The sequence below is a fragment of the Taudactylus pleione genome, unplaced genomic scaffold (genome assembly GCF_031769625.1).
Source record: "Taudactylus pleione unplaced genomic scaffold, aTauple2 ptg000041l, whole genome shotgun sequence".
Classification (NCBI taxonomy): domain Eukaryota; kingdom Metazoa; phylum Chordata; class Amphibia; order Anura; family Myobatrachidae; genus Taudactylus; species Taudactylus pleione.
This window is the reverse complement of record NW_028284443.1, coordinates 18,939,238-19,011,326: the sequence shown is the minus strand read 5'-3', so window position 1 is coordinate 19,011,326 and position 72,089 is coordinate 18,939,238. Positions and strand designations below refer to the sequence as shown.

The following is a 72,089-nucleotide window of genomic DNA, read 5'->3' as shown; positions in this document are numbered from 1 at the left end:
GATAGACAGTGAATAGGTCGATAGGGTTAAAAAGGCTGAGGCTTACAGTTAGGGTTGGTTTAGTGTTATGGTTTGGGGGTTAACAAAAATACCATGCATTGACCTTTTCTGTGTCAACCATTTGCATGTCAACCTTTTAACCTTTTAACCCTGTCGACCTAAAGCACTGTTGACGTTTTAACCCTGTCGACCTATTCACTGTCTACCTTCGGATGTCTATCTATTGCCTGTCTAACTTAGTACTGTCTATCTATCAATCTACATCCTCCAGTTCCTCTTGTAGGACAAGAGTATAAGAATTCTGGGCCAATCTTGGTCCAGAATTCCCTATTTTATAATGCAGAGTAAATAAAAATAAAAAAATAATAATAATTTTTACTTGAAATAAATGGTTAAATGTCATTTTTAAATATATTTTGTTTGAAGTTGTCTTTATTATTATTAATAATAAATGCTATCTGAATGTGAAGAGGTTGAAGTGAGGCCTGGTTAGGTAAATGAGAGCAGAGTTGGTAATGGAAGGGATACGACGGTGACTAGGCTGGTAGGATGAAAGTTCAGCTTAGGTAAAGTATAGGAATAGGCGTGAGATCTGTAGGCTTAGAACCTAAAGACTGACAAGATAATACAAATGACAGGGGTTTATGGAGAATTTATGTGAATGGATCAATGCCTCTGAGTAATATGTTATCAAGAAATTATAAGGAAACATTATCTTTCTTTGCAAGAGATTAATGCAAGTTAATAATAGCATCATAAATGGATGATACACTCCTAAGTAGTAGTAATAATAATAATAATAATAATTATTATTATTATTATTATTATAATAAAAAATAATATTAATAATTGTATTTATATAGTACTTTTCTTAAATTGAACTCAAGGCACTTTATAGATACTATGAACATAATACAGAGGTTTAGATTTGCATAACATACAGAAACCATGACTAAAATACAAAGGGCAGCCATGTTTGGTCATCAATTCCAAGGATTAGTCATCCTACCCACAAAGGATCCAGGTGAGGCAACAATTTTAGACGTACTACATAGAATTACACTGGGAAGAATAGGCAATGCTTGAAAGAGATGACACATAATTGGGAAAAATACTAGGCGAGAACCTTGCTAAATCATAAGAACCATGCAATGTTCTACACAAGAGAGTACCAGGCAAAGCAGCCATCTTGGGTGCACTGCATAGGTTACAATGTGTGATTAGCACTAGATGAAAAGAAGACATACAATGGTAAAATGAAAATCAACTAACAGGATACCCAGTACATAAATAGATCTGCAGCTTATAGAATGAGGAATATGGTCTTATTCTATAATTGGTTTTATCCATTTTTTTCCTTTACAAAAAATGTTAAGTGAACTTAGGGGAATATATCGAGAGGTGCCAGTCACATGCAATAATTTACAAAACATATCTGGCTGATAAATAAGAAAAAAACATAAATACAAAAAGTTATATTAATCCTGTGACACTGAGAAGATGTTAAACTCATATTCTGAATTGCATAACACATTTGATGAAGCCCACATAGGTTACTGACAGCTCAGGAGTGACACAGACTTTGTTTTGATGCAATATAGACAAATGCACTATGAGACCACCTAAACATATATTATTAAAATTCTAAACGACGAGAGTGCAGTTAATATCATTATAGGTTTAATCTAACTTTCACATGAAAACCAATATTAATAATGTGGTGGTATATTAGCACAATCACTGTCGCTCCAATGTACAAGGAATATAAGGAATACCATGACCAAAAATCAACTAATATTAAGAGTTCCAGCTACTGATGGTCCGATGGCATAGTTTGCAATAGTATCCAAGTGCGAGCAGATAAGTGTGAAAACTGGAATAAAGGCAGTGTCCTGGTAGATACTTAATGTTTTGGTGTAGATAATGAGTTGCGGGTGGTCCCAAAGGTATTACCCGGGCTTGATGGAGGAGGGCTTGTCTCTTGCCCAGGATCCACCGCTCACCCTCCCCCCCGACTCCGCCCCCCCCCCATTCCTTAGCAGCAGCAGTCTCCTCTGGCTGATCACACTGATCATCCCTCTGTCGCCCCTATCCAGATTTGCCTCTGGCAAATTGTATCTAAACTTCAGTTATCAACTATCATTCCATGCAATCAATTTAGTTAAAAATTAGTAGCCTATGTTTATTTACACCTTGGGACTTGAACCCACTTTACATGTGCTGTTGTGTCCAAATTGACTTGTGATTTTTAGCTGGATTCACTTGCTCCTTCATATTATATTTTCACAGTTTTGTGTATTATATAATGCCTACAAGACTCTGTTTGTAACTAGCACAAGTGCATCTTTATTATCTATACCTTGAAATGAGTGCCTGGTGCCTATTAAATAGACATTTCTGCTTCTATTGTGTTACACACTACATGAGGTACCTAAGGCAACTACTTACTTTATTTTAAACTAAGGTAATTCCAAGTAACTCTTGTGAGAGTTGATAACAGAAGTTTAGATACAATATGCCAACATAAGGAATACAATTGAACATCAATAAGCAGCATTTATGCTATCATCTCATGCTTTTTTGTGTTGCTATTACAATCTCTATTGAACAATTGACTCCCTTGGACTTAAAATGATATATCTGTATAATGTCATATTAGATACTCTGTATATATGATCTTTAAGTCTTATAATCTGATTCTCCTCTGATATACAAATTTTTAGATACACTGGATATATTGCCACTGTATAAGCAGCTCCCACTGAAGAAGATCTATGCAACTTTATACTTTATATTTTGTATCTTATTTAGACCCATTACATGTTTATCATTAACTCTCTCATTCACTGTTCAATGCAAACAGCGAAAAGTAGAAGCTAATATTTATTTTGACACAGACCCTTTCTATCCCTTCTGTTCTCTCTAAGATGGTATAAATGTATCGTGACTCTCTCATCTGTCGTCCACTGCAACTAGCAAATGGGGTAAAACAGAATGCACAATCTATAATCTTAGCACTACAAACACATGAGAACTACTATTTATCACAAGTGACAATATTATTAGTGAGATATTGATTGGAAACAAGTGTGCAGATATTTTATTCACATTTTCTAACTTCTTCACATACTTTGCTATATTTAAAATTTTGTTAGTTTTAAAATATATAATTTAGATATTAAAAAGAGAAATAAAAGTTATATTTTATGTATTGTTTATGTATGCACCACATCAGACAATTAATTATTTCTCTTTAAAGCTCATACACAATCTATGATCTTACCTACACCTTCTTAAGTAGTGTTGTGTGAGACACACAAAGGACAGCAGAAGCCTCTACACCTCTTTTTATTTTTTCCATTTTACTTTTCATTTTTCTTTACATCTTGCCATTTATTTATTTTTCTATATCACAATTATCCTGGACTGCTGACACCGTTCATCCTGGAAACTCGCTAAGTTATTTTCCTACATTGAACTGTGGTGCAATTATTTTATTAAGTGTATTTTTCACAATTACACAAGTATCACTGTGTCATATTTTGCCACTTTTTTATACTGTTTATAAATTGTTGTTATTGTTGCTTTTCTGTTTGTATTCAACATATGTGGAAGGTAGATCTAAATATCCTTTAAAAGTTATATTTTAACTATTCAATAATCCAACTGAAAGTGTGCCCTCAAAAAAGTGAGTGCTTTGGTTCTCCCCAATATGATTCAAACCAACTAACCAAGTTCCAGCTAGAACCAGAAAAAGTAGTAGGTGACTGTCTCTTGCCCTTAATTGAAGACAGTGTCAGTGACTACTTCTTCAATGATGATTTCCAAATCCCAAATTCCAAAATCCCAGACCAAGAGTAGCCTGGGATGCCTGTCTGGACAAGTCCAGTCAAGAGATAGATCACCACTCCACTCTCCTTTCAAAGTCCCTGTTCCTGTATGTGTTTTTTGATATATTCAGGCAGTTATAAAATGATGCCGTGAATAGTAGATAATTGATAAATATGCCCCAAAAGCTGAGACTAATGTTAGCAAACACTCTTCCTAGTCCCAATCACACAAGAGACAGTGCACTGCTGAATGAGGGTCATTGCACGAGTTTGACATATCTACTAAAACTAGAATTATATGATGTCTCTATTCTAGACATAGCTTAACACACATTTAAAATATAAATGTGTTAACTTATAATAGATTACTGTATATTACTAGTTATGGCTAACTTAAATTTTAGCAAGACAATTGATATAATAAATCAATCGAAAAACTGCAAGGTTTAGGATTAGGTTTATATGTGTTCTACAGAAAATATAAAAAATATATATGTTAAGAACACTCTTTGTACTCTCTCTTTATACAATCGGATACAAAATTAGTGAAAAAATATTTTCGGCGCACCAACACTACCATTATGAATTATATCAAGTTGAAGATTATTTAAAACAGTGTATACAATTAATATAAAGACCACAAACTGTGGTGAGTAATCACAGGCCGTGAAGGATCTGAACACAAAGGGCCTGATTCAGAGCCGCTCGTAAGCGGCCGCTCGTTCGTTCCGAGCGATGTTTGCACAACTGCGCATGCGTACGGATCGTAATACGCATGCGCGAACCAGTCAGTGCGGGCGAAAATCGTTTGTTCGCTAAATAGCGAATGCCTGCTATTTTGAGTGACAGGAGGAGGCGTATTTGGGTGGTAACGGGGGAAGGTGCTTGAAAACGGGGAGTGGTGATTCGAACGCAGGCGTGCTTAAAGGTCAAAACGGGCGTTTTAAGGGTGTGCATAATTAATACAGCAGCGTCATTGACCACGTCACTGGGTTATTTTATCGTCAGAACTGCTCGCAAGATTGCGGTAGAAAAAAACAACCACAAGAATAGCGAGCAGTTCATCCGCTGGTCGATGTACTCGATTAATCTAATAAATAGCGGACATGACGTAGGATGTGAGCGGCCATGGGGCGTAGTTTTCAAAAAAACGACCGCATGTTTTATTCTCTCGTTCAGACCTAGAGGCGTGAACAGACCGCAAAGAGCGAACGGTTCATTTGAATAGCCACCCCTTTTTCCTGAACGAGTGAGCGCAAATAGCGTCCGGCTCTGAATGAGGTCCAATGTTAGGATCCTCTAGATGCATGTCTGTTCTATTCTGTTCTGAATGTGCAGACCTTTTTTTTTACATAGCAAAGAAGGATACAATGCATGAGCCATTGTTGGGAAGAAAACCATTGCTTATATCTACAATACTTTTTAGAACTGAGCATATTACGTTGCACTCTTTACAGTTGGGAACAAAACAGTAAGTACAGTACCACATGAGCCTGGAGCTGAAATTTATGAATGGCCTATTGTGTTTCACCACCGGGAATGTAACCATTGCTGCGGAGGGGTGCATATTGATGTGGGGGAGTGACCGGTGATGTGGGAGTGTAGGTCTCTCACTGCCGCTTCCTCTATATCTCTCAGATTGCCCATTCCCTCCATATTTCACAGATTGCCCATTCAAGCAAGTAAAGCACGTGACATGTCTAATGTAAATACATTTGACATGCACGATTTGTTATCACTACTAGCATGCACTGGTTCTAATAAAATTCATGCTTGGTAAAATCAGAGGGTACAAGGCCCTACTGTCCTATCTCACTCACTGTCAATTTATTCTACTCACAGTATGGGGCATATTCTTGTCCCTGACACTAATTGCCGAGCAAGTCTTATTTAATTGCCGGGGATTCCTCACGTGGGAGTCCCCTAGACCCCGCACGCGAGTCTCCGCAGTCGGACTCGTTAATACAATCAAATCGGCCTTGCGAGCGGTGAAAAAAACCCATTGATTCTGCAGTTTACACGGAATCAATGTGTTTACGCGCGTTAGTCCCGATTGTACGGCGCAGGGAAAAGGCTATTTAATTGAATAGCTTTTCCCTGCGCCATGGGAATTTAGGATGGTAATTAGTCACGAGGCCAACCCCACGGCTAATTGAATATGCCCCTATGTGTAATACCTGTGGGAGATTCCAGATTTATCCAGTAGCTCCTGTCAGTAAAATTAAGCATTTAGAATCTCACTACAAAGAAGCCTTTGGGTGTAGGTTAATGCCAATGGGCCTGATTCTGTTATGGACGCTATGCTCATGTTTATGCAGTTGATTGACTTTTTGCTATTGCGCATGCACTAAAAGTCCTGAAAGCACTAACTACGTACGCGCAAACCTAACTGTACAATGGCGATTGCAGTTGCGTACAAAATGGCTGGCATTAGAAACGGCATCTGCGTACCAAGGGCATTTCTGGACGGTTACTGGGAGGTGGCCTGAAGTGTTCACAAAAAAGGCCATCTCTTGGGTATGTTATGGGAGTGTCACAGGCGTGTCTGTGAATGTGGCTGGTTCCTGATCTCAAATCCGCTTGTTCAGAGGCCATGCTTAGAGAGATTTGAGATGAATAACCTGAGTAGCCTAAAGGGTGTCGCACATGTCGATGGTGCTTGCAATGGTACATCTATGGTGGAGTGTTGAGCTTGTATTTTCCATCACACACTGATGCACAAAGGGAAGGCTGATTAGCATTTGCATATTATCACAGACTCTATTAAAACAGCGGCTGCACTAGAGTTTGCATTAGCATCCATCTCTGAATCAGGACCAATGTGTGGTATATAGAGGTAGGATATGCTGTCACAGAGGTGTGTGGCCAGATCTAGAAAACACACAAAACATGCACTGTTAGAGGTTGTTGAGAACTGGAGTTGTGAAACACTGACTTAAGCCAAAGGCGACTAAGATGAGTAATACTTTAGGAGATGAACACAAAGTTTAATTTATGTAAAGGGTGGTGTATAATGTACTTCCTTGTGCACTTACTGTACATGTTTCTGCTTTTACATCTTATGTGGAGGGGGCCTGTGTGTAGTGTTCGAGTGCCCCTCTCATGCTGACATATGCTCACTGTCAGAGGCGGCCCTAGGCATAGGCAAACTAAGCAAATGCCTAAGGCATTTGGAATGCCTAGGGGCATCCAAACTCACCTAGGACTGGTGGAGATTTTGGATAGGCACAGCCAGGGCACCTGGACCCAGCAGCAGCAAATGGTGAGTGGGCAGTGGCAGAACAGCTGGCATCAGTTTGTGTGGATGGGGCACCTGGGTGGCAGCTAGTGGTTAGTGCCAGTCTAACTCTGGTAACGGCAGAGGCTCATTCAGAAGGGTGCTGTGTTGGATGAATGGTGCTGTTCTGGTAGAGGGGTGATGGGTGCTGGATCCCAAGGGGGGGTGGGAGGTGCACCACGCAAAATATTGCCTAGGGCACTAATTTGGCTAGGGCCGGCTCTGCTCTGCTCACTGTGCTAGAGTCTACCCCGCTTGCACATACCTCATGGAGAATGGCTTTGGCACTATATTCCTGGAGGTTTATTTTGGCCTCAGGTACTGCTCAGGGTAAGTATAGTGAATGGGTGCATGGTGTGCTGTGTGGGCTATCCTGAACCCAGGGGACCGTGTGCACTCATTATTGATACGCTACTACACAAGTAGCCATCCTGGAGAAAGTGATATACTGTATCTATACAATAAGCGAGAAAGCGTGTTTGTCTATTTGTCCTTTATGCATGGCCAGAGTTTTAGACCTAGCTTCACCAAATTTGGCAGGGTGGTGTAATTTGACCAGGATTATGTTTATGCCTAGGTTTGAACTTCCTCAGGGCCACACACTGTCACACAATCCCTAAGAATGGAGACACTCTTAATTTACACAGGTTACGAGACTGGCTCAATTGGAAATTGGCGGTCTGCCAAAATCCTGTATAAAAATTACAAAAGTATCCTTTTAACTTCACAGTCTGAGCAAGTCTCAAACTTTATAACTCATGCAAGTTCATATTAAATCCAGAGTTATTACTTTTTAAAGTGTCCATATATATTAGCCCTCTGTGTTTGCATGCAAGGGCATAACTATTGTAGAACTTTGGGGGCCACATAGCAAGATCTTAAAAGGGTCTCCCCCCCAGAGGTGAAAAAAACATACATTTGCCCCAACACAGAGCTCATTCATGTTATGCCACACAGAGCCCATTCAGGATATGCCACACAGTAGTACCCCTTAAACACATTATGCCATGCAGTAAAGCCTCTTACACTACACAATATTGCCCCTTACACATTATACCACACAGTAATACCCTTTACAGATTATGCCACACAGTAGTAGTGCCCTATATAACACATTATTCCACACAATTGTAGTGCCGCTTAAACATTATACCACACAGTAATGCCCCTTATAACATCATGCCACAGAGTAATGCCCCTTACACTTTATACCCCCCAGCAAATCATGTCCCTGTGACCCTCCACCAGCCTCTCACCTCCCCATGTCTGCCATCAGCAACCAGCAGGTGTGGATTTGGTGCCAGGACGCCAGCTAATTACAGCTGAGGCATCGCAGGCAGTGGCAGATATGGACAGACAGGGCCAGTGCAATTTGAATCTGGCGCCATTTGCAAGCCAATCAGAGCTCGCAGACTGGCAGCCAATCAGGAGCCGCCACTGCTGATTGGCTGCCGGTCCACCAACTCTGATTGCCTCGTGAGCAGAGGCACTGTCTCTCCATGTCTGCCTGCCAGTGTGCCAGCTATAATCAGCTGGCGGGCCAGCACCAAATCAACACAGCTGACACCCGGGCCCCTTGGTGGCCCTGACTTGACTGGTCCACCTTGTGTGCGTGATTAGGTGCAGGGGGAGCGGTGGGCCACAGAGGCAGCTCAGGCACCATAATAGCCGCACTCCTTGCACCCACAGTAATTACACCACTGTTTTCATGCATGTTAGCAAACAGTGGGGTCCTTTTCAGGATCAATAGAATCGGATTATAGGCAAGGACAATGTAAACAAATAATGGCTGCAGGTGTACTTCAGGGTCCAGTCTTCAACCCGGGCAATGCCGGGTATCCCAGCTAGTATTTCATATTAGAGCAGAGTATAAACAATGGATTCATTCAGATAAGTGGAAATACGGAAGGAGAAAAATGCTGCATACTAAATACACATTTTCTCATAGTCTCCTTATTTCCTAATACGCAGTTCCAGTTCTCTGATTTTTACACTACAAAAATAACCAAGTGCATTATTTTGTATTGCAAATGTTCAGTAGAGTACAATCAGGGGAAATCCCCAGTGGGCGCCACTGTCTGTGGGCCCACCCCCTCCTCTAGGTGTCTGGTTCCAGACATCAAATTATAGATTGTTACTCTATTAGGCAGTTAGTTAGCAGGTGGAGCAGGACCACTGATCTGCATGGGACTTGGGACCTGATTCAGAGCTGGTCGCTAAGGCGTGATCGCTCACTGCCGGGTGATTGTTGCTCAGTGCGCATGCGTATAATTCGCAGTGCGCTTGCGCAAGCCATTTTCATCTATGGGAAATTGTGCGCTCGTAGTACACAAACTTCCTGCTACTTTGAGTGACAGATAGTGCCGTTTGTGGTTGGTAACAGGGGAATGTGCTTATGAATGGGAGAGTGGTGGAGCGAACCAAGGTATGTTTGACCGTCAAAACAGAGTTTTAAGGGAGTCCATAATTAAAAGTCAGTGTCATTGGACACGTCAGTTTCTATCTATTTTGATGGAAGTACTTGCAGTGCTTGCGGGAGCCCAGGGTCTACCACAAGCACTGCGTGAGCAGGCGATGGTTCTTTCAGCTGACGATGTATGCAGTCAAATAATAGAGTAGCAGGTGTTACTCATTGCATTGTATATTTGCAAATTGGATGCGGTAATTAGCATATCTTTTTTGGGGGGGGGGTTTGGTTGCTCTTTATGTTTGTGATTTTGATATTTAGAAAGATACCAATCCCAAAAAACTTTTCCTTCCCAAACAATTGTCCCTACATTTTTTTTATTCACAAATACATGATAATTTTTTTTTGGGTGTATTTAAACTGTAATAGTTTTTTTTTTTTTAACAATTAAACTTTCAAGCTGGTGTGGAACTGCACATCCCAGCATGCCATTCCAGAGTAAATACATGCCTTATTAGCAATACTGTGCCAGGCCAGGGCCGGATTTGTTGTTCCATAGTAGATCTAATGGGGTTTTTTGTTGGAAGGTTAAAAACGCATTTTAATATGAAAAATGTCTGACTTGTTTTTTTTCAATTTTTTTTTTTATTTCATCAAATTAACATTTTTGCCATAACATTTTTTTTTAATTTCATTATTGAAAATGTTTTTTTCACAAAAAAATAATAATTTTATATAATTAAAAATACATGATTTTAAGGACGAATTTGGTTTCAGATTACCATCTGAAAATTAAGATGTGGACACAATTACAGATGTGGGTGAGGAAAGTGTGGCTGTGCCGCCACCAGACGTGCCTCCTCCACCTCCTACAAACCCATGATCTCAAAATGTGGCTGGCCCATCACATGTCATGATACAATGTCAATATATTCCTTGTGGGGCATCCAGGGGCACTTACCAGATTAAATTTTTGGATATAAACATTCTGAAAGTTCTGGGTGAAATAAATCAAGATCATCAATCTTTTTTATTTTTCTTTGCAGCCGACTCCGGAAAATTGAATTTACAGATCCGGGTGGACCGTGGTGGACCCTGCTGGGAGCTCGGTCCAGCCACAGCAGGGCACTGGTCCATCTCACCTTCTATTGGGATAGTCAGATGTTCTTTCATCTCTCTGACATCTTGGCTTATGGACCTTAGAAAAGAGTTGTGCTCCAACATGCTGGCCTGGACTGCCTCAATGGCAGCTGTTTGCCTTAACACTGCCACCCCATAGCCCGTCCAGGACTTGGGCAAGGGTGCCAGTGGAGGATGGGGAAGGCACAATTGATGGAGGTTGTGCCGTCACCCCATCCATCTGCAGGCTTTCAGCCATGCCAGGTCCTATAAAATGGAAGAAATAAACATTACTTTTTAAAAAAACTAAACAAAAATAGACAGATACAGAGACAGGTGTATGCAAATAATTACCAGACTCAGCATGTTGGTCATCTTGTGGATGCTCCTGATGGTCTATTTTGGCCTCCAACACTAACCTCCAATCTAAGGCCCCCAAAATTTGATGTTGCCTTTGGTTCAAAGCCAAGCTGTCAGGGAGAGGACCCCCTGGCCCATTAAGGTGCTTGATCCGCAAAATCAGCTTTGTATTGAGTCGGCTGCAAAGGTCACCCCACCTTTAGAAAAATTTTGCTTCAATTATAATATAACCAAAACATCTTGTTATGACACAAAAAGATATATTGACCATTGGGCTTTCAACATTGTAATTGTAATTGTTTTTTGTTTTGTTTCAAAATGCGGGCATACGCGGAGGTGAGGAGGAGACTGCGCCAAATGGGCTTCATATTAAGGTCTGCAGCCATTTTCTTTCTTTTTTTTTTAAATGGCTGCAAACAAGTTTAAAGTCCAAAATTCAATACTGTGATTTAAAAATTAGCTAAACTGTTGTAGACATTAGGTGTGTGTGTGCATGGGCGCCGAGAGGGGGTGGTACAGTTTACCCGGGCTGGGCTTGCTAAAGGGGCCCGGGTCCGGCATCGCCCCACCCCTCATTCACAGCAGCTCAGCACACAGCTTGTCCTGGGCTGTAGTGCGAGACTGCTGCAGCAGCTGGAGCAGTCTCCTGTGGCTGTGGGGGGGGGAGCGATCACACTAATCGAGCCCACCCCTGCTTAGCGCCGGGCTGGGGGGCTTACAGTGCCCACTCCTCGGGGGGGGGTGCGCAACAAAAGTGATTATTTTCGTTTTCTTCAAGAGGGCGTGGACACACCTCCCTTGATTAGGCCACACCCCCTCCTTTACCTGGGTCCGGCCGTGCTATCTACAGCCCTGTGTGTGTGTATTTGTTAATCATCATAGTTTCTACAAGATCTGTTTAAATGTAGAAGATGGCTGACAATATTAGTGTCAGGCTACAGTTTCTGCAGTGTCTCTGCATTATTGCAACAAGGGTGACACAGGTGTCTGTATGTAATCCCCTGGCTTTTTTTTTATAAAAAAAAAATGACCTTGCTCATGCCTTTGCTCTGCTAAACCAGGGAGATCTGGATATCATGTTTCAAAAATCATGTATAATTCTGCACACCCTGAATCAGGATTTAGATGGGGTTAACCCAAAAACAAAAACACTGTTAGACATTTATATTTCTACAACATTCTTAAATGTATACTGAGTCCTGCTAAGTTTTTAAAATTTGAATTTTTTTGTTTTAAACTATCTCTTAGGATTACATAGACGAAGAGAAAGGGCACGACATGGCATATCCCCACCCACCCCTGAAGCCGCTTCCCTCCAACCATCCTCCCCACCCACCACAGAATCTGCATCCACCCAACCATTCTCCCCACCCACCCCTGAATCTGCATCCACCCAACCATCCTTCCCACCCACACCAGAATCTGCATCCACCCAACCATCCTTCCCATCCACCCCAGAATCTGCATCCACCCAACCATCCTCCCCAACCACCCCAGAATCTGCATCCACCCAACCATCCTCCCCACCCACCCCTGAATCTGTATCCACCCAACCATCCTCCCCACCCACCCCAGAATCTGCATCCACCCAACCATCCTCCCCAACCACCCCAGAATCTGCATCCACCCAACCATTCTCCCCACCCACCCCTGAATCTGTATCCACCCAACCATCCTCCCCACCCACCCCAGAATCTGCATCCACCCAACCATCCTCCCCACCCACCCCAGAATCTGCATCCACCTAACCATCCTCCCCAACCACCCCAGAATCTGCATCCACCCAACCATCCTCCCCAACCACCCCAGAATCTGCATCCACCCAACCATCCTCCCCACCCACCCCTGAATCTGCATCCACCCAACCATGCTCCCCACCCACCCCAGAATCTGCATCCACCTAACCATCCTCCCCACCCACCCCAGAATCTGCATCCACCCAACCATCCTCCCCACCCACCCCAGAATCTGCATCCACCCAACCATCCTCCCCACCCACCCCAGAATCTGCATCCATCCAACCATCCTCCCCAACCACCCCTGAAGCTGCCTCCCCCCCCCACTCCTCATCAACCATCCCTGAAGTTGCCTACCCCAAACCATCCTCCCCACCCACCCCTGAATCTGCATCCACCCAACCATCCTCCCCACCCACGCCTGAATCTGCCTCCCCCCCCACTCCTCATCACCCATCCCTGAAGCTGGCTCCCCCCACCACTCCTCTGGAAGTTCAAATTGGGCTGCTTCCACCCAAGAATTTCCGGGCCAAGGACATGAAGGTACATATGTCACAGATGCCATAATGCAATGTATATCAAATTTAGGAACCTGTAAATAATGCCATGGGAAAGCAGCATTAACCACAGTAGCCAATGTGCAACACTGTGCAGTTTTATCCGGCGAAGGGATACACACAAAATATTCATGGCTATGGTGGGTGAGTTTTATGTCAAGCGGTTAAGATTTAATAACAAACACTTAATATATGAATTTGTTTTACATTTATATTTCAGTTGAACAAGAGGAGCCAGTTCGGAATGTTCTAAGGAAGGAGGTGGCGATAATTGGCACACCTGTGCAACAAATCCTGGAGGCCATTACACGCATTCAAAATGCACTTTAAAAAAAATAATAATTAAAAATTAAAAAAATACATGTTGTGTTTTTATTATATGTTCAAATAAAGCCTATCTATCTCATTCTATCTTTCTGTATATATGTCAATTTACATTTAAATGTGTGTATGTATATATATATATATATATATATATTACAGATATATATTTATATATATATCTAGAGATATTGAGAGATATATATTTGAAAATATGTGTTTGTATACAGTATATATATATATATATAGATCTATATTTAAACATATATATATATATATATATATATATATATATATGAGGGTTGTTCAAAAAGTAATGCCTAAATGCTCACAACTCAAATTTTATTATAGATACAGATTTGAAAATTAGCAGTAAAATACTTTGAAGTCTTAGGGGCATATTCAATTGTGTGCGAGAATAGCAAAAAACCCGCACCTGCGAGGTTTTTCCTGCAGGTGCAGGTTTTTTGCTAGTCTATTAGGTGCGTGGTTTTTTAAAAAACACGCACTGGGAGGTTTTCTTTTCACGCACCTCCTGAGCAAGCGTGATTTTTCCTAAAATCTATGATTTAAGGAAAAATCACCGGGACTTACTCTAACACCCCCGCGGCACCCCCCCTGAGGACTAATTATGCAATTGGAAGTATCCAATTAACGTAATTAGTCCTTAATTACTCACCTTCCTCAGTGCTGTCTTCTGCATTTTCTTCTGCATCCAGCGTCGGGAGCCGGCTCTTCTGCAGTAGGGTAAGTATGTCAGTGTGTGTGCTGTATGTAAGTGTGTATGAGTGAGTGTGTGTGCAAGTGTGTGTGTGTGTGTGACCCCCGGTGTGGTGTGTGTGGCCCTTCGAAATGGGCGCTGGGAGAACTACATCTCCCAGCAGCCCTTGCTCCTCCCATTGGCCCCCGGGACTCCCAGCAGCCCCCTCTCCAGTAAGAAGAGAGAGGGGAAGCCACTGGGAGCCGCGGAGACCTGGGCAGGTAAGTGACTATTTTTTTTATTTTAAGTTACGCGGCGCTGGGTTTTCATTGATGAAAACCCCGCCTCCACCGTTTTATTTAATTGAATCCCGCAGGTATCGGGAGCGCGCATACCCGCGGGATTCCGAAATTGGCCTCGAGGGGCGCGAGGTTTTAGACTCACTAAACCTCGCGCACAATTGAATATACCCCTATGTAACAGAATGACTCTACTCAAAAAATTCACCATCTGCCCTCAAACATTTTCTCCACCTCTCAACCCAAGCTGTGAATCCACTTTGGAAAAATTCCAGTGGTTGGTGTTTGACCCAGGAACGTATGGCATTTTTAACAACCTCTATGTCTTCAAAATGTTGACCCCGGAGACAGTATTTGAGATGGCCAAACAGATGAAAGTCAGAAGGGGCCAAATCAGGACTGTATGGTGGATGTGGCATTATTGCCCACCCCATTTTGTCAATGGCCGCAGATGTTGCCATCGAAGTGTGAGGCATTGTAGTGGCATAAGATGACATTTGACAGTGGAATTGTTGACCTTTTTTGCGGATGGTTTCTTCCAGTTTATTAAGTGTAATAATGTATTGATAACTGTTGATTGATTGATTTGCTTCCAAGTAATCGATGAGAATAACACCTCGGTAATCCCAGAAGAATGTGGCCATGACTTTGTTTACGGATCGATGTGATTAAAACTTTTTTGGCCTAAGTGAACTTGGGTGTTTCCATTGCTTTGATTGGGCCTTTGTTTCTGGGTCATAAAGGAATACCCAGGTCTCATCTCCTGTAATGACATTTTCCAAAAACGTCTCAGGGTTGGCTTCAAAGTTGGTCAAAAGGTCATTGCACACTTCCACCCTCTGGGCCTTATGATCCCTGGTTAATTGCTTTGGAACCCATTTAGCACACACTTTACGATATCCCAAATCATTGATTAGTGTTTTTACAGTGCAATGGCTACATTCAAGTTCATCACTGACATCTCTGATGGTCACACGACGGTCTTTCTGAATCATGGCATCGACTTTGTCGGTTCTCTACTGTCACTGCAGTTGATGGTCTGCCACCATGAGGTTTGTCGCACACGGATGATTCTCCCGATTGAAAACGCTTCATCCAGCTTCTGACATTGCTATAGTCAATTGTACGGTCACCGTACACCGTACGTCTTCTGTGGATTTCTGTAGCACTGCAGCCTTCTTTTTCCTGAAATTCAAAGACGGCTCTTTGTTTCATCTTGGATTGCATGGTATTTCTTGGACTATCTAAACAAAAATTCATGCCCCATATGATCAGGCATGTTTTAACCACTTAAATGACAAAAAAAAATTCCAAAAACTGCTCAGAAATTGTCAGTTTTTTATATGAAGTAGGTAAAAAAATCTATTTATAACTTATCCCACATGATTTTATTAAAATTAAAAAAAATAATTTTTTTTTATCAACATTAATATTGCATTTTATTGTATTGATCAACAATATATCGGACTATCAATGTTCGCTCACTGGGGAGCCAAGGAGTGGTTAATTTAAATTTCCCCAGCAGTTGCTCCTCTCTGCAGCTACTGAGTGGGGAGTACTGCCAGGCTGACTAATCAACAGTGCTTACTGGGGAGGGTGTCGGGATGCAGAGGGGCCGAAGATTATCTTCTGGCAGCCACACACTGTGCATTTCTGTAGGGCCAGATTATAGGATGGGGCAGTCGTCCAGGAGCCCCCACATCTTGGGGACCGCCAACCTGCTGCAAATATTGACCGGAACCTGACCACTCACCCTGGCTGGCTCCCGGCAGCCACACAAAGGCACAGCTCACTCTCACTGATACTGATTGATTGACCCGACAGTGGCTGCCTTTGGAAGCCCCACCCCCTTGTTGACATAATGCCGCGATTCGTGGGTGCATGAGTAGGGGATGGGCCTAATACCATGAAGTGCCCACCGCCATCAGAAGGCAGATGGCTGCTGCAGCTGCAACAGGTTTGTGTGTGCGCTCTATCAGTCCCTTCCTTCCTCCCTCTCCCCCTCTGTCCCCTCCTCCCTCTCTCTCTCTCCCTGTCTCTTCCTCTATCTCGCTCTCTGTCTCCCTCCCCATCCCTCTCTATTTCAATCCCTCCCCCTCTCTCCCTTTCTCCTCCCCTCTCTCCCCCCCTGTCCCTTCCTTCCTCCCTCTCTCTCCCTTACTCCCTTTTCCCCCTTACTCCCTCTCTGTCTGTCTCCTCCCTCCCTTTCTCTTCCTCTATCTTGCTCTCTGTCTCCCTCTCCTTCTCTCTCTCCTTTCCTCCTCCCCTCTCTCCCTTCCTGTCCCTTACTCCCTCCCTCTCTCTTTCCCTATATCTCTCTCCCTGTCCCTCCTTCCCTCTCTCTCTTCCTTCTGTCTCTCTGCCCCTCCCTCTCTTCCCCCTCTCTCCCTTCCTCCCTCTCTTCCCCCTCTTTCCCTCCCTGTCCCTCTGTCCATATATATATATATATATATATATATATACACACACACACACATATATATCTTGATTTATGTATCTATCTTATCTATCTATATATATCCCCCCTCTCTAAATCCTGCGGTTTCCCCTGGCAGCGCCCATTTTTTCCATGGGGCCCCCACAAGCCTTAATACGGCCCCGCATTTCTGATAGGTTGAATCGTTTATAGAAAGAAAAGAGAAATGTACTCTCATCGTTTGTGACCATGTCAGTTAACACACAGCCTGGCACGCTCACAAATGATGTGACCACACCAGGCAAGTTGTTAATAAAGTATATGCTATGAAATACCAAACATACTGTATAAGCAACTAGACATATTTGTTCTGATAAGAATATGGTTGATTTTATTCTCTCAAGCAAACACCATATTATACTGTGAGGATGTGATCCGTCATGGAGAGTCCAACGTGTTTAGACCATTTACATGCTAGGGCAAAGCAATGTTCTGTCTGCAAATTATCTTGTGTTTACCTCTTAATTTTACTTGCAATATGAGATATGTTTAAACTTACATCGAAGTTCACCTTTCATCATTTTACATTATTGATTTCTGGCTATTTGAAAAATATTGAATTGAAGTTTGACTAATTAAATTATATACAGGAATGTAATCAATATTTAATGTACAACACTTTTGTTTATCTAGAGTGTGGTTCTATGTTGATGTCCCTATTGCTACCAACATACAGGTGGTCATAGGATCATTGGAGGCCATCCAACTTGTAGAAGCATGGATTGGTAGTGGTTAGTCACCTACTCAGCACTTGGGCAACATGATGTAACTGCTGAAAGTTAGGAACTCTCCTTTAAAACTCAACTTGTTTCAGTATTACAGTCAAGAACCTTTGAGACTATTGTTTATGTGCTTAATTTAGCTGTTTTTATCATTCAGTACAGTACATAAAATATTTTACATTAACCTATTTGCTATTTTTATATGTTTGACACATTTGCAAGTTGAACAACTAAAAAGTGAACACTGAATAATTTCACATAAACTGGTAAACTAAGAGAAATTGAGTCAAATATATATTTTATGAAAATATACCAACATTGCCATCTAGTGTGTATGCAATGTTCTGCAAGGTTACAACATGTTTTGCAGAACGATACAATATTGTTAGGCTATTTAAGCAAACAGACAAAAAAAAACAGTCACAGACAATACTATAAATGTTAATAGAACAAAAGGTGTAGTGTTCCTTTCCTCAAGAAGCATACAATTTATATGGAGAGATAAATTAAGAGATTTAAGATTTAAGGAGGCTGAGCCATTTATAATAAAAAGTGAATGTTAGGAATAAATACTCAGACGTAAGAAGATGTTTCCCAACATTATATGACACTATGGACCTGATTCATTATGGATCGCTATTGAGATCGCAGCTCCGTAATCTCTGTAGTCTGCTGTGAAAATATGCTAATTATTGCATTCGCAATGCTGTCGCACTGCCAGCATAGAGACGCCCACTACCTCCCACTACCGCTATCTCACATCCGTAATACTTTGCAAACCTTCACAAACATCGGTAACATCGAGTACCATCGGCCCCTCACGCAGAATTACAGCAGACCTGACCTTACTTAGAAATTACTAACCTCGTTGCACGCAGTAAGTACTCAAGCTGCGTATGCAATCACACTGGCAAACTTATGCACGCCCATGCAATGGCGTTAAAGCGGTCAGGCATACCTACGTTTCACCAACCCCCCCAAATGCTCACTGCCTGTCAATCACTCTGCAATGGCTCTGCTTGGCCTCCGTGATCACAGTGCGATCGCAGTAGTGCCTTCACAAATTGCGATGCATACACATGCGCAGTACACGACAATCGGCCAACTGTGAACGCTGTTGCAGTTCCGATCATTAATGAATCAGGCCCACAGTGTGGTCCCACTTTGATCACTGTGGGTTTGGTTTATGATTTGATGTATGATGCAATATTGGGGAGACTTTTCCCACTTCTAGAAGCTGTGGAAAGCCAATTAGGTATGGAAGTAAATAACCCAGACCTGTTTGATAATGTTACTGATACAGTGGCAGTTGGAGTTTCTTCTGATTCAGAAGTGTTCCTTTTGTAAGCATGGTTGGGGAGTCTGAGAATAATGAGAACAGCAGTGGGGAGCAGAATGATGTACCTATTATTTTGGGTAAAAAAAAAAACGAGAAACATTGGCGGGAATCTTGATGGCGGAGTCAACCTGCACCACACCCTATTACATATACCCCATAATATGGGAATAATATTGCTGTAAAGGCAAAATCCAGGCTGTACATAGAATTTTGTGGTATTTCAGTAATGTTTTTGTTTTGTTTTTACAATTGGTGCCTTAATGAAGATTACTGTCCCCAAGCCTTTTCCTTCTAATCCTACCAGTTGAGTATAATCTCCAGCCTCTTCTCCCCCAGATCTCTTCACCCTCATCCCCCCATAATGTATCTCAAGGCTCATTCTCTGCAGCTCAAGCCTCTAAAGCTGGGCACACAACTGACCAATTTTCCTCCAACTGACCAACTGTCCAGCTTGTCTGTCCAACTGAAACGGTGCTCCACACACCTAATGGTGCATACACACGGTCAGATTTTCTGTCAGATCTGAACACTAACGATTTTAAAAATCGTTCAATTGCTCATATCTGAAAGAAAATCTGACATGTGAGCCTGCAACGATGAACGATGCACGTTCCCGCTTGTCAGGTAACGATATCTGACATCTGATGTGTTTGCAGTCACATTTGGACAATTCCATTCATTTAAGTACAGTCTAAAATCGTTCAATCGTTCAAATCGTTCATCTGACATATCTGGCCGTGTGTATGCACCATAAAAAACTTTTTCATCAGATAATCCAACTTCTCTCCAACTTGTGATGTCACAGAAGTAGATGGATAGTGTCTGCCTACTTCTACAAGTTTTAAATACATTTTAAAGAAATATTTGTTAAAAATGTGAATGTCAGTATGTGTAGTTATTTATTACTTTTAAACTAAGGGTGCTGTTAACCCCTTAACTGGCTAATATTGTTTCCAAAAATGCTCCAAAATTGTTTATCATCTGATTATGTAAATAATTGCTATTTAAAAATTATTCTGTATTCATATTCTTCATATACATTAACAAATATGAAGATTTGTTAATAAAATTATACTGAATAAGGGTTAATTAGCTATTATTTAAATAATTTGATCATTCTAAAAAAATCAACAATATTGGGGACATTTTTGGAAAAAAGTTTTATGCAGTTAGAAAAATTGTAATGTGATAGGTGTGTATAAACTTTTTTAACTGTATAAAACACAGGTTGAGGAAGTGTGGGACAATATATGGCCATACCGGGTGTCAAACACTATATGAGCTCACAAAATGTAAGTCGCTATATGGACACATAGGATGAAAGGAAAGGGGATGTTGTGTGCCAAGGTGACATAAGGCAATGTCTGGTACTACACTGTATATGGAAGTTAGAGGGGCAGATCATGTAGCACAACTGGGATGGGGTTATATGGCTGTACAGGACAGTAAGGGGAGAAGTTAATGGGGAAAGTTCTATAGTGTAGTTAGGAGGAAGGTAAAAGGAGGACTGTACATAGGGTGAAGTTAGAGGGGGATTTACAGGTTCTCCATCATGTTTACTATGGTAGCCCCCCTCACTCTTCCAGGTCACTTCCACTGGGTGATCTGATCTGCAGTCGCCAGAGCATTTGCTGTCACTGGTGAATGCTCCTGGCTGCTATGAGTCAGGCCAGGAACCACTGAGCACAGGAGCCGCCCGGGGGGAGTCAGCTACCCACAGCCGGGACAGAGGTCAGTGCTCTCAGGGGTCAGTCTGCCAAGATCTGTGTTCACGCATCCAACTACTCAGTTGCACAAGCCAAAGTCCCACTGTATCACAACACCCGACAGCATCTGCTGTGCTGCTGGGGTTATTGGAAGAGCTACAACAACTAATCCACTCCCGGTACTGAAGGGGTAGGATGAGAGAGGAGGGCTCTGGAAAATAAGGCTCCCCTGACACCTGCAGCAGTGTGTCAAGAGTAGGTGGACACTATTGGCCAGTGTATGCTTACTTATCGTTCACTTGGGGAGAAAGTTCCCTTTACGATGGAAAATTTCCCCTACACTAGAACGATTAGTTGGAAAAAAAATCAAACGTTTAAATTTCCCATTGGTTGGAACAACCATTATTTGCCATTTTTGAGTGTGTGGGAGCAAATGTCGGTTGCTCCCACACACTGGCTGATTATAATTCCAACCAGTGAACTAGTTGGCTGGTTGGAGCAATATCATTCTAGTGTGAGGCCAACTTAGATGTGTTTCCAACTCCTTAAGTGTGTCTTTCCAGCTCCAGCCCTTCCATCCCTGTCTCAAGGCCACAGACACTTACCTTCTATGTGTTCTGGCTGCTCCTCTTCGGTATGATATCATGAAGTCACTCACGCTGTGCCACAATACACAGAAAACCTTTATTGTACCAGCCACAGGCAATGCCCAAAGATCAAAAGACAGTGGCTCCATGGGCCTCACAGAGAAATCCATCTATAACCTCTGCTTATGTCCGTGCAGTGATCAGCAGGGTGCAGGCAGAGGTTATAGATGGATTTATCTGCGTATACCCCCTGTTGCTGGGCCTGGCAGAGTGTGCCTCTAACAGACCCTATGAAATGGGACATTTGGGCATCCTGAAGACTATTTTCAGGATGCCAGGGCATAGATGAAGTAGGAAATGTTGCTGAACCAGCCAAATGTATGCCTGATCTTGAATTAAGAAATTATATATTTGCCTCATATAAGTTTAAAGACCTTAGTCTTGGTAAAGGCAAGAGAGAAATTGGTTGATGGGGACCTGGTAGAGCTCGATATTAGGTTTTCATACCACATGGTTCCACCGCCAAATAAAACTGATGGAACGCAGTTCCCACGTTCTGGCCCACTTTAATCCCTGCTATTAAGCATCTATGGTCGGTCACTGTGCAGTCAATGGTGGGTGGTAATGCCTTCCATGAGGTATTCCCGGCACACGTTACTCCGTAGATCGAGGAATGTTGAATGTCCGCACAACCTCAGCTCCCACTATCATTCCCTGTTCGAACTCTGATAATTCACATTTCCTTACCATGAGCAGCCTAACTGGTGTTCAAACTGACTCACAAGATGCAGTGGCATCACAAGGGGGGTGCGGGCCGAGGGGTGACACCAAGGTGCAAACTGACACTCCCCCACAGTGGCAGGAGACGGGTGCTGCACTGGAGTATTAAGTGCAGCACCCGGCTCCTGACACTGTGAGGGAGCCAGCACTGCAACACAAGCAGTCAGCACCCCCTGCACCCCCCCCCCCAGTAATATTACAAATGGGACCATGGGGGATTGGGATCGGGTCACGAGTCCACACCCCTTGCCACGAGGCCATGCCCCATTTTCAGGGCACACACAGCTGCGCTCAAAATGTCTCTCCCCGCACCGGGTGACACCGCGGGGAGGGACGCCACTGACGAGATGTCAGATTATAGCTGATGTAGGTCTGGACAATTTCCAAGAGATATCACCTTTACATCACCTTTACATACTACTATACCATGACTTTTGACACTAAAGTGCCAAAAGTCATGGGATATAATGTCTGAGGCAGCGATTCCCAAACTGGGTGGCACGGGGCACATGCAGGGGTGTCATTAGTTGGTGGTCAAATTATTCATGGTCCATGTGATAAGAAAAATCAGAGCTGGTGGCTGCCAATCATAAGATATGGGGATGTACAGAATCACACACAAATATCAATTGTATAACAAGGACTCTCCAAGATCATTTTATCTAAACAAGATAAGCTAGTTCATACAGATATCACCAATAAGTTTTTGTTCAATTGCATTGTAATTGAAATGACTATTTATTGCTTATTCATTCCTGATGATTGCCCAGCCTATAAATACCAGTCTATCATTGTAATTCCATGATTGACAGATTGACTCATTGGCTACTTTGGCAAAGCTGCTTTGACTTTTACAGACATATATTAATCAAAGCTGATGTATGGACAGACATTGGGTGAATATGGGGATTAAAGCAAGTAGTCAGGCGAATGTAATGGAAATATAGCAGGGATAATATCACAAAGAGCAGCCACCTTCTTATTCACTTCTTATTTGTGCCACAGCTTCTTAGTCAGAACATGTTATATTAAAACAAAGAAATCAGCCTGGATCACTAAGTTATTATTTCTAATTTATTACCAGTTATTTATATAGCGCACACATATTCCGCAGCGCTTTACAGAGAATATCTTACCAAGTTAATATTGTATAAACAAAAAAGTATATCCCTTACACAAATTTCAATTATATTCTGTGTAAGACCAAAAAGGTTTTTGGCAAGAAATAGGGTGGCAAAGTGGGCACAGGTACTAATTTTATGGATTTGAATAATAAGCTGTAAATTTTGCTAGGGTTAAACCATATTCATGTAGTCTCCATGAACAATAATTATTTTGCAGTCATGGTACCAAAAACAGTAACTGGCCCTATGGGGGCGATCTTATTAGCGGCGATGATCTCGCCGGCACGACAGTCTGGATTTGCAGAATTTTGTTCGCAGCCTCATAGGGCTGTGAGCAAAACTCTGCGAATTTGGGCTCAAAGTGGGCCGCGAATGGTGCGAGGTGCCGGTCCGTTGCCAGCATTTTAACGCAGTTGCAATTGCAACTCGCAGCCTTTGCGGCTAATTGGATTGACCCCTAAGAATCATGGCTAAAATGTGACCCTTCTGAGAAAAAATATTTTATGTTATAGTCTCATGTATAATAGCTATTGAAGGAACTATACTTTAATATACAAATTGAGCATAAAACATTCACATTGTATAAAAGTTCTTTCCAAAACAGGAATTTCTATTTACAAACATCTAAAATAACAAATGGAATAAAGTTATTTATTGTAACATTTATATTGAACATAATATGGTATGCACAATTAGTTTTTGTTTGTCCATTCTCTCGAAGAAATTTTTCCATATAATTTTTCTCTGTAAATGTGAACACAAATTGCTTGCGACAGTCATCCCTCATTTTTCAAATTCAGATCATTTTGGTATGTTTTAGTGCACTTTTCTGCAATACTCTTTGTCATTAAAAGTAAAGATGGTTCAAAAACTTGACCTACAAATGTATGTTTTTGTTCTTCCACCCAGTTCTGTACAGTAATAATGCCCTGAAGTATTGCAGGTTCCTAGAAAATAAATTTTTTTTTACAAATCAAATATGCACATTCAAATTCTTTTAACCCCTGTGTACCATAAAAATATGTTGGCATGTTATAAAAAAAGCTAACTTTTTTTTTTTTTTTACTGTCGGACAATTATTGGAATCTCAACATGTTGATTTTGAAATTTACTATTTATAGAATAAAAATAATTTATTAATCTGTAATCTATCATGGACATGTAAAACAAAGGTAATTCCTGGGGCATGCCTGCACTGTCAAACCTGCACAATGCTGACCTGCTACCATTCCTTAGGAGCGGAAAACTTAAGACATGGCCGGCATAGCGGAGGGCTGGGGAAAGGCTACAACATTTTGAACCAAGGGGCATTCGGAATGTCATAGCTATGGGGCATGTGCTAGCGGAGTTCTGATATCGCTGCCAAATGTGCGGAGGGATGGATGAGACCTAAAGATATAAAATCAGTCAATATTAATTCACCTGTGCAATCTTTAATGACGAATGATCAAGGCGTACCATGACTATATGACCTATACTGACTCCTGGCACAAGAACCTCTTTAGTAAGCACTGGGGTAGCAACTTGAATTCCTTTTACAGGATGTTTAAATTAATTTATTCCATTATAGAAGTGCCAGGAATTATCATCTATTAGGGTGAAGCAGGGCCAGCCCTAGGCATAGGTATTAAAGGCAAATGGCTAGGGGCATCCCAAGCCAAGAAACAGCGGTAGATTTTTTAAATTTTTTTTTTATATTTAGCTGGCTCGGCTGCTGATTGCTATCTCAGCAATCCGAGCCAGCCAGGAGGAGCAGGACACAGAGCCGGTGCTCAGACAGGCAGAAAATGTATTTACTTTCACTCTCTGCCTGAGGCTGAGCAGCTGCAGAGGAAGCTGCCAGGCAACATACGCAGAGCTGCAGGACCCTGCCTCAGCCACACAGGATAAAGGTAAGAGCTGGATGAGGGTAGGCAGATACATATGGGGAGTGGGCAGTGGCGTAACTAGGGCAGGGCGAGCGGGGTGCGTGCCCTGGGCACCGTGGGACCGGCGGCGCGAGGGGGGGCACCGCTGGCCACGGTACCGGCCCGCCCTAGTTAGCCAGTGTAGCACCGACCGCAGTGAGTGCGCTCAGTGCTACACATTTACACAGGACCGGCGCTAGGCTTCCAGCGCCGGTCCTGTGCTGCACAGCTGAGCCCGTTCCCTCCTCCTGAGCACTTGCCCAATAGCGCCAGGAGGAGGGTGGCAGGCGGGCTCATGCTGTGCATAACACATACATCGCCGCCAGCAGTGGTGGTGATGTGTGTGTTAATCAGCAGCCAATGAGAGTCAGACAGACTCTCATTGGCTGCTGCTGCACACACATCACTGCCGAGCGGCAGCGATGTGGGTGTGAACCAGCAGCCAATGAGAGTCAGATAGACTCTCATTGACTCCTGCGCGCCCACTGCAAGAGCCGGGCTTCCGTCCGGCTCCTGCAGTGGCAATGGGAGAAACGTCATGATGTCATGACGCCTCTCCCATAATGCAGAGCATCCCAGCCCGGGAGGATGGACGTGCGGACGGCGGACGGAGCAGGAGCATGGATACAGGTATTTTTCTTTCATTTTAGGGTGTATTTCGGGGGGGGGGCGCACTCTATTACAAAGGAAGGGACTACTACTGGGGGCACTACTGGGGGGGATACTACTGTGGGCACTGCTTCAGGTGGGGGGGACCACTACTGGGGACTACTACTGTGGGCACTGCTTCGGGGGGGAGACCACTACTGGGGGGGATACTACTGGGGGTACTGCTTCAGGGTGGGGACCACTACAGGGGACAACTACTGGGGGGATACTACTAGGGCACTAACTCGGGGGGTGGGGACCACTACTGGGGGGGATACTACTGAGGGCACTGCTTCAGGGGGAGATCACTACTGGGGGAGATACTACTGTGGGCACTGCATCATGGGGGACCACTACTGGGGACTACCACTGGGGGGGATACTACTGTGGGCACTGCATCATGGGGGACCACTACTGGGGACTGCCACTGGGGAGGGGATACTACGGTAGGCACTGCATCATGGGGGACTACCACTGGGGGGGATACTACTGTGGGCACTGCATTGTGGGGAACCACTACTGGGGACTACTACAGGGGGCACTGCATCAAGGGGGACTCCTACTGGGGGAACTATATAAAGGGCACTGTATAGGAGGGACTACTACTGGGGGCACTACTGTGGGCACTGCATTGTGGGGGACCACTACTGGGGAGTGGGGGCTCAGGGTGCTAATGACACTGCTATGGGGGGAGGGGGTGACATATTGGGAATGAGGCCCAAGGGGAATTACACTGCTATGGGCATGGGTGGACTCCATCATCCACATTGGTAAGAAGGGACCCAGTGTGTGGACTAGAGATGATGTGGGGTCACCAGGATAGAAGATAGTAGGGAATAACAACAAGCTGCAACCATCAGCTACCATTCTACCGAGATGTGCTACAACAGCCAACATGGGTGCCCTGCAAACTTATATGCAGTGGATGTGGGGGTATGCCTGTACTGTGAGTGATGGGAACTGACTTTGCTGTGAGGAGTGCTGTGCTGGCTCAGGGGTGATTAGTGCTCTAATCTGTTCTGTGCTGGGTAAGTGGTGCTATACTGGGTGAGGTTTGTTGGGTGCTGGCCCTGGAGGGGTGCTGGGTGAGAGGTGCTCTGCTGGGTAAGCGGTGATGTGTGGTGCTGTAAAGGGCACAGTGCTGGGAGAGGGTTGTTAAGTGAGGGGTGATGGATGATGTGCTGTGCTAGGTGAGGGGTCCTGTACTGGGAGAGAGTTGTTGTGCTGAGAGAGGGCTGTTGGATGATGGGTGTTGTGATCTGTGCTGGGAGAGGGGTGCTGTACTAGATGAGGGGTAACTGTGCTGGTAGAGGGGTGCTGTACTGGGTGAGGGGTAACTGTGCTGTGGGGGTGCTGTGCTGGGATAGGGGTGCTGGGTTGTAATCTGTGCTCTGAGGGGTACTGTGCAGTGAGGTAAGAATGTGCATTATTGAATGCTTTCTTAGGTGGGAGTATAAGGAACTTTCCTCTAAAAACTGTCCTTTTTTCTTTAGTTACAGCAGTGTGCTGTGAGGGGAGAGGGGTGCTGTGAGGGGAGAGCCTGGGATTATCTGCTGGGGGCATCAGCAAAAATCTTGCTTGGGGCACCAAATTGGGTAGGGCTGGTTCTGGGTTGAAGAACCAAACAAAATATTGTAGGTTACTGCTACTGGCTTGTAACTATGTAGAAAACATAAATAATAGTTTTAGAAAAAGTCATTCAATATTTAATTGAGTTTTTGCATGTTATTGACTCCGATATTTGCATTATCACTTAAAATTCTGAAAGGGAACTGTATTAATGAAATAATTGGTTTAAACAATCTTCCAATTGTTGTTATTATTATAACAATAATGATCTGTTGTTGTACTACATCACCTTTTTTTGTATTTAAATCTATACATGTTGGAGCCTATCGGTTCGTCACTTCATAGTCTTGTCATTGTTATATATTTTATGTATCATTGTACTATTATTTGTAAGTATTTTCTCATGCTATGGATATTTACTCTTATATTTGCTACAATGTTTGTATACACGACACTTGATGCTTCATTAACGAAAAATTTTGTTTAAAAAAACAAAACAATAATAACACTGCACAACAATGAAAATGTTTCCGATGTGAAAATAGTTACTTCTAATTGATTTCAGCATGCAAAGAATGAATATGACATTTAAAACTCTCAGTTAGCTCTGAGTTCCGAGATATAACCCATTTATGACGATGTAGGGGTATTCCTAGTGAAGTGGGCAGAATGGAGAGAATCTTACCAGCAATCTGCATTCCGAACAGAGGGGGCGGGGCCTAATGACCCAATAAAAATAAATCAGTTATCTGCCCCCTCCCCTATTCAAATATATGCGATTCATGGGATTACCCACACAAGATAACTGTGGTGCACTGAGTGACAAGCATAGTGAGCGATTCCACCAAGACATTTCAGCAATGGAACAAAGATATCAGGATAGGTGAATCATTACTGTTGGACAGTGACAAGAGATGCCCCAGAAGAGGAGTACGAGCGACAAGCAGAGAGAAAGCACCCCCATGACTAGGCCACTATATTAGATAATACTTTCGTATGCTGTATGTTTGTTTCGTATGCTGTAAGTTTGTTTCGTTTTGTGTTCTTATTTTCTATCAAGAAAATATCAGATTATTTTAAAATAGCTTTTCACTATGACTATATTACTAATGTACATACAGTATAGTGCAAGTAGTGTAGCTCAAAAAATAGAGCTAGTAAAAACATTCTGAAATCATTTTAGTTTTTCTTGACCTCAAATTAGTAATGTATGACTATTTTTAGAAAGGAAACAAATTAAAAGTATTAATTTGTTGTACAGTGTAATCTGAATACCATAGATATCAATAATAAAAATACTAATAATAACTTATTTTATTAGTAATAATGGGTCATGAAATAGTTTGTGGTACTGTATGTACCTAATAACAACAGAACACATGACATCTCCAATGTATACAGGCTTCATAATTTACAAGCTTTTTAAGTCCTCATGTTGTAACATTTAAAAAAAGAGACAGAGTTCCAGCTGTGATGCTAAAGATACTCACATGATTTAGTTATTTTGTATCCTGCATCACTTCATCTTGGACACAGAAGAAAAAGATAAATAACCGCTCAGGTGCACACAGTTATTCCCATTGTGCTCACAGTCAAATAACATGATATTATAGCATCATACACTGGGAGGTTCTAGTCCATGACTACTACATAAATAGTTTAAAAAGCTAGGAAAACATTTCACGAAGTTAATTTTTAAGAATGCACTTTATGCAGAGAATCTACTTCACTAATAAGCAAATATTTAATATACTGTATGTCTAGAGCTGGCAGAAAAAAGAGAATTGGGGGGCGTGGCCTGGCAAGCATACGGAACGGATGTGATTTGGATGAGCTCCGGTCTGTCGCCTGCAAAATCACCCTAACACACTGCTTCCTGCTGCCTAAAGCTGGGTACACACGTAAAGATTTTCTGTCCAACCATCCAACTAGTTGATTGGTTGGAATGAAAATCTGATACGGTATGAAAGCAAATGACAATCAGCAATTTGCTCCCAAATGCCGAAAAATCGACAAAAACTTGTTTGAACAAATTGTTTAGATCAAACATTAACTAACTTGTCTGAACGAGCATTTTCATCTGTTTTCTGGCATTTAGGAGCAAATTGCTGATCATCAGTTACTCCCATACGTTACCAGATTTTCATTCCAACCAATCAACTAGTTGGATGGTTGGACAGAAAATCTTTAGGTGTTTACCACCTTCTGCTCGCCGCGTTTCCAGCACTCTGCCAGATCTCACTGGGGGGCACGGTCTGCGGAGGTTTGTGGGTTGCAGCCTGCCCGTCTCAATGAAGCCGGGGACTCGACTGAGGATCGAGGCCGACACCACTTACTTCCGGAACCAGAGAGCGCCCATCTGTTCCACCCCGGAAACACCTCTCTCTACCCCTGCACACCCAGCAGACTCGCCTATTCCTGCTGCCGACCGTGGCCATCTCCTCAACGGCCGGAAGGAACCCCTGACTCTCCCCTTGCAGCTGTGATACTGAGGTCGCCCGCCCTACCTCCAGAGGTGCTGCTGACACTGGCTGGCTGGCTGGATTCTGCTTTCCTCTAGCCTGGAAACTGCAGTAGTTATGCTCCTGAGACCTGATGGTGAACTTCCTGATCCCCTGCTCCCTTGCTCTTATGTCTGTGGGTGGTGAGCTGCTAAAATCTCACATCGCCCAAACTAAATATCACAGCCACAGTATTTCTAATTTGATATTCTCCATTGAGCCACCTAAGGCATTAGAATATAAGGTATTGAGCCCATACTGATGTGGATCTGGCTCCCTCATTTGGCATTTTCTATAACTGCACTATATACTACATTACTTCTATGCTTCCCTTACCATCATACAGAATAGAGTGAACTTACATTTTATATATATTGTGGTTCTTTTTGCTGCAACCCCTTTTCCTGCACCAGCATCCTCTCTGCAGACAAGCATCATTCTCCCAGAGCTTCCTGCCTGCCATGTAAACTCTTCATTAGGGAGCTGTGCCCCCCGCCATCCACTCACCTACTATGTCAACTAACCTTATGAATCATTTCACAAAGTGTTTCACAAAGTGTTACTAATGGGCAAGAGCGAAAAAGACACCCAGAGAAAGGAATCTCGGACTCCAAGGTCTAATCTATCTGAGCCAAATCTTCGCTCATATCTCTCAATCTCAAATACAATAGACTCTCCAATAGGTGACCCTCAAACCTCTCCATATATGGCCCTCTCTTCTCCACTGGGAGATTCCCACACGCAACTATCTCAATTAAGGGTAGAAATCACCAAAATCCTAACTCACATGCGATCCCTCCCTTCTAAACTTGACATGCAGGCCCTGGAGTCACGACTTCAAGACTCTTTCCAAATGCAGGTTGCACTTGTTCAAGCTGCCGTCAAGCATCTGGGTTTCCACATCGTTACCTTGAAGACAAAGAGTCTGATGATGAACAACTATCCCTATTGTGAGATCAGGTCACCCAACAAGCGGCAGATATGAGAGCCTTACAGAACAGGGTTGATGACCTTGATAATAGGCCACAGAAATAATATTAAGATAAGAGGCCTTCCAGAAGATGTACAGTCATCGGGTTTGCTTGACGCCCTCACAAAAATCTTTGCTGAAATTTTGGAGCAAGACCCGAATGACTCTATTGAGATTGATCGAGCACACAGAGCCCTACGGCCGAAGGGGCCAGCATCTGACCGTCTAATTAGAAGAATTTACAATTTGGAGGGAGTGGAATTTAATTGGGATGCATTTACAAATTTTTCAAGACCTCTCCTGGCGCACCCTTCAACAAAGAAGATTGCTGAAACCCCTGACAGAGTCCCTACGCAAGCAAGCTATTAAATACAGTTGGGGCTTTCCGCTCTCCTTACAAGTATCTTATGCTGGGAAAAATTTATCCCTTCAGTCTCCTAAGGACTTACCCTCTTTTTGTTCTGAACTTGGTTTGGAGCTGATCTCACCACCAGATTGGCAAACGTTCACTCTGTCAGCTCTACCACCGCCGACTTGTCTGAAGAAAGACCGATGTCAACCAGTTCAAAACCAGAAGAGAAAGTCAAGGGGACCAGATTCCCCAGAGACTCTTGATCCTACTTGAGCTTTGTCCAGAAATTGACAAATAACAAGTATCTTCCTGAGAGACACCTGATTGGAACTGAAGATGTTTAACGAAGGTTCCTGGAAATCTACCGTCCTATACGTTCTGAAAATCAGGTTCCTTATTCTCATGATATCAGTATATTTTCTGTTTTTTTCTGGTAGTTATTTTACAATTCCCAGTATTCACTTCTATTTCTGTGTGTGTAGTATATGTTTACATTTTTTCCAGTTAATTTTTTTAACTAGACTATTATAGAGTCAATCCATAAACAATGTGTAGCTTTATTCATCAATCCCTATAATTATCAATGGCTTACACATTATGTTCTGACATTTTTCTGATGTTGATATTTTGTACCTTTTTTAGGATGGAGGGGTCACTTTCTCCCTGTGTAGCCCCCACCGCTAATTTTTTTCCGGGACATGGGTACCATCAAGGTTTCCCAATGGTCTGGTAGCAGTTTGCTGTTCTCATTAATGTCATATAATATTGTTCATGCATTACTCTTTTTTTCTTTCTCTGCATATATTTTATCGATTCTCTCTGCTACCCTTCCTTTTTTCCCTGATTTTTATTTGTTTTCATTATCTGCTCCAATGGTCTATATCGAATCTACAGCTCAGTTATGATGTACCCTATGTCCCCCTTCTGTTTATTTACTTATGGCAACCTCACTTTGTATAATATCCATCAATGCTAGAGGACTTAGGCCCTCATTCAGACCCGGACGCAAGTGGCCGTTCGTACGTTGGGCGTACGTAAAAAAATATTGAAATTCAAGCACTCGCTCGTATTTTCGCACGCAGCCAAACATCCTCCCCAAACTCAAGCGACCCCTCCTCTAACTAACGAGCGTGCCAAATAGCGAGCGTACATCCCCGAAGTGGCTTGAAGGGAACGCACGCACAAGTACTACCCGGAAGTTGGACTGTCAGATTTCGATTAACTGCTCGTTTATGCTGCCTACCTCCCTCAATCGTATCATGGCAATCAATATATCAATTAGCTTAATTGTTTTTTTTTTTTTTTTTTTACACAATGCAATAAACTTTAGCCATGTCCGTGTTTGTGTTTACCCGCAGAATACGTACGGCTTAAACATTCGCTTTTAATTGTCAAAATACATGTTAGCCCCAATTAAATAATTGTTCTATTTGTTTTTCTACCCGCATATTTCCCAGAGTTCATTTCTTTATTTAAATTTGCTTACGCATGTCACTGCATCAAGCCTATCATAAGTCTCAAGAGATTTCTGGCCCTGTCGAACACATGACTCATACACTAACCAATAGAATTGGTCCTGTTAATTACCCAAATACATTAGCCAATCAAAAATTTTTTGGCCACTTTATTAAAAATGATTTTTAACAAATACACCATTGCCATCATGAGAGCCTCCGCATTCACCAGGCGCGAGCTGCTGGTGCTAACGGAGGTCATGGATAGGCGGATCACCAGCCAGCCTCCACCCATCACCAACCGCGAAAAGCGTTCCGCATATGCGGAGGTACGGGCCCGCCTGCGCTCCTTCGGCTCACGCCGCCAGATCGGGCAGCTGGAGCGCAGGTGGTCAGACCTGCAACGGCGGACGCCCCGCTTGTTGGCATGCTTTCGCATGCAGATCGCTGAAAGTAAGTTTTATGGACTGTGGTTTTCATGTTTGTCTTTGTGGCCCTAACTGCGTGTGCATGTTTTCCCTGTATTTCATATTTATTCATTGTACTCATATCTGCATGGCCATGTTTTCCCTGTATTTCATATTTATTCATTGTACTCATATCTGCATGGGCATGTTTTCCCTGTAGTTCATATTTATTAATTGTACTCATATCTGCATGGCCATGTTTTCCCTGTATTTCATATTTATTCATTGTACTCATATCTGCATGGCCATGTTTTCCCTGTATTTCATATTTATTCATTGTACTCATATCTGCATGGCCATGTTTTCCATGTAGTTCATATTTATTCATTGTACTCATATCTGCATGGCCATGTTTTCCCTGTATTTCATATTTATTCATTGTACTCATATCTGCATGGCCATGTTTTCCCTGTATTTCATATTTATTCATTGTACTCATATCTGCATGGCCATGTTTTCCATGTATTTCATATATATTCATTGTACTCATATCTGCATGGCCATGTTTTCCCTGTATTTCATATTTATTCATTGTACTCATATCTGCATGGCCATGTTTTCCATGTATTTCATATTTATTCATTGTACTCATATCTGCATGGCCATGTTTTCCCTGTATTTCATATTTATTCATTATACTCATATCTGCATGGCCATGTTTTCCCTGTATTTCATATTTATTCATTGTACTCATATCTGCATGGCCATGTTTTCCATGTAGTTCATATTTATTCATTGTACTCATATCTGCATGGCACTTTTTTTGGGGGGGGCATTAGAAACTGGTGTTTTTCGCTGATTTGTGTTGAAACTAACCACAATTTGTTTCACATCTTTTAGGGGCCCAGCGAAGACTACGCCGTCATCGTCAGCCCAGACGGCGCTCACGGCCACTCTCCCCAACCCCCAGCCAACACTCCACAACCACAAATTCCCCTATTCCCCACTCCTCCCCAGCCTTCCAAGACCCTCTGGCTGAAATTTCGGGGCTCCTTCCCCTCCATCCCAATTCCCCCTCTCTTCAAACCACCCCTCTTCGACTTACCCCCTCCCCGGAATCGGTAATTACCCCGCCCCGATCGTTGGGGAATGGAGGCACCTCCGAGGAGGATGAGGGAGGGCCTTCCGGAGCTGGCGTTTTATCTTCCGGTATGTTTTTCTTTGGGGTTTTTTTTCGACACAAACTGTTTGTATGTAATCATGTGTCGTTCCTTTTTTGGTTTTTTTTTGCTAGACTTTTGGGGATTTTGCAGATTGCCTTTACCTGTTACTGCTGATTTCAACATACACATATCACACCTGTCGGAATTTGTACATTGGCCTTGTATTTTTGGCCTACACCATTTTTGGTTGATGTGTTTTAATGGTGTAAATCTGTTTTTTTGTTTTTTTGGGGGGGGGTTTGGTTTTGCCTTGTTTTTTAATGTGGTTTCATTATTGTTGTATTAATCCCCACACTTTTCTCACCCACAGAGGAACAGAGGCGTCGGGCCGAATTAGCCGCCTGTGTGGGCCGGATGCGCCACCATATCATCGGTCTGCTGGTGGTTCTTGACCATATGTCGGTCCTCCTTAGGGACTAGTTTTTTTTGTTTTTTGCCCATTTATAAATAAAGTGTTATTTTCTAAGTAACGTTCTGGCTCATTCGTTTTTTCAAAATCTGAGATTTTTACCCTGACATAAGTAGACTGTTCCTGCAAGGATTACCAATTTTTGACACTAAGATTGTGTGTTGTATTTTGATGTAAAACAGCCACAAGAAACACCTAACAGTAACAATCTCATTTCCCTTTTTTGGTGTAGTCACAATTAGATATTACTACATTTTACAGGTTCCTAGTTGGGGTGCAAGCTGCTTAGGCCAATATTACGAAGCAAAATGATTGTACAGGAATCCTTTGGGTGTTGGTTTGGACCCTGAAAACATATTACATTTTTGCTCAACTGGCGTCAGTACTGGATTACCCCTTAGTCAAATGTTACGTGTGTGAACCTGGTTACACTTGGTTGTAACGTTCCAAAAAAGGTCCAAAATTTCACTCTCAAAACATTTATTCACAACATAACTGAAAAATCAAAGTGGTCACTCACAAACAAAACACACAGTGATAATCACAAATACAACACATACCAACAAAACCAAATAAAAAAACAACAAATCAAGAACTGGTTGACGAAGGACCATGCCAACATGATTCCACAAATATGGCGTTGCAATATGGGTTCCATAATATATCCCCAAAATGTCCACATACAGGTTTTTTAAGGGTAGCAGGAAGTGTCATCGTTGGAGTGCCAAAGATTATGTGAAAAAACAGAAGATGGAGAAAATAAAAATAAATAATTAGATGTTCTCAAACAAACCCTACCACATTAGGTATAAACACTGTTGTTTTGTCAATAATTAGCTAAAAAATCTGGCCACCACATCATCGCGTATGGCCCCCCCACATACTGAGCTCCAACCAACCCCGGGGGGCCATCCTCAGGTAAGGCATCCTCTGGCTGCATTGGGACACCACTCCTTATGGCGATGTTGTGAAATATCCCACACAGGACCACAATTTTCGAAACCATATCCGGCAAATACATGAGCTCGCCACCAGAGAGGTGGAGGCATCTGAATCGGCCTTTTAAAAGGCCGATACAGCGCTCCACCACTTGCCTGGTGGCTGTAAGTGCAGAATTATACTCACTTTGTGGCCCTGGTGTGGGAGCCAAATAAGGAGTGAGCAGCCAGGGCATGCAAGGGTAGCCACTGTCTCCTGTGAAAAAGAATAGACAACATCAGGATCACTCTGTATGAAGCTTAACATTGTTATGTACTAAAGGTCTCCACTTACCCAGAAGCCACGCATCACCAGCTTGTAGGTTGGTTAATTTGTGCCATATCCCTGATTGGCGGATGACGAAGGAGTCATGTGCACTTCCTGGTAATTTTGCATTCAGGGACAGGATCTGGAGGGAGGCATCACATACCACCAGTACATTGAGGGAGTGATAGTGTTTCCAGTTTCTAAATATTGCCTCCAGCCGTGCTGGAGGCTGAAGTGGTATGTGAGTACCATCCACAACCCCTATGATGTGTGGGAAGCCAGCTATTTGGTAAAAATTGGCCTTGGCCACACTAAGGGCACCCATATCCAAAGGCATTTTAATAAAATGATGGAGATGCTTGAAAAGGGCCTCCATCACTGCCCTCAGGATCCGGGAAAAGGAGGATTGTGATATGCCCGCCACTATTCCCACCGTTGTTTGAAACGATCCTGAGGCACAGAAATGTAACACCGCCATAAATTGCGTAAGTGGTGGTATTGCTGTAGGACTGTCAATTTGCCGCTCAAGATCACTCTCTATTAATGAGAGAGTGTCTATGATGATTTTGAGAGGAAGACGGTAGCGTCTTAAAACCTCATCATCGGGCATTCCAAAAAGGGTGACACGTGTTCGAAATATCTGGGGCCTTGCACGCCTACGATGCCTACGCCTGGGACGAGATTGAGGTTGGTCGGCTTCCGGGAGCATGGCCAGAACAATCCGACCCAGATCAACCTGAAATGGCAAGATTTGAATGTCAGGCTTTTTAACCCCCCAAAAAATTAAAAATTTCACATAGCTTGAAGATACCATCCATTGATGCTTACATGCCGGGGTATTGTCATGATATGTGCAAACTGGAATTAATCACAACATAAATATACATCATTTTATGCTGGCCATTTCTGATTCCAAATTTTAAGCAAGACCAAACATAAAAGGGGAGAAACACACATTTGGGCAAAGAGCAAAACGACATTGTGCACACTACGCCAAATTGAGGCCAAATGTAAGCAACAAATGCTCCAGAGAAAACACAAACAATTTTACAGGATGAATAAGCATTTCACAATGCGCTAATTAGTTCGCAAAGACAAGTCACAATTGAAAGTAATAAAAATGTGCTAATTAGTTCGCAAAGACAAGTCACAATTGAAAGTAATAAAAATGCGCTAATTAGTTCGCAAAGACAAGTCACAATTGAAAGTAATAAAAATGCGCTAATTCGTTCGCAAAGACAAGTTACAAAAACGCAGCGTAAATAAACAAAAAATAAACACAGATTTCGGATTTGGAAAAACAAAGGTTACATGTGTAAGGCCAACCAAAGTTGCGTAAAGACAAACAAGAATATTTCCAAAACAATTTAACAAATGAACTTACCAAGAGATAATATATAAGAATCCGGATCAAAAGGTCTTTGGGGCAGAGCCAAAAAAAAACCTAAGAGAGATGAAATGACGGAAAATAAAAATTAGAAAATTCTTAAACAGAAGGAGAGACAAATTGACCCAAAGTTAGACTTCCCAAAACTTACCAAAACTGGAAACGAACAAAAAAATTACAACCGAAAAAAAACGAACGGAAATCAAAAAACGAATATATCCAAAAAAACTACTTCCAAAAACGCAAACTCCTACACCAGCCAACAATCAACTCCAACCAACGTAACCTCCAACATTCAAAAAACGCCACCTCGAATCGAGACGCCCCAAGCCATAAATAGTGTTTCGTTTCCCGCACAAATTAAGGAGGGATCATAGGAACGCACAATCAATGATGCGGCCGCAAAATAAGGACGCATGTATAAATACGTCACGAGACAAAAACAAAATTCTGGTGTATTTCTTGTTTGGAGCTCAGACATGGACAACAGTCTGGCGGTAAGTATTTCATGCATTTTGACTCAATGATTAATTAGAAACATAATGTTGTGCAAGTTGTGAAGTTGAGAATTCTCCAAATTTACATAAATAGGTGAGGAGGATGACATGGAAGAGGCTGCTGGGCCCGGTATTCCGGGCAAAGCTGTCAAAAAGAAAAGGCAGCCACAATTCACAAGAAAGGAGATGGAGGTTTTGATTCAGAAGTGTGTGGACATCCTGCCACAGGCAGACAGGAATATGAGTTCAAGCCAGAAGTGGAGAATGTGGGAAGAGGTAGCCGTTGAGGTCAATAGGGTGGGTGATTATGTCCGTCTAGCCCGGGATGTCAAACGGCGGTAAGTAAACACTTGACCACCCTAAAACCAAAAATAAAATAAAAAATAATGGTTCCTTTTTCACCCACAGATGGCAAGACTTCAAATATCGGCTGAAACAAAAAATGGCGGACAGGGCTAGGCATGCAAGGGGGGCAGGTGGAGGTCCCACCCCTGTGTCATTGGAGTTGACTGATTTAGAAGAGCTGGCACAGGGGTGTGTGCAGGCTGTGGAGGTGTTTGGCATGTCCAACATGGATACGGACATGCAAGACTTTGCGGCTCCTCATGTTGTCCCAGGTAAATATTGTGATGTCACCAACTCTGAAATGTTATTGTGCCAATATGTAGATTCTAATGTGAGTCTTTTCACATTTTTCCAACAGAGACACAGGCGGATGAGTCTGCTCCAGAGGGGAGCCTTGGCCGCAGAATTTCTGCAGGCTCTGCAGGGGATGAACCAGTACATCCGGCTGAGGACCCTGCAGAAGCCAGTCCTGGGCAATCCCCCTCGCAGGCAGTGTCCCTCCTCACAGAACTCAATTTTAAATCAGATTTCCATACAGAGATTCTGCAGAGGATGGACGCCAGTCTGGTACGGGTGGCTGAGGCCCTGGAGCAAAATGCTGCGGCCAACGTGACCATTGGTCAGGCCCTGGAGGAAAATACCAGGGCCAACATCCGCATCGCCAATGCCCTGGAGCAGCTCGTTCGCCAGCACATGGTGGAGCCGACCTCCCTTCCTGCCGGAACATCAGGATCCTCCACCTCTGGCACAACATCAGCCAATCCTCCAAATGTGCCTAGCCCTGTGCCTAGTCCAGGGGCCACAACATCTGCCTCTGGACAGGCCAGCCCGATGACATCCCGGACCCGGTCTGGCGCCCTCCCTCCCCCAGCCAAGCGGCCGAAAAAACGGTGACAGCATTGGCTACTTTTCCCACACTCCTTCTGTGCTTGCCTCATATTCCTTTCTGGCCAAAACTTCCCTCTCCTTTCTTGTGAATTGTTTTTAATTTTTGCATTTACGTTTAACAACAATTTATTGTTTGCACAATTAATAAATATTGTGGAATGAACACTGCCAAAAATGTTTGTGTTAAATATGTGCATTACATTTTTTGGGGATACCAATAAATTTACATCAAATGTACGACTTTGTATTCTGACATTATTGTAAAATGGGTTACATTTAATCCGGGCCCACAAGCCAACAACGTTCAACCTAAAAAATTACACATTGGAAAAAAAGGGCTCGTTAAGGAACGTTTAAAACATTCCCTAAGGAGGAAAAATCACCTTGCAAACACAAAATGAGGCACAAAACCTAAACATGATGACATTATTGTTATAATAGTCCAAAAAGAACACACTGCGGCCAAAATACACCCCCACAAATGTACGCTAATTGATTGTGTAATCCAGACATTAGCAGCTATGATTTCCACCTGCGTTCGGTTTTGTGCTATCCAAAAAAACTGCTTTCCAAACACATACCAAGCCGGTTTTCAATCCAACACTAATTGATTTTCTGTCAAGCCGTGATTAATCGATGCTACATCGTGGAGTGCCGGGACGGAGGAGAAGGCCATCGCCACTGTAGTCGAGTTATCCAGCCCCTAAACTGTGCGAGCATTTTGAAGGGAAAGAGGATCATCCAGTGACGTATGAGTTTGTACGAACACATTTGACGTTCGCATTTGTTAATGTATGTACGCCCCAAAAACGACTCGCCACGCCTGCGTTTTTCCATCTCCTCCCCCGTCAACACCCAAAAACGCCCTGTTCTGTCAATCACATTTGACATGTCACTTCCTGTACGCTATTTGACGAACGAGACAAAATAAGCTCGCAATCTGCCGTACGCACATGCGCAGTGTAACACCGACGCATGCGCGGTTAGTCAACATCGGAACGCAACGAGCGTACTGCTGTTAACGAGCGGCTCTGAATCAGGGCCTTAATGTACCTGAAAAAAGACCACAGGACTTATCGTTTCTTCTATAAAGATGGTGTGGACGTTGTCTTGGTACAGGAGACTCATTTTCGCCAATCCCCTTCATCCCCACAACTTTCAGCTTTCAACTTTAGCAACCACTCTTATCCTACAGCCTATTACAGCAACTTCCCTCAATCAAAATCCAAAGGAGTAGCGATTCTGGCCCTCATTCAGAGCCGCTCATAAGCGGCAGTACGCTCGTTCGACGAACGAGCGAGAAAATGTAAATTCCAGCGCTCGCTCGAAAGTTCGCTCGTAGCTAATCTTCCGCCCCAAAGTCTCCCAACCCTTCCTCTAGCTAACGAGCGAGCAAAATTGCGAACGTCCATCTCCCAATTTGGTTGCAGAGAACGCTCGCACAAGTCCAAACCAGAAGTGGGCCTGTCAGATTTTGATTACCTGCTGGTTCATTCTGCATACATACTTTAATCGTTTCATGCCAATCAATATATTAATTAGCTTAATTGCTCTTCACATGTTTGCAATCCGTTTTTTTTTTTCATTTTCAATAAACTTTAATCTTGTCCGTGTGTCATTTTTCCCGCAGAATACGTACAGTTTCAACAATGTTTAACTTTATAAAAAATACATGTTTGAACCAATGATCCTATTGTTTTCCTGTGTTTGTGCTAGGCATATTTTATGTTTTTTCATTTCTTTATTTAAATTACCTTACGAATGTCACTGCATCAAGCCTATCATAACTCACATTATATTTTTTAGCCTGGATGACACATGACTCATACAATAACCAATAGAATGGTTCCTGTTAATTTACCAACTACATTAGCCAATCAAATTTTTTCTCTGGCCTTTATTAAAACTGTTTTTTAAAAAAAAAACATTGCCATCATGAGAGCCTCCGCGTTTGCCAGGCAGGAGCTTTTGGTCCTAACGGAGGTGATGGACCGTCGGATCACCAGCCAGCCTCCCCCTATCAGCAACCGCCAGAAGCGATCCGCCTATGCGGAGGTTCGCCGCCGCGTGCGCTCCTTCGGCTCAGGCCGACAGATCGGGCAGCTCAAGCGCAGGTGGTCGGATCTGCGCCGCCGCATGCCACGCTTGCTGGCCTGTTTTATACAGCGGATAGCTGAAAGTAAGTATTTGTTTGTTTTTTTTCCTTTCTTTTTTTGCGGCCCTATCTGCGAGTTTTCAGTCTAGCCCTGTTGTTATTTTTTGGACAGGCCTGCGTGTGCATGTTTTCAAAATGTAAAATGTTCTAACATTTGTGTAGCTGTTAATTTGTGGCCCAACCCCCCCACCCAAAAAAATATTTAAAACATTTTTCGCTACTCATTTAGGGGCTGAACGCAGAATCCGCTATCGCCGCAGGCACAGACGCCGGGCTCGGCCCCTCAGTCCAACACCCAGCACAGCAGCCACTCCCCAACTTTCCCCCAAGTCCCCCTCCACCCCTGACCGGCCACTTCCTGAGGCCCCTCCCTCTGGAATTTGTAGCCCCCCACAAATTCCCGACTCTACTCCCCCCCTTCTCTTTTCTTCACCCTCCCCTCCCCCCCCGGCGCTTTTCATCGCCATCAAGCTGCTCCCAGATCTCCCCTCCATGGAGCCTACATCACTGTCCCACCTCCGAGGAAGAGGAGGATGTAGGGCCTACAAACCCCCAATTCCGATGACCGGTAGGTTTCCCTGTTATAAATTTGAAAATTTGTCGTGTTGACCTTTTTATTTTGATAGACAATGTATTGGTTTTTTACCAATGATAAATATCACACATGTCCAAACACTCATACTTGGGTAGTTATTGTTTACCCTAACAAGGGTACTTCTTATTGTTTGTGGTTGCCTTTTTGTGTGTTCATTTGTAATTTAGTATTTCTGCCATCTTTGCATTTTCCAGTACTTTGTTTTTTTCATCACAACTGGATCTTTGTTTTACACTTTTTTGGGGGGAGGAATTGGTTTTTTAAACTTCTAATGTAAGGTTTTTGTTTTTTTCTCTTTGTTTTTTCCAACAGAGGACCAGAGGCGGATGCATTGTATCCAGGAAGGTTTGGCCGCCTTGCGTGGCCACATGATTGCCATGTTAGTGGTCCTTGACCACATGGCAGCGGCCCTTCGGCGATAATTTTTTGTTTTCCTTGTTTTTTTGTGGAAAATTATTTTTTGGAAATTAAAATTTCGTTGTATTTTAACGAGTCTCATTCATTGTCTGAAACAATTACATTGTTTAACCTTCCATAAGTCCACTATTTGATCATGTTCTTTATAGTAAGGTAAATTATATTGTACAAAGCGCTAGGAAGTATGTAAGCTGCCACATTAAACACCTCAACATACCAATAGGTTATTACCAAATCAAACATTTTCTTGTTTTTCTTTGGGTGGGTAATGTATTTTTTTTTTTTTTTTTTAAAACAGCTTAGGCCTAGTTTTTGAAACCTACTGATTCAACATAATACCTTTGATGTTTTTGTTAAGCCAAAAAGCATGTTGAAACACGTAAACATTTCACACATTACAGGATTAGGCATTACGAAAGTTGGCCTTTTTTGTGCCAGGTTACACGTGACTAGAATTTAGTAAAAAACAGTCTTTTTAACGTCAAACAAAAATTTAATACACACCAAACACATACAGAAAGTGAATTGTCAAGCAATTCACACAGTAAAAAGACAATCCCCTAAAAACCCAACACCAAAAGCAAACAAAAAAAGAAACAATCAAGAACTGATGAAATAAGTAGCAGGACAACATAAAGCCACAAATGAGGCGATTAAATAATTGATTCCAAAGTAAGATCCAATGTGGCCACATGTACACAATTTAGTGGAACAGGTAGTAGGCATCGTTTTGTCGAGGTATGTAAAGGAAGACAAGAAAAGTTAAAATTAAAAAATTAATTTAAAAAAGGAACATTACAATGGTACATGTCGACATTGTGTCAATTAAGTAAATGTTTGACAATAATTACCTGAAAAAACGGGCCACCACATCATCACGTATGGCCCCCCCACATACTGTCCTCCGACCAACCTCGGGGGGGCCATCCTCAGGCAAGGCATCCTCTGGCTGCATTGGGAAACCACTCCTTATGGCGATGTTGTGAAAGATCCCACACAGGACCACAGTTTTAGAAACCATAGCCGGCAAATACATGAGTTCGCCACCAGAGCGGTGGAGGCATCTGAATCGGCCTTTTAAAAGGCCAATACAGTGCTCCACCACCTGCCTGGTGGCTGTAAGTGCGGAATTATACTCACTTTGTGGCCCTGGTGTGGGAGCCAAATAAGGAGTGAGCAGCCAGGGCATGCAAGGGTAGCCACTGTCTCCTGTGAAAAAACAAATACAACAATCAGGATCACTGTGTATCAAGCTTTGCATTGGTTTCAACTAAAGGGCTCCACTTACCCAGAAGCCACACATCACCAGCTTGTAGGTTGTCTAATTTATGCCAAATCCCTGATTGCCGGATGACGAATGAGTCATGTGCACTCCCGGGTAATTTTGCATTCAGGGACAGGATCTGGAGGGAGGCATCACATACCACCATTACATTCAGGGAGTGATAGTGTTTGCGGTTCCTAAAAATTGCCTCCAGCCGTGCTGGAGGCTGAAGTGGTATGTGAGTACCATCCACAACCCCTATGATGTGTGGGAAGCCAGCTATTTGGTAAAAATTGGCCTTCGCCACACTAAGGGAACCCATATCCAATGGCATGTTAATAAAATGATGGAGGTGCTTGAAAAGGGCCTCCATCACTGCCCTCAGGATCCTTGAAAAGGAGGATTGGGAGATTCCGGCCACTATTCCCACCGTGGTTTGAAAGGATCCTGAGGCACAGAAATGTAACACCACCATTAATTGCGTAAGTTGTGGTATTGCTGTAGGGCTGTCAATTTGTCGCTCCAGATCACTCTCTATTAATGAGAGAGTGTCTATGATGATTTGTGGAGGAAGACGGTAGCGTCTTAAAACCTCATCATCGGGCATTCCAAAAAGGGTGACACGTGTTCTATATATCTTGGGCCTTGCACGCCTACGATGCCTACGCCTGGGACGAGGTTGAGGTTGGTCGGGTTCCGGAACCATGGCCAAAATAAGACGACCAACATCAACCTGAAATGGTAAGCTAGGTAGTTAATGTTTGTTGAAAATGATCTTTCAAAAAAATACTTATCTTTGCCGCAAAATCCAAAGATGCTTACATGCCAGGGTCTTGTCATGAGTGCAACAACCTACATTTCAAAATTAGAAATTCGGTTTAGAAATTTGGGGGGCCAGATTTGAATTTTTTAAATTTGGCAAAATGCGTTCAAAGATAGGGTGGAGCACACATTATTTTGAAAATGCACCCTACATTGAGTGGACAAACAAGAATGCCCAAATTTATAATATAAAAATCATTCTTGTGCTAAATAGTTTGCATTTTTACATGGGGAATAAGGAAACATTAGTGCGCTAAATAGTTCGCATTTTTAGATGGGGAATAAGGAAACATTAGTGCGCTAAATAGTTTGCATTTTTACATGGGGAATAAGGAAACATTAGTGCGTTAAATAGTTAGCATTTTTACATGGGGAATAAGGAAACATTAGTGCGCTAAATAGTTCGCATTTTTACATGGGGAATAAGGAAACATTAGTGCGCTATATAGTTCGCATTTTTAAGAGATAAACAAAGGAAATATGTTTGGCTAAACATTACGCTATATTTAGTGTTAATACATGATTGTTAAACTTAGAAATAAAACAGTAATGTACAAAATATATGCGAAGACCAACACATCAAATTTGGAAAGTCAGGAAAAAAGATAAACTTACAGAAATTCGACTAATAAGTCACAGTCCAAAAACTTCAATGGGGCCCAGCCAAAATAACTGTAAAAAAGTAAAAAAATAAAAAAAAAATAAGAACATTTGGTTTGTAGATCCCTTATTTTTTAAAGGAGTTGTAAAAAATAGTTACTCAAAAAATAACCGACAAAGAAAATAACCGCAATAAAAAAAAGCGAACGGAAAATAAGGCAAAAAAAACAAGAACCAACTCCTACTCCAAAAACCCGTCTCAATCCACTAATCCCGCCAACAATCCACTACTACACACGAAACCTCCAACAATTATCACCCGCCACCTCGACTTGAGTCGCCAAAAGCCATAAATAGTCTTTATTTTCCGCTCAAATTAAGGACGGATCATAGGAGCGCACAATCAATGATGCGGACGAATAATACGGACGCATGTATAAATACGTCACGGAAAATCCAAAACGGTCTGCTGTAGTTCAAGTTGGTGTGCTCAAAATGGCTACAGAGCAGCAAAACAATGGCCAAGAGGCGCCCGGTAAGTATTTGACTCTTTTGGCTTAAATGATTATTTAGAACCCGAATTTAGAGAAAATTGAACATCTAAATTTAAACAATGTTTTTGAAAAAAGGTGTTGAGGCTGCTGGGCCAAGTAGGCCAACAAAAGAATCCAAAAAAAAAAGGCAGCCACAATTCACAAGAAAGGAGATGGAGGTTTTGGTACAAATGTGTGTTGACATCCTGCCACAGGCAGATCGGAATATGGGTGCAAGCCAGAAGTGGAAAATGTGGGCGGAGATAGCCAGTGCTGTCAATAGGGTGGGTGAGTTTGAATGTCTACCCTGGGATGTCAAACGCCGGTACGTAAAAACTACATTTTTTAAAAAAGTGGTTACAGGGCCAAATACTGCAGGAATAATGCCAACTTTTTCACCCACAGATGGACCGATTATAAATATCGGCTGAAACAAAAACTGGCAGAGAGGGCTAGGCATGCAAAGGGGACAGGTGGGGGTCCCACCCCTGTGTCATTGGAGCTGAATGACTTGGTAGAGCTGGCACAGGGGTGTGTGCAGTATGAGGAGGTGTTTGGCGTGTCCAACATGGATACGGACATGCCAGACTTTGCGGCTCCTCATGTTGTCCCAGGTAAATGTTGTTATGTTACCAACTCTGAAATGTGTTTGTGACAATATGTAGATTCTAATGTTAATCTCTTCTCATTTTTCTCACAGAGACACAGGCGGATGAGTCTGCTCCAGAGGGGAGCCTTGGTCGCAGAATTTCTGCTGGCTCTGCAGGGGAGGAAGCAGTAGATCCGGCTGGGGACCCTGCAGAAGCCAGTCCAGGGCAATCCCCCTCGCAGGCAGTGGCCCTCCTCACGGATCTCAATTTTAAATCGGATCACCACACAAAGATTCTGCTGAGGATGGACGCCAGTCTGCTACGGGTGGCGGAGGCCATGGAGCAAAATGCTGCGGCCAACGTGACCATTGGTCAGGTCCTGGCGGAAAATACCAGGGCCAACATCCGAATTGCCAATGCCCTGGAGCAGCTCGTTCGCCAGCACATGATGGAGCCGCCCTCCCTTCCTGCCGGAACATCAGGATCCTCCACCTCTGGCACAACAACAGCCATCCCTCCAAATGTGCCTAGCCCTCTGCCTACTCCAGGGGCCCCAACATCTGCCTCTGGAGAGGCCAGCCAAAGGACATCCCGGACCCGGTCAGGCTCCCACCCTACCCCAGCCAAACGGGGCAAAAAGCGATGACAGCACTGGCTAATTTTCCCACAATCCTTCTGTGCTTGCCCCATATTCCTTAAGGGCCAAAACTTCCCTCTCCTTTCTTGTGAATTGTTTTTAATGTGTGTTATTTTATTTATGCAAAATGCCACTAATTTTCTGTTTTCAATTTTTGGCACAATTATTGACGTAAGCCAGAACTGCAAACTGGCAAATGCACATGAAAATATAAAAATGTGTGTAAAAAATAAAAACAATTCAAAATCTGCTCCATTGTAATGTGACATTATTCGCAAAATGGTTTTTAGGTAATCCCGGCCCCCCCAAAAAAAAGAGAAAAAAAAAAAAACAGATTACAAAGGGTTAAAAACCATTTAGGAGTTTAAAGGAACACTTTGCCCAAACAAAATGGATAAGAAATTTCCGGGACCATTAAAAATGTTGCTAAAACACAAACATGATGACAATATTGTTGCAATAACACAAAACCAAAAAAAACAAAAACAAATAAAAATAGAAAAATTGGTACGCTAATTGATTGTCTAAGCCAGAAATGAGCAGCTGAGTACTTCACCTGTGTACGGTTTTGTGCTACTAAAAAAAAACTTGTTGCTAGACACATTACAAGCTTGTTTTCAATTCTAAGTTGATTGCTTTTCTGGCCTGAAATGATAAATCGAAGAAACATCGAAGAGGCACGGGAAGGAGGACGAGACCATCGACATTGTGGTAGAGTATACCAGACCACAAGCTGTGCGAGCAGTTTGAACGGAAAGTGGATCAGACAGTGACATATGACTTGTTCCGATCACATTTGCCGTTCGCATGAGATAATTTAGGGACGCCCACAAAATGCCTCGCCACGCCTGCGTTTTCCCATCTCCACCCCACGTCACCGCCCAAAAATGGCCTGTTCTGTCAATCACATTTGACATGTCACGTCCTGTTCGCTATTTGACGAACGACTTAAAAAAAGCTCGCAATCAGCCGTACGCACATGCGCAGTGTAACACCGGCGCATGCGTGGTTTCACAACATCGGACCGCTACGAGCATACTGCTGCTTACGAGCGGCTCTGAATCAGGCCCTCTGTTCGCTAGACATATACCAGTCTTAGACTCTGAGGTCCATGTGTTGGAGGAGGGGAGGTCCTTACTCGTGAACTGTAAAATCTTTAACCAATGCTATACATTTGCTAATATTTATGCTCCATATCAGGGTCAACCGCCGTGTTTAGAGAGGGTTCTTGATAAGCTTGGCTTGCTTCAGAAGGGGATCCTGATAGTTGGTGGAGACTTCCACTGGGTCTTGGACCACCTCCAAGACTCTTCAACGGGCTCTACTATGAATCCACACCACAATTCGCGCAATGTAAGACACTTACTGCATACACATCAATTGTCTGACATTTGCCGTATCTCCCACCCAACGGAAAGAGATGACTCTTATTACTCTAGTTCCCATAAGACCTACTCTAGAACAGACTATATATTTAATTGGACATAGACATCTACATTTGGTATGTGACTCTTCTATAGGGGTCAAAACCTGGTCTGAGCAATGCCCGTGTAAGCTTAGATATGGGATTGCAGGACCCGGCCCATAGGTCTTGGCGCTTTAAAGAATCCCTTTTGTCAGATTGCTACTGTAAGTCCCAAATAGACGAAGAACTTGCTGTCTATATAGATTGTAATGTTACCCTTGAAGTATCTGACCTCACTATTTGGGAAGCCCACAAGTGTGTGCTGCGTGGAAAATGTATTCAGTTAGGTGCGTTTATGAAGAAACAACATTTAGGAGAGAAGACAGTCTAGTAAAGAAACTCCAAGTCTTGAAGACTGCCCATAAAGCTTCCCTTTCCACTGATTTATATGTAGAACTGACCCAAACCCGAGCAGTGTTAAATAAAATAACTATTAAACAAAGTCAAATATTCTTTTAGTAAATGACGGAGTCATTATTACCGCTGGGATAATAAATCCAGCAAAATGTTGGCTAGGGCCTTGCGAGCTAAGAGGGTATGTTCCTTTATTCCCACTATTAAAGATGGGAGGGGGCAAGTCTTCCGTGATTCCTGCAAAACTGCAAGCTTCTTTTGCTCCTACCTACCTGCTTCTGCGGCTTTCCCTCACCTCCCGACAAAGCAATAGGCAATTAAGGTGTACTTATTAAAAATTGGGTTTCCTAAGCCTGAGAAAGTGTCTAGTGCAGAATTGGAAAGTCCCTTCACTTTGTCAGAACTAGAAGAGGCCATTAAATCTACCCCCTCGGGGGAAAAGTCCTGGCCCTGATGGATTTACGATTAACTGCTACAAAGCTTTTAAGGACAAATTAGCCCCCCTACGTTTGAAAGCCTTTAATTCTGTCTTAGACGATTCCCCTTTCTGTCGACAATCTTTGGAGGCCCATATAACCGTCATCCCTAAAGAAGGCCAAGACCCCTCCCTTTGTCCTAGCTATCACCCTATTTCCATTCTTAACATTGACGTTAAGCTGTATGCCAAGTTACCGGTGAATAGACTGAAACTCTTCTTGCCTTCATTAATACACAATGACCAAGTAGCATTTATTCCAGGTCATGAAGCAAACTCTTAGCTCTTATTCACCAAATCCAGTCTACGAATGTTCCAACCATTCTCTTGTCGACTGATGCCGAAAAGGCATTTGACAGAGTTGACTGGAACTTTATATCAGGTGTCTTGATACACACAGGACTGGGTCCGATCTGCCTCCAGCGTATTCTCACTCTCTATAGCTCCCCCTTTGCGCGAGTACGTATAAATGGCATTCTCTCTGATCCATTAACGATTATCAATGGGACTAGACAGGGATGCCCCTCTGTCCCCCCTGATTTTTGTCCAGAATTTTGAGTCTTTGGCACGGTCAATTATATTGAACGCGGATATCTCAGGTTTCAGGTTATGCAGCGGGGAGTATAAATTTGCCCTCTTGGCAGATGATCTGTTAGCTACTATAACAAACCCACTTATTTCCCTGCCAAATATGTTGGAAGAGTTTCGGTCTTTTGGAGAATTATCTAACTTTAAGGTCAACTATTCCAAGTCAGTCGTGCTGAATATTACAGCTCCTCCACAGATGGTCACATTCCTTAAAGCAGCATTTCCTTTTACATGGCATTCTTCTCAGCTCAAAATACTTGGGGGTAGTTATTACTAGGGACCTCTCTCGAATATTTGATGCACGTTTACCCCCCTTTTGAGCAAACTACGAACAAATTTACAATCCTGGAGACAAAAGCCTTTTTATGCTTTGGGAGATTGGGGATTCTTAAGATGAATTTTCTCCCTAGGATTTTATACTTATTACAGACATTGCCAATCAAATTATTCCCTGGGTGGTTCCTAGAGGTACAATCACTAGAGACTTTATTTGGGGGGGCAACAGACCCCGATTGAAATTAGAATTAATGCTACGAAATAAAAATAAGCGTGGTCTCCGTCTCCCAAATATCAGAGACTACCACCAGGCAGATTTACAAACAGATTGTCTCTTTAACCTATCCTTGTCCCCCAGTTTAATGAGATGTTTGTTCTTACCCCCATTCTAATTGGTAATAGGGCTGTATGGTACATTGCTTTCTTGGAGCTCTCACATAGACACTGGATTCTTGAGGTTTTGCCCTTTTGAGGGTAAATAACTGTACTACTTGACTTGGAGCCCCTTGTTTTGTCCCCCTTTTCTTTTCCCTTCCTTGCTCCTCTAAATTTCTCTCTTTTTATTTTTTCTTCGTGTTCTCCTTATATGTGATTTGAAATACTTCAATTGCTATGGAAATTGTTTCCTTAAATATGTTCCGTGTGTATAAAATTTGTTTTGCACCTTTCTTGAATAAACAAAATTTGCACAAAAAAAAGAGAGAATGAAGTGCTAATAAATTGGAAAATATATGTGAGTTAAAAATATGCACCACACGCCAGGTTCCTATAAATATTGTAGGACACAAATAATCATAATAAACTCTGCACTTATACCTACTACATTCAAAAAAAGGTTTCCCTATATAATCTTTTAAAGCCTTTGAAAAGCTGAAAGCTGAGAATTCCTGACCTGTGGGTGGATGAGTTTATTTGTGTACGTGTGCGGTTTACGCCTTTTCTCTCTGTGTCGCACATGTTCTTTTTTTAAATTACTTTCTTCATCATAGTTTATGCATGCCAGTGAAAATACATATAAAATCAAACAAAATTGTAGAGTTCGTGTAAGAGCATGATTTTGTTCTCACCCTGCATACACCTTACCCGGTGCTCTCTATTGTCTGATTCATTCTTGTTCCCTGGTCTGTTTTTGGCTTGTTTGCAAGGCTTTGTGTCCGGTACTACTCAAGAATCCTGTGCTATGTTTGCCATTTTGATTAGAATATATTTTGTAACCTGAATCTGCTATTGTTTTGGTGACCCTAGCCTCCACTTTGAAACCTGACCTTAAGCCTGTGGCAGAGACACTGATCTAGACCATATTAATTGATCCATTTATAAGGAGAAAACAAAAATATAAAACACAGGTTCTTAACTATGTAGTTTCATAATGTATTATTTACTTACCTGTCCTGCGATCTCTGCAGCAGGAGTCTTCTGCACATGCACAAATGGCTGCAGTGATCATCGAGGGAGGACAGTGATCCGGATCCCCAGAGATATGTAGGTATAATTGCCTATCTATGGTGATAGCCATCATAAAATGGTAATCCCCATGAAAGGTAATCAGAGAAGATGCATGTTAAACCTTCCAGCCCCTGAAGAAAATGAAGGAGGCATTGCTGTAAGAACAACATTTATCCATCGCTGGGGCTGTAGTAAATGCACTAGAGAGGAAAAAGAATGAAAATAGAGAGAAAACTTGTTTTCATCTTATTTCTGCTCTCTCCTTCTTGTATAGAAACCTAAGAAACTACACCATGTAGACAAAAGTGATTTAACACGTGCAAGCAGTGAAATGCTTACCATTGCACACAAGTTCCAAATGGCCACTAATATGGCGGATTCCACAAGAACACTAAGGGCCATATTCAATTCCAGGTGAAAAGCCGTTTTCGTCGATAAAGTATTGCGAGTGACGTCATTTCACCATGCCAAAAGTTTCCTCCGTATTGAACTCCGAAGACTTTTCACCGGTGCGGAAACTCAGTGCAATGGAACCTGCGAAAAACTTTCGCCTATGAATTTGTGTCGAAAAAAAGTGCAGAATTGGGGTTTTGGGGTGTAAAGTTGCTGGAACACCCCCTGCATCCTTAGGACAGTCCCCCAAAGGTGAACTGAATAAAAAAAAAGTAAAAAAAAAATACTCTAGATCACCCCAAATAAGTACTTTAATTTTGGGGGCGAAAAAGTACAAAGTTGGGGGACAAACTTAAAAACTAACAAAATAGACTCCATGGTGTCCCCAAGTATGCCCCAGGTGTTTTTACATTTGCAGGTGCTTGCAGCAGGTGGATTTTTTTAAAAGTTTTTCAAAACTTAGCTTTCGTGACTTTAAAATATTCTAGCCACCAGTTTCATGTACCCCAAATTTGCTGGGAATACTTATTGTCTCCAAAAAATAATGCAAAATGCTATTCTTCACCACTTATGCAAAGACGCTAAATAGCAGCTATTGAGATCATTTAAGTACCCCAAATACCTTCAGCAGGGCTATTCGGGGGTATCTATAATGATCCCCAATGTCAGTCCATCTTTTGGGGGATGTCAGGCTGATTTCCCCAAATCTGACAGCACTTTTCGCATATTAGAGCTTCACCTGCGTTTTCGGCGATTTCTAATTGAATACGGGAATAAGCAGGCACGCGTGCGATACTTTTTTGCATTGAAAACCAGCAATGTTGGCGAAAAGTCCGGCATACGAAAAGTACGGTACTTTTCGTCTGGAAGGGAAGTCCATGCACTGCAGTTCTATGGAAACAATAAATGTTTTTATCAGGATGACAATGCCACTTGTCATGTTTCCAGGGCGACGCTGGACTGGTATACAGAAAATTTGGTAACCCGGATAGAATGGTCAGCTCAGAGTCCAGATCTTAACTCCATCGAGAAGCTCTGGGATAAATTGGAGTGACGGGTGCGTTCTAGGCCAACTCGATTGCCTTCAGTGTCGCAGTTGGTCACTATACTTAAGGCATACTTGCTGACAATCAGTTCCCTCCTTCTGGCATGCCCGCCCATGACATCACATCTGGGGGCGGATCCGTGTGATTGCGTCATCGTGGCCCCACCCCCTCTTCACAATGCCGTTACTTTTGGCATTGTGGAGCAGGAGGCGGGGCCGCGATGATGCGATTCAGCGCGAATTGCGTCACCGGTCCCCCCGCTGCGGGGGTTTTGATATTAACTCTGTGAGGGGTAGGGAGGGATGCTGGCTTCCGGGAGGCTTGCCTGCCTTTCCGGGGGGCCGGGAGCGGCACACGAAAATCTGGAGGCTCCCGGCCAAATCGGGAGGGTAGGCAAGCCTGACTTAAGGCGGAATGGCAAAACATCCATCCTGCTGTAGTCCAGGAACTTGTGGACAGTTTGCCAAGAAAGGGGGCTGCAGTAATCAGTGCACGTGGTGGACCTACAAAGTACTGACGTCAATAAAATCTCGTTGATTTATTTGCTGTCAGTGTCCAATCACTTTTGTCTACATAGTGTACATGAAATTTACATTTCTCAAATCCAGTCAAGTAAAAAAACATATCAAGTAATACTATTTTATACATTTTAAGCAGTAACTTACAGTACCTTCTTCCAGAAACTGTAACAATAGATGGAAGTGAAGTATGGTCTGAGGGACGGATCAAATGATAGTCTTTTGTTTCACAACAGTAGCAAACAGTATACAGGGTAAGCCATGTTTTAATACTTTTCTTGAAAATATCTCATCATGCCACAAGAACTTGTTTTGCTGAAAATATAAAATATATTCATAACATAAAACTTAAGAGTATATGGACACTGCTTAATGTACATTTTCACTTTTAAATGTTTGTCAACAACAATAATATGTAACTAACAATACAAAGCAGTAGTGTCTCTTCATAAAAGTGGAAGTAGGGAAGAAGCTGGCAACTACTGACCAGTGCGCTTTACATCATTAGTACGGAAATTGACACAAAGATATGTAACAGGATACACACACCAGGAGGAGTAAAAAAAAATCAGGATCTACTGTAGGTAGACTGGAGGAATGGTCAAGAGCATGGCAACTACAGTTTAATGGCAAAAAAATAACAAATTATGCACTTGGGACTCAAAAACCTAAAAGCTCAATATAGAATTAAATGACACTACATTGAAAACTACTGAGGAGGAAAGATCTAGGAGTCACTATTTCAAGTGACTTAAAGATAGCTAAGCAATGTAACAAATCCATGAGAAAGGCCATTCAATTGCTTGGTTGTATATGGGGAGGATACAGTAGTAGAATGATAGACGTAGTAATGGCACTCATGTAGATCATTGGTATGGCCTCATCTGTAATACTGTGTTTGGTTCTAGAGGCCATATCTCCAGAAAGACATGAATACATTAGAGACCATGCAAACAAGGGTAACTAAAATGGTGCATGGTCTACGCTACAAAACATACCAAGAAAAGCCCATATTTAATTGAGTTTCTAAAGAGAAAGAGTGGGGATGTTGACAATACAACCAAGCAGATTAGAACATCAATTTTGATGAACACACTAGAAAAATGAAAGCTAGAATCTGATTAATTGCTATTAAATACAGGCCTTAAGCCCCATACACACTGGGTGATATTTTTAAACAATTTGAACGATAATGACATCTTTGAACGATATATCGTTCAAATTGTCCATTGTGTACACACTATGCGATGAACGATGCGCGCTCCAGCAGTTAGTTAACGATGTCTTTTGTCGTCTGAACATGCAGCTCAATTTAGATTTTTTTTTTTGATGATTTAGTGCATATAGTGCATATCGTTCAGTGTGTATCATTCAGTCGTTTGAGAAATCACTCAGTGTGTATGCACAATATCGTTTGTCCGGGACTCCGGGAAATACAAGGGAAATCGTTCAACGATATCGCTCACAGAGCATATGGGGCATAAGAGTGATGGGAGAGTCACTTAGATACAGTAATGCCATGTTTGCACCCACAAAAATCTACAAGCTGTACAACAGTGCAATATTATGTTATGCATTTAGGGCCTGATTCAGACCCACTCGCAAGCGGCTGTCCGCTCGCAAGTGGGTCGATGTTGGGCTCTGCGCATGCGCACGACGGCGGGAGCTCCGTCGTGCGCATGCGCCAGACGCGATGAGCGAAGGACTTTCCTTCGTTCGTTGTGTCTGATCAAAGGGGGCGTGCTGTCGATGTTGATTGACAGCACGCCCCCTTTGGTGGGCGTGCCGAGGGCGTGCCTCCCTGACGGGGGCGTTCCCACGGGAACGCCTCCCGTCAGAAGCCAAAATCACTCCGGGGCTTGCGGTTGAAAACCTCAACCGCAGGCTCCGGCTCGCAGTTTCGATGGTCGCGATGGTCACGACCATCGCGACCATCAAACTGCACGCTCGTATAGGCTGTGGGTGGCGCTCTGCTCAGAGCGTACGGCTCTGAATGAGGGCCTTAGTTGATAATCAGTTTGCTTAAAATAAAACACAATAATGACACTGCCACTTTAACTTTGTACAACATTTTTTTTACCATTTTCTTTTGCAATTACTTATATATCCGTCTGTCCAGGTATTAAGTACAGTTTGAATGTTCCCAAGATCTTCAGGAATAGACAACGTTTATGTGACAATAAATGAATTCTATCTATTTACTTTGGAATAATAATGGTGTGGGGTGTTATTGGCATGCTTCAGGAAAAGAATTGGGGTGTTTTACTTTATTAATAACTTTACCTAAAATGGCAGAGCCGGCCCTAGCCAATTTGGTGCCCTAGGCAAAATTTGGGCTGATGCCCCCTAGTAGATAATCCCACCACCAATCTTATGCCGGGTACATACTAGACAATATGACATCCAACCCAGCTGGATCGGACGAGATATTGGGCACATTGTCTAGTGTGTAACAGCTATATCGCTGACGATGCGCACTCCTGCGCAACATAGCCCGTAGGACCTACATGCAGGCCAGACGGGCGGCATTGTTAGCGAGGGCTATGCTTCCGAATGGCCCCCGCTGTCGGTCTGTCACTGCTGGATTCGGCAAATATATATATATATATATATACATACACACACACACATACATATAGTGTTGGACTGGGGTGTGAAGGGCCCACCAGGAAAATGCAACAAAAGGGGCCCACTGAAGGATGTAGGTGTGGTCATTAACTGGAGGGGTGTGGCAAAATAACTAGGAAATTAGAGATAAAAAAAACTTTTGAATGGAGGCAAGATTTTTAAAGACAGATCTAACATTCCAAAAAGTGCACAATTGAGGGGAAACTGGAATTGGGGGGTTGTGGCAGGATTGCTGGCAACTAGGAGAAGGAGCAGAATCAGTAGGAGCAGGGGCGGATACGGGGAGGGACAAATGGATCGTATGAAATGGGGTACCTGAAGGGATTAAGGTAGAGGCTAGTGGAGAACGGCTTGGTTAGAAGGGGGTAGTAGTGAACAGAAAGGTGTAGATCAGGCATGTCAAACTCAAAATCCCAACCGGGCCAAATATACAAGGTCTAAGAGTGTGTATGCCGCAAGAAAATAAAAAGCTGTGTTATTCCCCCTTATATATCACTGTATGGTCCCCTCCTCCAGTCCAGCGGCAGCCGGAACTCATTGTACTTTCACTAGTATGGCTAAAGCGGGCCACAAAAATATGCAATAGGAGCCGCATGCGGCCCACGAGTTTGACATGTCTGGTGTAGATGAAACAATGTTCTCTTACTGGAATCCCTAATATAAATCTGTCAATATGTCCCCAAAATACAATACAAAGGATTACCAAAACAGCCACAGACAGGTGCACATACAGGTAACCACATGCCCGCACAGACAAGGACTCGGGTACGCCAGTGCCAGATTAAGGTCCACATGGGCCTGGAGCTGAAATTTAGGAAGGGCCTATTATGTGCTGCCGCAGGAGGTATAATCAGCAACACTACCTCCCCACACTATTATATCACTGCACTACCTCTCCACACTACATCTCTGCACTACCTTCCATTTACTCTATATACTATGTCACTACGCTACCTCCCCACATTATATCACTGCACTACATCCCTGCGCTATATCACTACGCAACCTCCCCACATTATATCACTGCACTACATCCCTGCGCTATATCACTACGCTACCTCCCCACATTATATCACTGCACTACATCCCTGCGCTATATCACTACGCAACCTCCCCACACTACATTCCCTCATATCACTGTATTACATCTCCACACTATCATTACCACACTACATCACTGCACTACCTCTCCACACTATGGACCTCATTCAGACCCGCTCGCAAGCGGGTCGATGTTTAGGCCCTGCGCACAAAATTCTCTCGCTCCGGGGCTCGCTACCAACGGGGCGGCTGTCGATGTTGATCGACAGCTCGCCCCATTTAGTAAGCGGGGAGGGGGGGAGTGACTGGACAAACGGAGGTGTTCCTTAAGGAACGCATGCCGTTTGTGGGTGGCTGCACTGACATCAGCAGTGATGTTAGTGAGGAGCTTCCTGCTCGATCAGAGAAGGAAGCTCCCTGGGGCTTGCGGTTGCCGAGACCCAACCTCAAGGGTCTCGTCGCAAGCCCCGATGGTCGCGATGGTCTTGACCATCAACCTGGTTGCTCGCTAAAGCTGTGGGTGGTAACCCGCAGCTTAGCTAGCGACCAGGAGGCCGCACTTGAAAAGACAAGCGGCCGCCCTCATTCAGAGCGAGCGCTCGCTTCTTGCGAGAACCTCTGAATGAGGGCCTATATCTCTGCACTACCTTCCATATACTCTATATACTATATCACTACGCTACCTCCCCACACTATATCACTGCACTACCTCTCCACACTACATCTCTGCAATACCTTCCATTTACTCAATATACTATGTCACTATGTTACCTCCCCACACTATATCACTGCACTACATCCCTGCGCTATATCACTACGCAACCTCCCCACACTACATTCCCTTATATCACTGTACTACATCTCCACAATATCATTACCACACTATGGGATCTAGTTACTAAGCGGTGTTAGGAGACAGAGTGAAAAGTGATAAGGTGCCAGCCAATCAGCTCCCAACTGTCATTTTTCAAACACAGCCTGTGAGATGACAGTTGGAAGCTGATTGGCTGGCACCTTATCACAGACTTACCACTTTTCACTCTGGCTCATAACACTGCTTAGTAACTAGACCCCTATATCTCTGCACTACCTTCCATATATTCTATATACTATATCACTCCGCTACCTCCCCACACTATATCACTGCACTACCTCTCCACACTACATCTCTGCAATACCTTCCATATACTCTATATACTATATCACTCCGCTACCTCCCCACACTATATCACTGCACTACCTCTCTGCACTACCTTCCATATACTCTATATACTACATCACTCTGCTACCTCCCCACACTATATCACTGCACTACATTGCTGCCCAATATATCCCTACGCAACCTCCCCACACTACATCCCTGAAGTAAATCAATCCACTACATCCCTATACTATATCACTATTCTACCTCCCTACACTGTTGTATATGACAATGCTACTTCCCCACACTACATACCCACATTATATCACTGCACTACCTCCCCAAACTACATCACTACACTACAACCTGACTCTACATAACTGTACTATCTCTGCCTATCACTACACTACACCTCTATACTACATGACTACACTACCTCCCCATGCTACATAATTACACTACCACTTCCTTACACTACATCACTGTACTACATAACTGCACTACCTCCACATACTGCATCACTAAACTATATCACGTAATACCTCCCCACACTACATCACTACAATGTCTTCCACCACTACATCATCACAATACATAACTGCACTACTGCTCCCCATACTACATCACTATAATTCCTCCTCACACTGCATCACATAACATCAATACACTCACTGCCTTCCCATACTACATCACTATACTACCTCCCCACACTGCATTACATCACATTACAAAACTACACTCACTGTCTCCCCACACTACATCCTCACACTACCACTCCCCACACATCACTGTACACTGTCTTTCACACTACATACCTTTATTACTCCACTAACCCTTCCCTATAACATTACAACATAGTGACATACCCTTTCACTGTTTCTCTGGTGACGACTCGAGCAGCTGCAGAGGTGGAACATGGAGAAGAGCAGTAGAGGGGCAGTCTCAGGAATGACAGAGAGGAAGGAGGGGGTAGCCTGAGCATGGGAGGAGTAGAAGTGAGGGAGGCAGATGTGTATAGAAGCAGGAAGGGGTCGTGCCTAGTGCTGGGGATGGGAGGGACTACAATGTCATTACAGAGCACTGACTAGCCTGTGGACATCAGCCTTTGCCTGCTCACTAAAGTGCAGCTGAGAACTGTGAGCAGCCCTTAGGAGAAGGGAGTCTTCTTACCTGCGCTGTGGGCAGCAACCTGCGTTATTTGCAATGGCTGGGACAAGATGGAGGCGGAGCTGTGAGTTGTTACTCACGGCTCTGCTCCGCAAAAGCCCATGGGAGATGTGGCAGCGGCAGGGCATGCACACCATGCCCTTCCGTGGCCATCTTAGCTCCTGTAGACTAAGAGCCGGGCGGATGCGGATCCCGGTCATATGACAGGCCTAGCCATCCACTGTGCTGCCCGATCGGAGAGCTCTGATTGCAGCAGCGCGCTGAGCCTGGGGGAAAGAGTCACGTGGGTAGCTGCACCGGTGCCCAGCTCTGGGTAGGTGGGACTGGGAGCAGCGGCTAGCTAGCAGCAGGCGGAGGTGGTGGGGGGAGGAGGACAGACAGGCAGAGGCAGCTGCAGGCTCGCAGAGCTCTCAGCCCTGGAATGCCCCTAGCATGCAAAGTCGCACCTAGGCACTTGCTTATAATGCCTATGCCTAGGGCCGGCTCTGTAAATGGTATACACCTCAGATACATTACACACCCATTTAATGCTAGAAATAAATATATGTAAATTCTTCTTACCAAATTTAAATAAGATTAATGGTTCTAATGGTAACTGGGTCAGGACAGAAAGGTCCATTGCAGATAGACTCAGCTGTTGTTGTAAGCAGATCATTTAGACAACATACAGCCAAATCCTCTTCACTTCCATATATGTCCCATAGCTTTGCCTTGGAATCTATTTTGGTACTTTAACCACTCAATTTTTCCTTTAACCCAATCTTTCCTCAAGAAATGTTGATGGACTTTCAGGAAAGTAGTGATGCTTGAATCCTTGGTTTTAGACTACAGGTTGAGTCTCCCATATCCAAAATGCTCGGGACCAGGAGCATTTCGGATATAGGGTTTTTCGGTTTTCAGAATACCTGAGGCCAGTGTGCTGTGTGAGTCTGGGAGTGTCACGGGAGGCCTAGCGGGAGTCGCGGGGGGGGTCCGGCGGGTGCCGCAGTGGGTCCAGCCTGTGGTGCAGGTGTAACAGGAGGCTGGACGTATGCTGCAGGGGTTCTGGCGAGTGTCAGAGGGATTTCCGGCGGGTGCCGCTGCTTGTGTAACAGGAGGCTGCAGGGGGTCCGGCGCTTGTCACTGGATTTCCGGCGAGTGCATTGGGTCCGGCAGGCACTTCGGGTGTCACTAGAGGTTGCTGCGAGGATGTCCATCAGATGTCGCGGGGATCCGGTGAGTGACGTGCTGTCTGGAAGCCTCTGAAGCCACACCCACCTTCTAGTCATTGGCCATTGACACTAGTGACGTCATGACGTCGGGTCACGTCATGACGTCATGGCTGCTCCGAAATATTCCGGTTTTTGGAATATTTTGGTTTTTAGAATATACGGTTATGGGAGACTCAACCTGTATTTAGTTCTTTGAAAATCCAATCGTATTTTCTTATTGCAATATGAATTATAAATTGCAGATTGTCAGTGTTGCATAGGATAAGTCTTTTCGCCAAGTTTCCCTTTCCCTGACCAAGCTGGACAGTTTGCTTGAGCCACTTGTTTTGTAGATTTTGGTGTGGGTGGTTGGTAGTACTTGACCGGTTTACTTTTACCTACTGTTTTTCTTTTTTGCCACTTTTTGAACTGTGCAAGACACTCCTCTTGTGGTAGATCAATATGATTTGTTTCAGTCTCTAAGTTTTCTACAGATTTGAAAAACGACAGACCAATTTCTAGTATTCTTTGCAGCAAAATTCGTACATACATGATATACAATCTCCTGGCAATTGATGAAGTCTATCATTTATGACCTTCTTAGTACAGTAGTCCTAAACCTATTTTCAACAGTTGCCTTAGTGTCACATGTTTTCAGATGACTGAGAAATTTCAGCTTTATTCAGCTCTATAATGGGATGGTTGCAGCATATGATTGTAGCAGTGTTATTACCGCTGGACAGTGCAGTAAATTATCAGCTGCTGTTGCATTGTCTATATCATACTCTTGTGCTTTTGTGAGCATTTTCAAAAATATTTTTGAAAATGGAGAACCCCTCTTGGTGTTCTGTTCTTCATCTTTTACTTTTTTTTTAATTAACAGTGTTTTTCCTTGAGAATCTGGATACTGCATTCCTCTTGTTACTGCAATTGCATTGTTTCTGTTGCTTGTTGCCCAGTTTCTAAGGACCCACTTCTGTTATCTTTTATCACTGAAAAATATTCAACTTCATCAGAAATATATTGTTACTTCATGAAATGTACTTACTTTGGGTAACATTCAGATTTGTTTTGTTCAGTTTCTATAGGAGTTGTTTTAATGTCATTGTATATGTCCAGTATTTTTCTTGGGGATATTTTTTTATTCTATAATTTCTTTAGATTATTTTTAGTTTATTTGGCTTACAGAGCACACCAACTATGGTAAATGATCTGGATAATAATATAAAAAAGGGTTGCTTGTGTTGGTGCTAAATAAAAATGAAGGAATTATAAAAAACTAAGTAAATAATGGGAAATGTAAAATGTATAAATTAGACCAAATAAAATAAAAAATAAATTTAAATGAAAAAGTAAAAATTAAAATGAGATATGAATAAAACGTAATAATATTATAAAATAAGAAGAGTATGCTATACCTGTACAGGGAAAAAAGGTTAGTAGAAAAATGTTTATAGCCTTTATTGTGTATATAGTCCGTGCTGGGAAGTACAGAGGTGCAAATGGTGTCAGTACTGGCCTTGCATGAAAAGCCGCAGATTTGGAATTAACTAGCTGTCCCTATATCTGCCTACCTTTTCTGCCGTTATTCATGGTGTGCTGACTGGTTCCCTCCGTATGTGTCTAGTTCGCCATTGTCGGCAGGTTCGCTCCGTGAGTGTCTTGGTCTTTTGCTCAGCGGCACAGTATGATGACGTTGTTCCCAAAGTAATTGCACTGCTCTGTGGCTTCCAACGCATTTCAGGTTTGCACCCTTTGTCAAGGATAGTGTCTGTCTAATGGTGTCCTTTTTATTGGTAAAACTTTATTGAATACTTGGTTAATTGGGATAATATCAATAACCTGCTACTATGAAGCAGATGGAAGTCATGAGTGGCGATTTGTCACTCCATGTTAAAAACAAGCATTTCTTTAAAAAAAAATTCACAGGTAAAAGTTTAAATATTAAACAGGTATTGCATTGAGAAGAAAAAAGGTAAAAAAAATTGTATAAAGGAATTAGAGAAATTTTAAAAGAATAAAATTCTAAAAATAAAATAAATAAAAAAATTGCAAAAAAAAATAATAATAAAATAATAAAATATAAAAATAGAATAAAAATAAATAAAAATAATAATCAAAATGAACATGACTATAGTGTATGATGATTTGCAAATGCGTCTAATTTCAGATCACGTTCTGTGGACACAGTGCATCTTATTCCACATAGTGGATGTATGTGCATTTTATTACATGTAATTGTTAGTGTGGTGTCTTAGTCCAGGGATAGTGGTTTCTTGTTCACTTCATAATTCTTGTGTGAATTTTTTTTTGAAAATCATAGGAATGCATTGAGTTCCATATCTATATTTAATCCTGTTGGTTGTAGGGTTTGCATTAAATAAATCCACTTTGCTGCTTTCTTTCTTAGTTCTTGGGAAATGTCTCCTCCTCTCCAATTCTTGGTAACTTTTTGGATCCCCATGAATTTAAGTCCAGAGGGATCTTTGTTATGGTGCTCTGCAAAGTGTTTTGACACACTGTGGGTTTGTAGACCCTTTCTGATGTTAAAGATGTGCTCAGCAATTCATATCTTTAGTTTCCTTTTTGTTTGTCCTATATACTGGAGACCGAATGGGCATTCCAATAAGTAGATTAGTTTCTCTGTTTCACAGGATATTCTCTCTCTACTTTTGTATTCATCTTTTGTGGTATTTGATTGGAATTTTGTTTCTGGTTTTGTGGTTCTTACTCTTGTAGTCTTGCAAGGCAGACAGTTTAAACAGAAGTAGTTCCCATTTCTTTGTACTTTTGTTTCTCCATCTTCATCTTCTGGAACATAGCTCTTTACCAATTTCTGTTTTAAGTTTTGTGTTTTTTTGTAAATGATCCTTGTTTTTTCTTTAATGATTGTTTGAAGTTGTCTATCTAGTTGTAAAATGTGCCAATGTTTGTAAAGAAGTTTTTCGAAGACAAGATGTTGGCTGTGAAATTGTGTTATTAAAGCTGTTTCTGGATGTTCTTCTGTTTATATTGTATCAAGTCTTTTCTGTCGAGTGAACCAACTTTCTCTATTTCCTTTTTGAGTTCTGCTTCATCATAACCTTTCTGTGTGAATTTGCTTTTCATTTCCTCACTCTGTTGGAGGTATATTTCATGTTGGGTGCAGTTCCTTTTTATCCTCCTAAACTGGCCACTTGGGATGTTTCGTACCCAGTTTTTGTGGTGATTGCTGTTTTTTGAAAGGGTATTATTTCCACTGACTTCTTTTGTGTGAGTTCTTGTATTTATTGAGTTGTTTTATATGAAAATGTCCAAATCAAGATATATGACCATTTGTTCACTGTATGTGGATGTGAACTCTAATCTGAAGTTATTCCTCCCAAGGTATGTGAGGAAGTCCTTTAAGATGTTCTCTGGACCATCCCATATAAAAAAAATATCATCTATGTATCTTATCCACATAATTAGATGTTGCTGGTATGGGTTGTTGTGCCAGGTGTTTTCTTCTTCCCATCTCGCCATGAATAGATTCACGTAACTTGGTGCTAAAGAAAAACCCATAGCAGTTCCTTTTGTTTGGTTGTAAAACAGCCCTTGGTTCCAAAAATAATTGTGGTGCAGAATGTAGTCGATGCAGTTCATAATGAAGTTAACTTATTTGTTGGAGAGAGAGGTTTGACTTGAAAGAAAAAATCTTGTTGCTTTACATCCAATGTCATGTGCTATGCATGTATATAGGGAACGGACATCACTTGTGCATAGGGTATATGTTTCTTTCCATTCTATAGTCTCTAAGTTCTGTAGGATATGTAAAGTGTCTCTTAAGTAACTTCTCTGCTGTTGCACCAGTTTCTGTAGGTAGAAATCAATATATTTGGATAAATTGGAAGATAGGGATCCTATCCCTGACACGATTGGGCGGCCAGAACATCCAGAAATGGCTTTCCTAACACAATTTAACAGCCAACATCTTGTCTTCGAAAAACTTCTTTACAAACATTGGCACATTTTACAACTAGATAGACAACTTCAAACAATCATTAAAGAAAAAACAAAGATCATTTACAAAAAAACACAAAACTTAAAACAGAAACCGGTATAAAGCTATGTTCCAGAAGATGCAGATGGAGAAACAAAAGGACAAAGAAATTGGAACTTCTTCTGTTTAAACTGTCTGCCTCGCAAGACTACAAGAGTAAGAACCACAAAACCAGAAACAAAATTCCAATCAAATATCACAAAAGACGAATACAAAATAGAGAGAGAATATCCTGTGAACCAGAGGAACTGAATCTACTTATTGGAATGCCCATTCGGTCTCCAGTATATAGGACAAACAAAAAGGAAACTAAAGATATGAATTGCAAAGCACATCTTTAACATCAGAAAGGGTCTACAAACCCAGAGTGTGTCAAAACACTTTGCAGAGCACCATAACAAAGATCCCTCTGGACTTAAATTCATGGGGATCCAAAAGGTTACCAAGAACTGGAGAGGAGAAGACATTTCCCAAGAACTAAGAAAGAAAGCAGCAAAGTGGATTTATTTAATGCAAACCCTACAACCAACAGGATTAAATATAGATATGGAATTCAATGCATTCATATGATTTTCAAAAAATGTTGACACAAGAATTATGAAGTGAACAAGAAACCACTATCCCTGGACTAAGACACCACACTCCCAATTACATGTAATAAAATGCACATACATCCACTATATGGAATAAGATGCACGTGTCCACAGAACATGATCTGAAATAAGACACTGCAAACCATCATACACTATAGTCATTTTCATTTTGATTATTATTTTTATTTATTTTTATCTTTTATTTTAGATTTTTTTGTAACTTTTTTTATTTATTTTATTATTTATTTTATTTTTAGAATGTTATTCTTTTAAAATTTCTCTAATTCCTTTATCCTATTTTTTACCTTTTTCTTCTCAATGTAATACCTGTTTAATATTTTAACTTTTACCTGTGAATTTTTTTTTTAAGAAATGCTTGTTTTTAACATGGAGTGACAAATCGCCACTCATGACTTTCATCTTCTTCATAGCAGGTGATTGGTATTATCCCAATTAACCAATTATTCAATAAAGTTTCACCAATAAAAAGGACACCATTAGACAGAGACACTATCCTTGACAAAGGGCACAAGTCTGAAACGGGTTGGAAGCCACAGACCATGCAATTACTTTGGGAATAACATCATCATACTTTGCCGCTGAGCAAAAGACCAAAACACTCACGGAACGAACCTGCCAAGAACGGCGAACTAGACACATACAGAGGAAACCAGTTAGCACATGGCGAATAATGGTAGAAAAGGTAGGCATATATAGGGACAGCTAGTTAATTCCAAATCTGAGGCTTTTCATGCAAGGCCAGTACTGACACCACTGGAACCCCTGTACTTCCCAGTACGGACTATATACACAATAAAGGCTATAAACATTTTTCTACTAACCTTTTTTCCCTGTACAGGTATTGCATACTCTTCTTATTTTAATAATATTATTACATTTAATTTTTTTATTTATATCTCATTATTTAAATTTTTACTTTTTCATTTAAATTTATTTTTATTTATTTTATTTGGTCTAATTTATAGTCTTTTACATTTCCCATCATTTACCTAGTTTTTTACAATTCCTTCATTTTTATTTAGCACCAACACAAGTGCCACTTTTTATATTATTATCTTAATACTTTTGTAAGTGGAGCTGCTATTTAATAACAAACCATTAGTGCGGTGTAATTTCCAACTTTCAAAATGATCTGGATGTCAGCGATACTTTTGTAGTCAACACACCCTGGGTGAAACCAGTTTTTATGCCAACTGCATTGTGCATAAAGTTCTTCAGGGCTGTTTTTGTTTGTTTACATAATCAATACAGTCAGTCACCCTCTACTCCTGCATCCATAGGTAATGCTGGGTACAGTACACACTAGCTATGCCATGCGATATGTCTGTGAAAGTTGTTATTCACAGACATATAGGGGTTACACACCCACCAATGCACTTGCGAAATATCATCCGTTTTATTAAATGGCCGATATATCACCCAGTGTGTACTCAACTTAAGGAGGATTCATTACTATCTTTTGAATAACCGCTTTGATCAATATTCTGTGCTTGGGGAATTTCCTCATAATGAGAAATGTAGGCAGTTTTCAACCAACGTTTTCCAAATATGATAAAGCCACTTTCTTGTTGTGATATTATTTGCAGATACCAAGCATGCAATTGCCCCTCATACTACGATAACTTTCCTGATTCAAGTTCAATTTAGAAAAAGCTCAACTGCCTTTTGTTTCTGTTGCTTTTTGACCAGGGTACAACCTCCAAGACACTGTGCAGTTTGTAAATACTATGTGCAAAAGAATGGACATTTAAAGCATCTGAAATCACATGCATGTGCAAGAATAAATTCCCCCAAAGATCAAGATAAACGGCATGGTACAGGCTGTAGAAAAACCTTAGATTTAATAATGTAACCTGCGTGAATATTAAGGAAGATGATAAAAGCACTCTTTTCTGTAATAAATTGTTTATTGGCATGATAAAAATAGGATTTTTGTACTTACCGGTAAATCCTTTTCTCTGATTCCACAGTGGACACTGGAGGTGCTTTCGCTGGGGTATAGAGGCGTAGATAGCTGGAGCTGGCACTTTAAATAATTTAGAAGTGTGAAGCTCCTCCCCCTCTATTCCCCACCAGCCCTCAGTTTAGAAAATGAAGACCAAGAGGAGATGGAGAACAACCGGAGTGAAAGGAATAGGCTATCACACAACAACAAAACCATCCAACATATGGAACAAACTGAACAGGCAGGCGAAGAGCGCTGAGGTGGGCGTCCAGTGTCCCCTGTGCAATCAGAGAAAAAAATTTACCGGTTAGTACCAAAATCCTATTTTCTCTTGCATCCACTAGGGGACACTGGAGGTGCTTACGCTGGGGACGTCCCAAAGTTGTCCCCACGGGAGGGAGCGCTATGAGGAACCTGCAGTACAAGGCGGCAAAACATGAAGCTGAAGCCGCAAATGTATCAATTCTATAAAACGTCACAAAAGTGAGCACCGAAGACCAAGTGTGCGCACGGCACAATAGTAAAGAAGAGGCACCCCTACATGCCGCCCACGATGTACCCACAGAACGTGTGGAATGAGCTGACACGGACATAGGAGGCTGACAATCATTGCTGACATGAGCTTGACAGATTGTCAGTCTAAGCCAACATGCCAACCCTGTTTGGACGCTGGCCAACCCTTCGGAACAGCCTTATAAAAGGACAAAAAAAAAAACAACAACTCAGACTCGCGTAAGGACACCATTCTAGCAACATAGAGGCGGAGAGTCATAACCACATCCAGGGTAGAAGAAATACCGGAGTCCCCTACCAAAGAAGGTACCACAATAGGCTGATTTATGTAGAAAACAGACACAACCATAGGAAGGAAAGTAGCTTGCGTCCTGAGCCCCACCCTATCATCATGAAACACAAGGCTTATAAAACAGAGCCCCCAATTCAAACCCCTACGAGCCGTAGCCAAAGCCCGGAGGAGGACAGTCTTCCAAGACAAATACTTAATATCAACCTCTTGGGAGGTTCATGGAAGACTGAAGAAATAAAAGTACCAAGTATAAGACTTAAGGAGCCATAGGTGGTACAAAGGGTGGCTGCACCCGCAACACCCCCTGAAGAAAATCTGCGTCGCAGGTAGGAGGGCCAACCTGCGTTGAAATAAAATAGAAAGAGCAGAAATCTGCACTTTTAATGATCCTAGGCGAAGACTAGAATCTAATCCCGTTCGGAGAGAAGTAAAAACGGGATAACAAAATACCCTTGACGGAAGGCCCCGACTGTAACACCATATGATAGAAGAGCGCCAGATGCAATGATAATGCGCATCCGAAACCAGTTTCCTGGAGCGAAGCATGGTGGGAATAACCGAGTCTAGGATGCCCTTCCATCTAAGATATCGGATTCAAGAACCACCCCATTCCATGCAGTTGTGCTAAGTTGGGGTGAACTAAAGGACCCTGCTGCAGAAGGTCCGGATGAAGAGGAAGTAACCCGGATCGACTGCCAAGAAGGACCGAAGAACCAACTCCTCCAAGGCCAGTTTGGTGCCACGAGAATGACTAAGGCCGACTAGTGTTTTATTTGATTTAGTAGACAAGGAATTAGTAGTATCGGAGGAAACAGGTAAACCATGTCGTCAGTCCATGGAACTGTTAGGGCGTCGACAGCCTCTGCCTGCGGATCCAGAGTTCTTGACACGTATCCTGGTCACTTATGTTTAATTGAGATGCCATGAGGTCCGCCTGAGGACGACTCCAGTGCGTGAAACACGTGTGGGTGAAGCTTCCATTCCCCAGGATGGATATCCTGGTGATTTAGGTAATCTGCTTCCCAGTTGTCCACTCCCAGGATGAATACTGCCGACAGGATTACTGACTGACTCTCTGCCCACTACAAAATCTGAGATACTTCTCACATGGCCACACGATTTCGAGTGCCAGCCCGGCGGTTAATGTAAGTGGCAGCCGTCGCGTTGTCTTACAGAACTCGTACCAGACGAGACCTTAGAAACTGCGCTGCTTCTAGCCGAGCATGGGAAACTGCTCCGAGTTCAAACACATTTATGGGCCACCGTCTTTTCTGTAGGGACCACCGATGAGAGTGATAGTCGAGGACCATAGTTCACCATCCTCGGAGGCTGGCATCTGTCATATCCACCAGAGGAGTGCCACCCTGGTTGCTGGGGCCAAATGGATCAGTTGATTTAGATGCAGGTGAGACCCTGATCCCTGTGTTAGCAGGGCCAGCTGGAACACTCGGGAGTGGAATCGTCCGAATTGTAGTGCCTTGAAAGCAGCTACCATCTTCCCCAAGAGACGAAGACCAAGAAGCAAGGACACCCTCCTTGATCTGAGGGCTAGCTGAAAGAGCAGCCGGATGCCAAGTCTTCCAAAAGGAAAAACCTCTGTAATACCGTATCTAGGATCATCCCCAGAACTGGAGTCTTTGGGACGGACTCAGATTGGGTTTCTTGAAATTGATTATGTCAGTGAGGCATGGTCCAAGAGAAGTGGTCCGATGGAGCCTTGATTAACTGATCGTCATGACAGACATAATTTTAGTGAAAACACGGGAAGCCGAGGATAACCCGAACGGCAACGCTCAAAACTGATCGTGAGTTTGCAAAATCGCAAAATGCAGTAAAGCCTGATGCGGTTCCCAATTTGGGACATGGTGATGCACATCCTTTATATACAGAGAAATGAGGAACTCAGCCGGTTCGATGATAGACTGAAGTGACTCCATAGTGAAACGATACAGCTTCAGATACTGTTTGAAGACTTTAGGTTTAACAGGGGCCTTGTCCGTGGACACCGGCAGACTCGTAGAGAAGAACCGATGTAGAGTGGAAACCTCGAAATCTATTCGGAACCGCACGGAAAGTAGCTTGCGAATCCACGGATCTAAAGAGGTCTGGTTCCAAGCTTGTTGAAAAGTCTGTAAGCAAGGTCCCATCGCAGGAGATCCCAGTTGGGATGGGAGACAGTCAGCCACCTGTTGGTCGACTCGTCTTTGATCCTGTCGACGTGTAACTGTATGTGGGCGACCTCTACCTCTGCCACCCCTAATGTGCAAGGGGGTACCTCTGGCCCTTTAACGAAAGGGATGCATGAAAGGAATGAAATAAGGGACCAGTGTAAGTCCTCCTGGGTGACAGAGCATTCTAAGGAAGGAAAGAAGACTTACCCACAGTGGCTTGGGATATCCATTTTTCCAGTTCTGGACTAAAAAGCATATCACCTGTGAACCGTAGACCCTCAACATTTGGAGTCTGCATCTGCCTGCCAAGAGAGCAAGCAGAGAACTATGCGGGCAGAAACAGCAGAAGCGGACATACGAGCACTGATCTGACTGATATCATGTAAACTGCAGACTCACGGAGAGTTCTGCTAGTAATCGTAACTCTGCTCTGGAAGTATCCAAGCCCATAATCAACTGGTCCACCCAGCAATTACAGCATTGTTAACCCAGGCGCTAACAAGCGTAGGCCTAAATTGGGCTCCAGCTGCTGTAAATGGATCACGGTGTTTATTCCAACTCGCGAGCAGAAGAGTTGGAGAGCCACAGTAGTATTATATGATCAGTAGGCAGCAGAAAAATAGCCACACACACAACTATGTCAAAACGCTGCAAACCTTTACTGACTGATGCAGGAAGTGCTGCGACTTGTCCAGCAATCAGCCTATAGGCAGCCACAAGACTATAACCAATCACATCGCTGGTTACGTGAGTGACCCGGCAAAGGAATCGTTGTTTCCTTAAAAAATAAAAAAAAACGAAAGAAACAAATGCATCTACTGGAGGAGGTGTTTTCCAGTGTTCCATCATGGATAATGGAAATGGATAGCCAGAAGGGAAACAATGTGGATTTGGAACCGCTTATCCAGTTGTTTCCAGGCCACAGAGAGCTTGTCTAGAAGCGGTTGTGTGAGCTGCAGGAACTACTTCCTCAGGTAGATTAAGGATCTGCCCGACAGCTAGAATTTTAAGGCTCCACCCCGAGTGACAGATTCTAAATCCGGCAGCGCGGAGCTGCGAGGGGTTCCTCATATGACTGGAGGACAGTCGGCAGAGGATGCTCAGTGCAGGCTTATGATAGGCAGTGGAGGACAATGAAGAAGCGGAACACATAATCTGTACCAGTCCAGATATTTGGTTAACCCTCCTATTAGCCGTCAATTCTGACGTTACAGCCGTCATAACTCCTGCCATGTCAGCAGCCCATGGAGGAGTAGGCGATACAGTAATAGCCACAGAGGTTTATAATGGTATATACAGTGGGAGGAAACCGGAACACCCGGAGGGAACCCACGCAAGCACAGTGAGAACATACAAGCTCCACACCTAAGGGCCGTAGTGGGACCGACGACCTGAGCGCTATGAGGCAGCAATGCTAACCATTACACCATCTGTGCTGCCCCTTGTGTTACTAAACAAGCATCACATAGCGTGGTGTCAACAGCAATTTGCTTAGTTTGTTGTTACATTTAGAACAACCAAACATTTTCTGATAATTGGTATACACACACAGCCACTCAAACAGAGGGGGTCATTCAGACAGGCTCGCGAGCGCAGGATGCTTGCAAGCGGGTCGATGGTGCCCTACTTCGCATGCGCACGACGGAGGGAGCTCCGTCGTGCGCATGCACGAGACCCGGCTAGCGACGGGGTAGCCGTCGCTCCGGGTCTCGCACCAAAGGGGGCGTGCTGTCGATGTTGATTGACAGCACGCCCCCTTTGGGGGGCATGCCTGCCAGACGGAGGCTTTCCCATGGGAACGCCTACCGTCTGAAGCCGGTCCCACTGATATCAGTAGTGATGTCAGTGGGAGTGATTTTGGCTCCGAGCCAAAATCACTCCAGGGCTTGCGGCAGCGAGACCCTACCGCAGGGTCTCCGTCGCAAGCCCGATGGTCGCGATGGTCTTGACCATCGCGACCATCGTCATGGACGCTCGCTATAGCTGTGGGTGGTCACCCACAGCTATGCGAGCATCCAAGAGGCCGCTCCATTTTCATGTAGGAAGGCCC

At 42.8% G+C, this 72,089-nt stretch overlaps 1 pseudogene; it reads right to left on the bottom strand.

The window, feature by feature from the left end:
- Positions 1–24,003: 24,003 nt before the first annotated feature.
- Positions 24,004–61,035, bottom strand: LOC148538013 (uncharacterized; annotated as a pseudogene).
- Between the last annotated feature and the right edge of the window lie 11,054 nt (positions 61,036–72,089).